This window comes from Dreissena polymorpha, chromosome 9, assembly GCF_020536995.1.
Source record: "Dreissena polymorpha isolate Duluth1 chromosome 9, UMN_Dpol_1.0, whole genome shotgun sequence".
Taxonomy (NCBI): Eukaryota; Metazoa; Mollusca; class Bivalvia; order Myida; family Dreissenidae; genus Dreissena; species Dreissena polymorpha.
The window spans coordinates 89,888,961-89,961,049 of NC_068363.1; the positions used below are offsets into that span (position 1 = coordinate 89,888,961).

General features: G+C 34.0%; 1 protein-coding gene across 1 annotated transcript; it reads left to right on the plus strand.

The window, feature by feature from the left end:
• The first annotated feature begins 18,026 nt into the window (after positions 1–18,026).
• Positions 18,027–52,843, plus strand: LOC127846250 (uncharacterized). Its single transcript, XM_052377420.1, has 30 exons — positions 18,027–18,200; positions 19,782–19,822; positions 20,762–20,922; positions 21,295–21,410; positions 21,961–22,031; positions 22,550–22,684; positions 22,966–22,998; positions 23,367–23,540; positions 33,060–33,155; positions 35,800–35,997; positions 36,365–36,424; positions 37,797–38,012; positions 38,142–38,261; positions 38,714–38,761; positions 39,063–39,114; positions 39,522–39,547; positions 40,941–41,101; positions 41,472–41,590; positions 41,812–41,882; positions 42,000–42,137; positions 43,046–43,099; positions 43,865–44,029; positions 44,894–44,985; positions 45,271–45,327; positions 45,599–45,869; positions 46,235–46,300; positions 46,676–46,762; positions 47,664–47,771; positions 49,258–49,296; positions 49,831–52,843. Coding segments are annotated over exons 1-30 (2,988 nt in total). The 5' UTR covers positions 18,027–18,199; the 3' UTR covers positions 49,843–52,843.
• Positions 52,844–72,089: the final 19,246 nt, after the last annotated feature.

A 72,089-nucleotide genomic window follows, 5' to 3' on the forward strand; every position in this document is an offset into this window, starting at 1 on the left:
CATTCATGAAAACAGTTAAAAGATAAATAAAGGATATAACAACATTTTGGATTTTGTTAACATACATAATCAGAAATTACGTGTACTTTAAAACATTGTATTTATTTCCTAAATAAACGCTGGAGCAATTAGAGTTTTACCCTTTTTTAATTAACGCATATTGCGAAAACGATATAGGCATGCTGAACATAAAAATAACAGCAGTTGGATTTTTAATTTTGCATCTTTTTATATGGAAATGTGCTATATAAGGTGTAAACGTTTTTGTAGCCAAAATCATTGTTTTAGATTATTTTTTTTATAAAATGAACATAAATTATCCGACGAGAAACAAAAAAGTTTTCGGGTACTTCGACTTAATGCTGATTAAAGGGCTAACCCATAGTAAGGCCTCCTTTACGTTTGACTGTACTTGTATGTTATGCTTAAACCCAGCATGGTACGTAAATATACATTCACAAAAACGGTAATAAAATTTATAAAAGTTATCAAATCTGTTGATTTTTGTTATCGTACATGATCAGAAATAACATGTACTTTAAAATATAACATTTGTATCCTTTATACAGGCTGGAGAAACTAGAGTTTTACTCTTATATAATGATGGCATATTTAAAAAACGTTAAATGCATGCTGACCATAAAACATGGTCCTGAAGGGATTACAAGGTATACACGACCAAACAAAAGTTATAAAACCCCACGAAGATGTTTTGAAAGACGACAAAAATAAAAGCTTTCATGTACTTCGATTTAATGCTGATTAAAGGCCATACCCATAGTACAGGCTCCTTTTCGTTGGAGAAACTATGCTATGCTGAACACCATCATGGTACATAATTAAACATGCACGAATACGGTAATAAATATTATTAAAGATATCACAACTTTTGAATTAATGTTAACGTATATTATCAAAAATTACATGTACATTAAATCATAACATGTCTATCCTAAATAAACGCTGAAGCAACTAGACTTTTACTCTTATATAATGAAAGCATGTTGAGAAAACGCTATAGGCATGCTGAACAAAAAACATGGTCCTGAATGGATTACAGGATGAACATGTGTAAACATAAAGTATGCAACCCCAGAATATGTTTTAAATGTTATTGATGGGAATGCTGTGCTGCTGGAGCAGCGGAAGTTTTACATTAGTATACTTCACAAAACACTTTGTTTAAAAATCCCACTAATGCTGGATAAACACAGACATTAAACTATTTCGGTAAAATGTATATATTCCTTCAAGTTTATTTACTTGCCTTCCATGTACATGTATGTATATTCAGGCGTAACTATTATGCATATCACATAAGAGTAGATCGATTACAGAATCAGTATTTTGTTTAAATGAGAAGAGTTACAATGCTATGATGAAATTATTTATGGAGAACATGTAAGTAGTGAATGAAGACAATTTACAATATGCGTGAATATGATGTTAGTTTTCTGTTGGGTGTTTGATAAAATCATAAAATCTACATTAATATATATCGTTAATTGTCATGTCCAGCTATTATAATTTGACTCCATAAAGAGAATGCGTTCATATTCTTCGACATAATACTGTTTCAGAAGAAAACCAAATAAATGCGTCAGAAATTAGCGGAAGCTAAAATTGTGATCACATTGCTGCTACAAGGCCTTAATATACTAAAATGACAACACAAATGTTTGTTTTCATATGTTGTTTTTCTTCAAGTCAGTATGAATTTATAAAACCAAACATAACATTGCACACTGTATAAAATGCAACTTAATGCTGGGAAAGTATATAAAAGTACATAATAATAAAACTAGATGTCTGAGAATGAATAATCAGATGTGATTATAAAAAAAACTTTGTTTAAGAAACAGATTAATTTTATGCAAATTTATTTCAGTATTAATATGACGAAACATAAAAAATAATAAACTATTTCATCTTAGCAGTTGGATTTGTTATTTAACATCTAGTTAAATGGTGATGTTCTATTTCAGGTTGAATGTTTTTATTTCTAAATGCGTTGTTATAGACTAATTTATTTATAAAAATTGAACTTAAATCATCCGACGACAAAAACAAAAGCTTTCACGTACTTCGATTTAATGCTGTGTTAAGGGCATCCCCATAGTACAGACTCTTTTTCGTTGGACAAACGATGCTGTATGCTATGTTGAAATCCATCATGATGCATAATTATACATTCACGAAAACTGAAATAAAATATGTAAAAGATGTAACAACTATTGGAATTGTGTTTACGTTTATGATCACATAGATTACATGTACTTTAAAATATGATTTTTCTATCCTAAATAAATGCTGGAGCAACTAGAGTTTTACTATAGGGATAATACACGTTTTCGAGGGCATGATCGTCTGCGGGCGCTCGAAAAATCCGTTACTGCCCGAGTGCGCTGCACGAGGGCAGGAACGGATTTTGAGAGCGCCCGCAGGCACGAGGGCAGGAACGGATTTTGAGAGCGCCGGCAGATGATCATGTCCGAGAAAATGGGTATTTTCGCTATTATTGCATAAACAAATCACACATACCAAAATAATTTTAAATAACATTGAAAACAATATTTTGTTCATACGACATCGACAAAATAATTCGATTATTTAAATACAGTTCAAGGTTGTGTTTTAGATATGCCTCACTCGGTCATCATACGAAATGACGAGGCTTTACCTTCGGTGGGCAGTTTTCGATTAAAAATGTGTTTAAACAGTGGATTAATGCAAAGTTGAAATGCAGCAGCGTAAAGTAAGAAATGAGGAATTATTTTGGAATTTACAGCAGGAACGTTGAAGGTACATAAACACTTACATTTACAGCATAGTCTTTTGAAAGTGTTGAGTAAATAACCTTAACTTCAATGACGTTGCCAATACAATAAAGCTGTTGTCAAGAGAGTGCAGGTGATATAGTAACTTGAAAAGTGGATTGAAATAGTCATTATCCCTGCATGCATGTGGAAACTGATGCTTATTCAGTTCCCCATTTATGCTTGGAAAGTCGTCGAAGGCTGGAGAAGGGAAGTAACTGCGCGTAGACCAGATTATGGATATGTAAAACACATAACAGCGCTTGAACGGCACGTGAATCGCATTGTTAATACATGATTTCTCCCGTTAAAGCCCTCTTTTTGCCAAGTTTCTGCATCCCGCCAGAGGGCATTATAGATAGAGTTTATGCAATAATATTATATAATGAATGCATATTTAGAAAACGGTATATGCATTCTGATCATAAAACATGGTCATGAACAGATTACAGGGTATAAACGAACAGAAAAATTATGCAACCACAGAATATGTTCTAAAAAGCGCTTTGTTTAAAATTCCCCCTAATGCTGGAAATACTCACACATAGAAAGTATCCGTTTGTTCATGCAAGCAAAATAATGAACTATTATAATAAAATGTATATATTCCTACATGCATTTTTATTTGACTACCATATATGTGTTCAGGCGTACATTGTATGCATATTACATAAGAACAGGGCGATATATTTCGTACAAATGAGAGGAACAATGCTAAGAGGTTACTATTTATTGAAAAATAAGTAGTGAATCAAGTCAATTTACACTTTGCGTGAATATGTTTTACGTTTGTTCTATTTTTATATAAAAAATCATCATAAAATCTACATTTATTATATGTCGTTACATTTTATATGACGATATTTAATCTGACACCATAACGAGAATGCGTTCATATACTTCGACATAATACTGTTTGCGTAGAAAACAAAACACATTCTTACGGGAAATAATCAGAAGCTAAAACGTGTTTCATATTGCTGCAAAAAGCCCGTAATATAATGAAATGAAAGCACAAAACTTTGTATTTATACGTTGCTTTTTTTCTTCCAGCAATTGCACACTGTGGAAAATGCAACCTAATGCTGGAAATGTATATAAAAATACATAATAATAAAATATCTTTCTAAGAATGAATAAGCAGATCTAAAAATGAACAAGATTGTTGACAATGCTTTTTTCGGACATACGTGTTTACACATGTGATTATAAGAGAAAACATGTGTTAACGAAACTGATTTATTTTTATGCAAAGTTATTTCAGTATTAAAATGACTCAACATAAACATTAATAAACTACTTCAACTAAGCAGTTGGGATTAAATTTAACATCAGTTTAAATGGTGAAGTGCCTTTTTAAGGTGTGAACATTTTTGTTGCCAAGATCAATTTTATAGACTATTTACTTTATATAAATTGATTGTCAATTAACCGACGACAAACATGAAAGCTGTCAGGTACCTCAACTCAATACTGTGTTAAGGGTATACCTGACGTACAGGCTTCTTTACGCTGGACAAATACTTGTATTATTTGCTCAAATCCACCAAGATACATAATTTAGAAAACGGTAACAAAACACAAAACTTCAGGGTACAAAGTATGCCAAAACAAACTTGGGTACGAAAAAACATTTGGGTACAAAAAATACAGGGTATACACATGTAAACAAATATGCTTCCCTAGAAAGATTTTCAAAACAACAACCCGTCCACAGGGGCGGATCCGGGATTTCTGGTTTGGGGTGGGGGCGGGATATTCAAAGTTTTGCTGGTGGTCCAGGGGGGCCGCTAGAACCTCTGGTGGGTGCAGGGCATAGTCCTGATAGGGGTCCAGGGGGGCGAAGCCCCAACCCCCCCCCCCCCCCCCCCCTAAGCTCCACGATTTTAGTGATTTTGAAGGCTTTGACAACCACTTCTCGACCATGTCACGCCTTATATACTTTCATCAAAGTACCTTCTTTTAATGCCAAAAAGTGCATAGTTTATCGTTTTGGGGGTCCAGGGGGGCAAAGCTCCCCGGAAGCGCCACGATTATAGTGATGTTGAATGCTTTGACATGTTTAAATAGGTGATTAAGATCTAGTTAAGTGTTAAACATCAAATGAATTGACTTTACTTTGGCGATTTTAGGGGATCCGCCTATGGTCCTACATTGCATAGCATCACAAAATATCAGATAAAACTGCGGTCAGTGCTGTGTTTAAAATTCCCTTCAAATGCCTACAAATGCATAGAAATAGAAAGATGCAAGCGAAATTATAAAACTTGTATGGCAAAATATATGTATATTGCAACATGCTTGTTTATAGCCGTATATGAATATTCAGGCGTACAATTTTTGACAATTGCATACCAATTATGCGATATCAGAACAAATATTTTGTACAAATGAGAATATTGTATGTATCGAACCCGTATTATGTATAATAGTTAATACACAATATGTGTGAGTGCACTGTTATGTTTGTTTGTCTGTTTTTTCTTCTTCTTAAAGTATAATCATAAAGTATACATTTATTAAATATCGTTAAATCTTATATCGAGAGGTCTTATTTTTACGACAGTAAGAGAATGCGTTGTCATATACTTCGATACAATACTGGCGTAAGTGAAAACCAAATAAATGCATCAAATAAATTAGCAGACGCGTTTTTTTGTGTTTTTTTTTGTTCAAACGAAAAGAAAAATTGATACTTGTTATTTCGTTCATTGCATCGTGCCTCAGAAAACTATAACTCTGATGCTGTGGTTTCTTCTAACCATTGATTAATATAGCCGTTATTAAATTATTTATATGCTCTCTTTTATTGCCTTTCAATTTGTATTACAAAAGAATATTCACACTTATGTGTGTTTTATATCGCTGGGCTAAGTGTGAGGTTCGGGATCTCTCAAATAGTTTTAAATTCGCAATGCTATGTATTTAATGAACGTTCATAGCAGATGACCACACTTTTATTCAATGTCGTTTTTTACGTTGTTTCGTTTTGTTTTTGTTTTAACCATTAGCTGGCCATCATTATAGAGACGCTAATCAAAATCCACCAAAGAACTTATTCAGTTATCAAAATTAGAATTTATATAATATTTGTAATTACACTTACATTGATAAGAATATTAACCATAAAGGTAATTGGCTATTCGAAGCATCACGTGATAAGTAAATGTGAGGTAAATTAGGCGCAATAAATGCAAGCACTAAACTGTAAACAAATAATAAAGCAGAAGTAAAAGGCGTACACTGATTCATTCGTGCAAAGCAATGTCGTAACGGTTTAGCACAACACCGACCATAGGTGAGTCGAAATAAATGTAAGATCTTGAATGTTCCACAAACGTCTGAAGTAACCAACAAAAAGCACACAATACTTGGATAAATTTAATGCATCGCCGAGGTCGCGATCGAACAGAGCAATTGAATCTAAAAAATAAACGTATATATCTGAGTGCACCCTAATTCCTAACATTTACTTAGTGTATGTGTTCTATTTTTAGATCAGAGAAAAATCAGCACGCGGATAATACATAAATATTATAAATATTAAATATTATATTAAATTGTAAGAAAATTATCATAAACGCATAATAAAATTATGCTGTTACGTTTACAGACGTGTATCGGCAGAATATATTTTTATTTATAATTTATCATTTAAATATTTATTTTTGCTAAATTTATCAACAGTCTTAGAGAAGTAGAGCGTAAATTAGTATGTTTTCGGTATTAAGTTCCCTTCTCCCAAGTGCATTGAAGAGATAAAGTGAAATTTCTATATGGGTTTTTTGGCATTAGGTAGAAATAGAATTAAGTCGAAAATGAAAATTTAGAAATTTAACATATAATTGTGCAAAATTTAAAATATTTTTTCATAGTTTTACAATGTTTTTCTCATAAATTATTTAATTATGAGATTGTTATTAAATATAAACTAAGTTTAAAGAAGTTAAAAAACATCGCCAAAGTGCTGTGTTTTTGCGCACTTCGCCCTAAGGTGACGATAGTATTTATATATATATATATATATATATATATATATATAAATTTATTTCTCTTTTAACTGTCTTAGAAAAATATTAATATATATAAGTTAACAATATAAGTTTTTTTGGATATCGAGCGAAAATGGGAATTATGGGAGAATGCATCCATTTGAATTACTACGTTGAAGCTAAATTATAAGTTTGTATGAACTTTCTATGGCGTAGCCAGAGACACATATTATCCAATGCAGTATAGTGGGGAACGGGCACATTCCTCAACGGCATTTTTAACGTAAACATCTTTACTGCGTTTTTGGGAAACTCAAAAATAATTATGCAAACTCACCTTAATAATGTTAGTTATATATTTATATATTTTTAATAATACTATACACTTTTAAATAATGTATGTGAATGATTCATATACTTCAATTTTACAGCGAACAATCAAGAACGACCGATAACCCTGACTACCGATGATATTAACCCATCGTTATATACACTTTAAATCCGTTAACTATATAGAACATAACTGTGGCCACTTGTGTGGCGACGACTCATGACGCGCTTTCATTACAATGCAAGCCGTGATATCATTTGGTAAATCAAAATGACCCCTCAACGGGTACAGCACGAACGACCCAAGTCCTTTACTGACGGCGATTAACTGTAAAATCATTATTTCCGTGGGATATACATTTCTCCTTGATATTTTTCTCCTATGAATAATCCACGATTTTAACACAAACACGTTAGACAATAAATCATAAAATTCTCCTTGTTTTCCAAAATAAGCATTGGTCAGGGTTTGGTCACAAACTATCACGCCTGTTACGTGCTATGTTCTATGTAAGCACGTATACTTGACATGAAAGTCAAATTCTTGAAGTCGAATCAATTGACGGCTACCTTTTGCATAAAAAACTTTCATGGCATGTCCTTGGTGTTTCTTCCAGCATGCGTGAGTTTCCTGTATGTTGTTACTGTGTTCCTAGCATGTACGTTCGACCTCAAGACATATTGTGTAGGCGAAGTGAAATGAAGAGGTCGCCGTTTGGGGAACGCCGTGCACAATAGTAGAACACAAGAACATAGACGACGAAACCCCTGTTTGAAAAACTTACAAAGTTGGCTACCCCATCCCTTCCTGGTATCGGCTATTGGAGTCACAGAAAAGACGTTATTCCGGTCGAATTTGTGGTTATTTAATGCCTACAAATATACATTGTTTTACCGTATATGAACATACTTTGAAGGACCACCCTATGTGGTACATTAACCAGTTGGGATGAACGATATAAGGCTATATGATAGCTGAATGGTATCATGGATGCGCCAGAAACGCTGTAAAAACGCCATATGATCAAGAGCTTGATTTTCCGTGAAACTGCCCACAACTGGTTCATGGACCGTCATACTCTATCGCAAAGCTACAGCATTCTAAAGCATTTTATCAGGTTTTAGTCGAAACTATCAAGAATGTGGCATTCTTTTTTCTATGTTAGAACATTTGCTTGTAGTAAAAGTGCCATTCTTAAAGTCGACCGGCTACATCCGAACAACGTTTATTGCGTTTACTCGATGTTTCTGTTATCATATGCGTTTTTCTTCCATGTTCATACTAGGTTCCATGATAATTTGGACGGCTATAAATGTTTGTCTAGACGCCATACTATGAATAGGATGCCATTGAGGGACGTCGAGATCAATCGACATTAACATAGACCCCTGAGTGGAAACTAACATAATTTGCTACACAATTTTACCCACAACTCTTAAAATAGACTATTGCAGTGACGGATAATGCATTATTTTGTTGTATTAAAAAGGATATATCTATCGTTTTATATGAAAACTTATGAAATAATAATAAAAATCTTATACTAAAAGAAAAATATCACCTATATGTTTTCTGTTTAAATTTGGGAACATTTGTATTAAAATAAGCTAAAAATTGGACAGTTTAAGCCAAACGTTTATCTGACACAGTCGCGAACAGTATGTATTGGCCTATATTAACTTGAACGTAGTTTAAAACAGTTTAAATAACTTTTTTTTATTGTTATGATTGTGGTCATAAACATGACATTTCGTATGGTTTAAAACAGTTCTACTCCATTGATCACATTATTCATAGATACATAATTATATTTTACTGCATTTTGAATATAGATAAGTTCATTTAGAAAAAGATTTCATTATAATGTACTCGACTCTCAAATAGTATTCTATTAAGACCAATTTCGATTGTTCTGTCGTGTGTTAATACACAAAACAACATGGCAAACGAAATGACGTCTTGAATATAAACAAAACGACTACAGGATACCATGAGTATCTTGCTGTTTCCAACATGTTGGAAATACCACTAAGTTTAAAGTACGGTGGTTATTTCGTCAATGCAGTATTGATGGTAAAACGATATGCATTGTGAGATCAGCGAGCTACAACTCTTTTAGAAGTTTGCTAAGTTCTGTGTAGTATTTACCTCGCTTGACATATAAACTAAAACCAATGTATCATACCACCACATTGATATCTGCTTGATATCCTGTTGCCTGATATCTTTTTTTGTATCACGGTCAACAGGAAGTTCATATATCAGTCATGCGTGGAGGCTACTAAGACTTGTTTTGTTTTATTGTAAAACTGACTCACATTTATCAAAACAAACAATTTGATACCAAGAGGTATTACATTTAATCCACAAACAGCAATAAAAACAGAAAAAAACAACGTATTGTTCAAATATTAAGAATGAATAAGTACATGCTGATAACGTCATGTAACAAACGGACTAATTTTTTTTTGACACGACTTCATATGCAAACATCAAAGGTCAAAGGCTATGTCAAAAGTTAAGCACTTATTATATAGACCAAACAAATAAAACAAACAATAAATAAGTAGTAAAAATAGTAAAAATTAAATAGTAACACAATTCACAATAAAACCCAATGTAATATGCATTAAATAATTAATTAATTTTAAATAATAAATTATTATTAAAGTTGCCGCATTATCTGACGAATAAATACAAATACTCTACACAGTCAACATTTTGGGTGCAACAACGCCAAAATCACTCCTGATTACCGTTTGGTTAAACAACTACCTGCATTTTGGCCTACGAGGAACCCATGATCAGTACAATATAAGGTTAGCTAAATGTTTAAATGACAGACTTTCAGTGCTAAAAATTAGAGTCTAAAATTTGATAAATTTTTGGGAATGCATATCTTTATTCCCGTATTAAACCAAATTAATCATTTGTTTAACCTCAAACAACTTGAATTTTACATGAACCGTCCTGAATACTTATTTAAATATAATGAAACAACTTCTGATTATTATACACATTTTTTAAGATGGGGTGATTTCAAACTCAAGACAGGCGCTTCAGGAATTGAATTTCTGGAGTTCAATAAACGGCATACAAAGCCCGCATTGGAGCAAATGCATCAGATGCCAGAACAATTTATCCGAAGATAATTTCTTCCCCACAATTAGGAAAAAGGGACCCTTTTTACATTTACAAACAGTTCAGTGATAAAAGGCCACCCGGCTTCAGCACCATTGATAGCCCATTCTACCTGGCAACAAGAACCGTGCCCTTAACCGACAGTTCTGATCAGTGGTACCTACGGCAGAAACTTGGTGAAAAAAAATTGCCAAGATGTTGGAAACTATGGCAATCGAGGCCGGTTTTGAAAAACAACACAAAAAAACATAAGTAATCATTCTGCTAGAAAACACCTTGTTAAAAATACTAAGGGACTCCAATATCGCACCCACCGAAATAATGCAAATAAAAGGACACAAAAACGTACAGTCAATAATCAATTACAGTGAAATTTCTATCTCTATCTCTCGATTAATGTCGAGAGTTATTTGTATAGCTCTCCCATCATAGTCTTGAAGACATCTATGGACGGGGAAGTTACCACCTGTTCTGGGAGACCATTCTAGAGGCGTATTCCAGTTGGGAAAAAGGAAAACTGGTAGGCGTTGACGGTGGTAAATGACACTATGTAGCGGTTTGCATGGCCTCTGTTGTGCACTCCTGCTGGTAAAAGTAAACTTCTGGCGTTGATGTCAACTTAGTTGTTAACGAACCTGTACATCATGACAACTTTGGCAGTTTGACGTCTTGATTCAAGCGTTGTCAAACCAAGCTTGTTCATCATTGCAAACATTTCCGAACAAACACAAAAAGATGTTCAAACCTTTTGGCATCATGTTCTACTGCAACTCCATCTGTTTCATGCACTTCTGTCAACACTTCCGAAATAAACATTTCTCTCTCCACCCACCCGGCAGTTTCACAAGCACAGTTTCCTTGCTACAATCCAATAAATGGCATGTTTTTGGAACTGTACTTAACGTGCAGAACCTTAATATCTACGCACAACCACCACAGTAAACCAAACGCGCAGTATATATTCCAAATTCTAATAAAAACATCATTCAATTCTTTACACGTGTTGACACACTGCGAAGATGTGAGCGACTGCACTGGCCTTGACATGTCACAACGGTTATCAGGTTTTGCCTTTAAAATGTATAATATATGCTTTTATTTTGTGTAATAAAGTAATGATGCTTATAATTTTGTTGAAGAATTTAAGAAGAAAGAGAAAGAAACAGTGTTATTAAATAACATTAAATGGCACTACTTTTCGTGTTGAGGAACAATGCTATTTTTAGAAAGATTCATGCAGCGGCTCCAGGGCGTAGCGATTATTTTTCATTATTTCTTGAAAAACGGGGTGAGTTGTGTCAGCAACTCGGCAAGCCTCGCCGTTATTTTATTCTAAGCCTCGCCTGATATATTACAAAACGATCAGGCAGTAATCTGTTATTGTCTATATCTCATACTGCAGGAGTACAATATCAAAGATGCGATGAAAGCATGTCAATATTTAATTTGCGAAATAAACGTTACTTATTTCTTTCGACCACGCGTTTAATTTAAGTTCCTGCTAAGAGAAAATAATTCTCTAAATGTTGAAATGTCTTGAGTTCTATTTACAAAACATGACGCTTATATGCCTAAATTGTTTTCGTTTGTAGTACAAAAATTGAAATATAGCGGTGTTGATAAACGCGTTGTGTGAATGGAATATACACCTTACTATACTCTTGGTAAAATGCATTGTCCTTAGTCGATTAAGCGAGGAATTATTTGTTGTTTAGAAAACTGATTTCCATAAGTAAGTTTTTGTATTTTTGTCCGATGTGCATGTATATACTTTAATATTTGTGCCCGCATGCTTTTGGTGATAGTTATTCAAACGTATGATTCTAATTATAAATAATGCAAGCGTAAAATCCAGAAAATAGAAAATTTCGATAATATAGGACAAAGCGTCTGACGGAAGAGAAGTGTTCATCAATAAAAAATCCATAGTTTTCCAGCTCAAACATTTTTAATAATAAATTTGCAGTTCTATATGTGATCAATGTCATTTAAAACCAAAACACAGCCAATCAAACGTAACATTGCTTATATATAAAATGATCGAGAGGTTCCAGATTGGAGTTGTGGTTTACCAATTAAGTACTGGTTCTTTAGAGGAAACTGACTGAAGGCTGGCGCTTTTATTGAATGGCTTCAGGTACAATGGAACACAAATGAAGACAATTGAAACGAACTTGTACTTCTCCTCTGGAATGATTGACTAAACACTTTTTTTCACAATAGCCATAGGAAGCCCATTGTTTAGTTTAATTAAAAATTATGTTAATTGCTATTACACTAAAAGCAACAAAATATCATAATACGTCGTAAAAGCCTTAGGAGCATGCATGTGTGCCGTTTCATGACCGTGTGGGTTATTGTTACTTGATTGCGATAACATTGTATAAACATTGAACAGGTTTACAAAACGATTCAATAGCTACCATTTAAAACTAATCAAGCAGACACAATGTACTGAAGACTTTCGTAATCAAACACCCGACGAGGAACAATATGATTTGTATTTTTCTGAATCATTTTAAATCTGACAATACGAATTTAAATTGGAGTGAATGAAGCAGGAAAAAAGATTTATAATAACAATTTATAAAATTAACTAGACGGTCATATTTGGGTTCTTCTTTTCCCGCACAATTGATCAATACATTTTAAAAAGAACATGCAAGTTTAAATTCCGTATTAATACATGTTGGTGCGTAATTGGAAGTTAGGACATTAACAAATCTGTATAATTTACATACACATAAGCGCTGAACGTATCAGAAAATAAATTTGGTCGGTTACTTATTAAACGGGAATCTTAAGCGACCAATGGCTTATCAAACAAACTACACAATGCTGTCAATGATTCAATTATAACTAAACCAAAAGAAAATGACATTGGCTCATATGTAAAAAGCAATATTTCTTTAGATTTCTGCTGCTTATCATTTACGGCATCTAAGTCATTGACATCACACAATCAAGTTTCTTAGAATAACGAAAAGAAGGCAACACACATTGTTTAATCCCTATTAGGCAATATTCAGGTGAAAGTGTTAAGATTTAAACATAATCTTCCATGAGTGATAACCATGCTTTAACTTTGCTTTAACATATTTAGGGAAGGTTCACCTCTTCCTTTGCGATGCTAAAGTGTAGTTTTGCAACGTATTTTGTTTGTTGTTAGAAATAATGCGAGAATAATCCTAGGATTAATTTATTCTAGCATAAATGCAGAATCTGTAAGTAGCCACGAAGTTATTGTTTTGAATTGTAGGATTTTCTTAAATACTTCTTTAGCTGGGAAGCCAAACAGCCTTGCCCCCCCCCTCCTCTCGCCTATTGGATAGATGTATATTCGACATAAATGCGATTACTAAACGTGACCGTAGTTTTCAACAAATAAAAATGAAAGGGTGCAATATCGTAAACATTGCCAACTCTAAGTGCGCATTACTATCAGCATTGACAATTATTGTAACAGTAGAAGGGTGAACATTCGACCGTTTATTGTAATTGTATTCAGCTATTATATCATGCAAGCTTTGAAAGAACGAAGAAAAAGTTACAATTCATTTGCACAAAAAGCACGCGTTTAATGCTTTCAATTATACTGTCTTCCTATAAAATCAGTTTTTAAAGCACCGACTCAAAGTATAAGCTCACACCCTTTAAATATGAATATCATAGTACATATTGTTCTACATGCTAGACTTTGAAAAAATACACCATACATAATATAGCTTTATTTATACTTCTTAGGAACTGCGCCTTGCTCGTATGTCAGTAATCAATGTATACAATAAGTTGGTATATATCAGTCTTAAACCGAACTCAGATTCCAACTGACATAAAGACGGACCGGCTGATTTCAACAACTTTCCCAAACTGTACCATATAACCCCCGTTTTGCTCAACAACAAGTTTGATATTGCTGTGACGCACGTGCTCTTTAAATGAAGTACGTGTTTGGGAGGGCTTATATGATAACTGAGGTTGTGGTCAACATATATAAAATATATATATATATATATATACGAAAAAGTATTATCATTATCATTTATTTCACTTTGTTTGCAGTTTACATCAGACCCGTTTCAGCTGAGATCACTTAATTAATCTTAAGTCAGTTAAGATAAAATATGAAAGATCAATTTAAGGCAGTTTTGTTCAGTTATACCAATACACGGGGTGAATACCCCATGGTAAGGCAAGACATTCCTTTGCCTTAAAGCGTCAATGAACGGTATATGATTACCGCAATTGTCATTAGTCGGTCTGCCATTTGGGTATCAGATTGTAAGAAATGTGCAAAACTATTTCACGGACCGTCTATTTCAATTTATCAAATGGAACTAACAATTGAACAAATCACGTTTCAACAAAAATATTGGATTTCTAAAGCTATGTAATTGGGATCTTTTACTTGTACACATTATTGCTGCTTCTGTCTGTATTTGCACGATGATGATCTGAAATATTAGCTATACGATGCTAAATTCTTAAATCTTTTTGTAAAAAAGAAGGGATGTAGTTGACACTTGTTTGTAATTTTATTTCATCGTTGCTCAAAAAGTTGTAACTCTGTTGCTCTAGTCTCTTTCCTACCATTGAGTTATTACATGGTTATTAAATTGAATACGTTTAAATTTCCCTTTATTATTGTTTAATTTGAGTTGCAATGCTCTGTGGTTAAATTTAATTGACAATTATATGTATCATGAATATTGCTGAGCCAAGTGTGAGGTTGAGCTCTCTTAATCCGGTTTAATCCCCAAATGCTTTGGATTGACCGTTCCAATGCGGTGACCCCAGCTTTATTCTCATATGTGTGTATGCTGTTTTGTATTGTGCTGCTTCGTACTGTTTTTGCAATTGGTCACTTGCCTTAAATAAAGGACCAATTAAGTATATAGTGAGAATGCGATACTGCTCCAGCAGCTGGAGTTTAACCGCTTTATATTTATAGCTTTCTGTACTTATTATAAAACAAATACACATGAAGTGATACTTCAACTTCAACAGCAGGGTTCGGTCCTGCGCTTGTACTTGTACGCATATATATATTTTACCTGTTGTGTTTATTGTGAGGTAACATTTGGGCAAAAGTAAGTAGGTGTCAGGTACACACATACTCCACCAGGCAAACTGGTTTGCTTACAGCAATATAGTTTATGCCTCAAGACACAATTCAGGTATGTCGGCATAAATTTATACCTACGGGTACATAATGTTAGAATGGGTAAGTATGTGTTTTCATGTGTATAGTTTTAATTAGTAACATTATTTAAATGACATATACTTATAAGACCTTTATTGTTTTCTTCAAATAATGAAGCTCTATATTAATAATAATAATAAAACTTAAATAATTGCTAAATAGACAGTGGGGTCATTTTTCACTTTGCATTAAACACTACTATGAAGCCTGATCACATGACATACATCTATACCAATAGGAGCAAACATCTGCATGAAGGAACGAACGTTTGCATTTAGGCGCAAAAGTGTTCATACAGGCGCAAGAATTGCCTGTGGATATAATTGTGTACCAGAAGGAATATCTAATTTTAGCTGTTGTGTGTTTAGAAACTTTCGTATATATCAGTGCACGCGCGAGACAATAGTTCTGTTCTACTAACTGTTGACATAGCAAACTTGAATAATGTTTCAAAATACAACCATAGAGTATGTACGGTAGGGCACATGCTTCACAATTCTATTCGTTTGCGTGCTTGAATAAATTGCTTTGTCATATTATAATCAATTGGGATCAGGTATCATGTAAGACGTAGTTTAAGTTTAAACATAGTGATTGCATTACAAAAACGCATTCCAAATACCCGTGATTAATACTTTAATAATTCAATAAACTGCACAGAACAGCGGTTGAGGTCGCATTAAAGGTTCTCTTAAGGCATTTAAGTGATTTCGACCAATTGTACTCTTCGGTTTCTTACAAATCAAGAAAAAATATTATCTGTTGCGACATTATGTTATTTGTTTAAACTTTATTTGTGAAATACCTTATTTTAAACTATTTTTTTATACCAACTATGCTTTAAAAACTTTACTAAAAGTAGTACGATAATATTTGTCGGATTAACACGGTCAGGTTTATTGTATCCTGAAATGCATAGTTTAAATGATTCATTGTATCCGTGGAAAACTCCAACCTTACTTATAACGGACGATACAACATGTAACCATATCCAGCTACCGGTATTTTGCATCTAACTGAGCTATATGCATTGTTATGTGCAATGTTTCAATGGCCCCACTGCTGCAATAGAACTTTGGTGATATCTGATAAGCGCTGTGGTACATTTTACTCCATTTATAAAGTAACATGTCATCGGAGTTCAAGTCCCGTCGGAAAGGGTCAAATAAAGGTTTCAATATGTAGCAAATTTGATTCGATTATTATTTTTAATCTAGGATCTTAAGAGATGTTTGGAATTACATAACCGACACATTATTCGGAACAATAAAAATACGCTCTTCTGTAAAAGTGTCGTCATTAGTTTTTTATCCATGCATGGTCAGTTTGTTGTAAATATACACAATGCGTTCGATATAACCACATGGAACATACGTTAATTAATTTAAAAGGAAAAATTAACATACAATATGACCACTAATGTAAAATCTTAGAACTTTCTGTCTTAATCGAAGTGTGCGAATGGGCATTTCGGTAAATTGATATAACGATAAAAAAATTAAGTTACAATGTGTTGCATATGAAGATACAGATTTTCAAAAATACATCGTGTATCTTTTTTTACCCAAACTGATGTCGAATAAACTGAGGCATAAATAATTGCTTCATAATACATATGATTTCATGGCAGTAATAGTCCGTCTTTAATTCAAAACCTAAGTACAAAGTGTCTCTTAATTAAACAGCACTAAAGATTATATTAACAATATAACCAAAATAATTCAATACGTAATGAAAGTGATCAATATACCATTAGCTAGTTAGTATTGTTTTTGTTGGCAGAATACATGATTTGACCCTAGCTAATTCAATAAGTATAGCCTTATAAAGATTTACGACCGCGGTAAAAACGTTTATTAAACTTTAAATATACCAATTGTTGTGTGACCGGGCGGGCTTTATATCTGTGGATTACAATTACACAAATTGTTATCTCTTCGTTGCGTATGCATACATAATTATTGGTGCATGCAATAAAATACATGTTCTCGTGTTACTGAAGTAGACATATCAACACCCGGCCTTGTAGTTATATAAAAAAAATACAAATTGATTTGCATATGACTGGCATTTGTTGATACCCTTTTAAACAGTAGACTCTTGTTTTATCTCTGAGATAATGTCATTAAGATTGCAGACGACAGTAGTGAAACATTCGGAATAATGCTTTTACTTATATGGTTATGTATCATTTGACATTAGTATAATATATATATACTTATCAATATAAGTGACTTTGTAAAATTATCGTTTAATAAATTTTATTAATACCTTGCATCAAAACTATTAATTATAGAAATTGTTTTTAAAATATTTCAAGCTAAAATTCTTAAATAAAAAGTTTTGAGATTTCATTAGATTAATAACAATGAACATTTCATTAACTGGGTTATTAGTTTCTGAACATTTTTATTGAATTCATTGTAATCTTAATGCTAATTATTTGTAAATACAAATTGATGAAAAGTTTAGAATAACAACATTTATACGGAAATTAAGTCTGCGTCATTAAGTTACATTTAACATAATCTTATGGAGTTACATTGTTTGTGATTTACAACTTTTACAATTGTTTATAACGGCATTTGTCAATTGAATTCGGAAAGTTTATATAGACACATTATACAAAATTACAAACTCAAAAGGTATCAAGATGTCATACATGTCTTCGAAAACTCTTGAATAGGAATCGACGTCCCAACGTTAAAGGAACAGCAGTATGTATTTATTTAATCTATTTATAATAAAACGTGAATACACTTAAAACCATGAAGTGTTTTAATTCAGTACACATGGCAGAGGTAGTCGATGAACGACTATTGTATGCAGATAATTGGGCGTGTATTTAAACAAATATATCGTTCTAAAACGGAACGCGAGATTTTCAAAGAGCGATATGATTTAGTAGAACACTTTATGAGTTTATTTTACAGCGATGAATTTGGTAGACATGTACCACAGTTCAAATTAACATTCTTTATGACGAGTAAATACAATAATTCGCTTTTTGTCTTTTCTAGAAAACTGTAAGATTTTGTTCTTACATGACACAAAGTTTAAATGATTTCATACGAATTTTTACACGTGTGATATCACACGTATGCAAAGTGCTCGTCTTTGGGCATTCTTGGAATTTATTTTGGACCACATCCAATATACGATTATCTAGCTGCCTCTATAATTGTATTATTATGCGTAGGAAATTATTAGGTTATACAACGCATTGTGCTATTTTTATGAGGTACAAACATGTATTCAGAGTCAGTCTGGATCAAAAGAGCACTGTTTGAACAACATATTCTATACCGCGTATAGCTCTGCGGCCGGAACGTTTTTGAGGTCAATGAACGTCGCACACGCATAGTGTTACATATAAACAATATATAGTATTTGCAATAAATTAACTCTGCTTGTGCATGGTATACAAACGACTCATTTTGACATTTATTTTGGCCATTCGAATATAATTATTTGTGTACGTTTGTATGGTAATCTCAAATAGACAAATCATCACCACTCTAGATTCGCGGTTGATGTATTGCAAAAATCAATCTCTACTGTTTTGAGTGCATTTGTGACTACTTTCAATATAGTCGCGTTTACAAAGTTATTTAACAACCATAAACAAGTATGCATAACAATTGTTTTAAGTTATTATTTTCGCGTTGCATTTTTTAGTGTATGCATGTGTATTGCATTCTTAATCTTTAGTGTTTACTTAAAAACAAAATCCCGATTCATACTAATCAGAAGGAAAAGAAGTGTATTGTGTTTGCTTTATTTATTTATTTCCTTATTCTAAAATAATCACAAGGCAAAGAGGTGTTGGATATAATTTCCGTCTTTAACGCATTTAATCACGCAAATGAGACATATCTTATATTTTCCTTAAAAGATTGCAACTAATATTATATTTCCATATTCTTGGTTCAAATGTGTAGTCATTACCCTCAAATTGTGTACAGAAACTTTTTTACATGGCGATTTAATTTTTTGTTGTTTTTGACACTGGTCTAGTGTTTGCTGTTTTTTTCCTAATTATTTAACTTTGATATCGGACATCGAACGCAAAATATATGTTAATTGGATATTTTCATTTACATCGCATGTCATCAATATTGATAAAAAACAATGCCATTTTAATTAAGAATTTGCCGAAAGTGTTTTAATAAAAATATTCAACATCTTATGCAAACATTACTATTATTCATACATACAATGATAATAAACAATTGAAAATTGCATGGAATTCACAACACAATCTCATATTAAGAATTTGACTTTATACATATTTTCAGTGGATCACATACAAAGAGAGAACAGAGGATCTGAACATAAGGTAAACAGTTGATAGCTGATAGCAAAACAGTATATATATATATATATATTATATTAATTTGTTGTCTATTAAGTTCCATTCCCATTATAGATTCATCTTACAAAGCAATCTCCACGCAGAGTTGTCTTCCTTTGCTCCCATTTTGATCCAGCTATGCTGGTCCCCGTCAAATGTCTGCGTGGAGCTTGCTTACAAAATACATCAACCAGTTAAGTTGTTGCTTTTAATTTCTTCAAATGATATTCATGCCTTTTTGTTACGTGCCTTAATTGATAGCCACCACAGTAAGAGAGCATAATATCAATATGCTACTTAAAACCGAAATAATATATTTATATAATTTAATTGAAAATTTGTATGAAGCAGCATGAGTCTTGTCCATGGAGTTATCTGTTTATAACTAATGCACAAACAATTGCAACATAACAATGTTTAAAACAATATTTATTGAACTATTATTAAATTGTCCACTGGGAAGTCATATTTGACAAGCGCAGAACATACGATTTGAAAATGTGGAGATTAATTAGCATATACAAATATATTGCAGCAGATCATTTAATTCCCAAATAACACATGAGGCGAATTATAATTTCAACGTCATCTTTATTTGTCTGCAACTAAATGTATAAATACAGGCAAACATGCATTCAGGAGTTGAGAAAAATGACAACACGATATAATGTGTATTCATTTTGAGAACGTGTTGTAAGCGTTAGAGGTTTTGTGTATAAGTCGTCGTTATACACCAATATTCATAACACAGCATTACGATTGTAAACAAGAAACCATTAACACGAACACCCGCTTTTCACAAGGAATTAGTGTCAAGCTTTTGATTAAATATATTTTTTTCATTGTTCTCATTTTGATGTTTCGTCTTTGACTAATACAATGTTTAACGTGCAATGTAGAATTATTATGAATAACAATTTGCAGGTGTTTAACGACCCAGTTCATGGCCATATTTCACTTCACCCGTTGTGTGTGAAGATCATAGACACACCGGAATTCCAGAGACTGCGCTTTATAAAACAACTTGGTCCCGTTTACTTGGTGTATCCAGGGGCCTCACATAACAGATTCGAACATTCACTCGGGTAATGCTAACTTCTATATTAAATAAATATTCGACGATATGTAAATCACAGTAATATCATTAATATACACATATTAACGATATTTCTACAAAAACCGGACATACCTTTTACGCTTTGGGATCAGTCTTTCTCAATGCATTATAATTAATGTTTACAGATTCTTCTACCATGTTTAAATGTTAATACATTTGTACATCTATATTTTATCACAATTAAAACATGTGTATGTTAAAACTCTAAGAAATCCCACACGAAACAAGTCATGGGATATAATTGATACACTGCATATTGTTCAATGAAATTAACATGCGATGATGTACATTAATGTCAATTTTTTCTGTTTCAAACGTCGTATGTACGTTTGTTTTACAGGGTTTGCCATTTATCTGGTCAACTTGTAAAGACTCTTCAGAAACGACAACCGGAGCTTCAAATTTCCGACGAAGAAGTTCTTTGCGTGATGATTGCTGGACTCTGCCACGATTTAGGTATTATGATTGGTAAACCATTTAAAATTCTGTCTAGGATATGTCATTCCGATATTTTATAACAAATATGAATTCGTCAATCAATCATGTTTCTTTGAGTGAAAAAGTGCATGATGCCATGCACTGTCAGTGTAAATATATTGCAAAAACGTAAACACTATTACGGCGAAGGCTTATATTCAAAGCGGTAGCTCTGAGAAGCATAATCTATATCATTAGTGTCTAAATTAAAAGTTTGAAATACTGTATGAAATTACTTGGAATAAAAAGAGGATGTTGAACAATTACAAGACTATTATGTAACTATTATACTGTGAATATTTAAAAACAAAATTATCATTTTGTCCGATGTGGTAAAATCGTCGAAACACACAATCTGCTGACACACTATTGAGGATCTTGCTTCCAAATTCATGAACAGGTTCCACACAGTGTGAACAAAGGATACAGATTGTGTTATAAGAAAATAAAAAGAAATGAACAGATAGAAGTTTTTATTATGCTAACACATGGAATCGCATATGTTTATGTAGTCATATTTTATTCATAGGTCATGGGCCTTTTTCCCATTTGTTTGATCAGAGGTTCATTCCCTCCGTGTGTCCTCGTGAACATTGGAAGGTAGGTTTATGTATTGTGCTTACAGTTGTAAACCACTCGCTGGTCATTAAAATGTTTACAGAAAATTAGTATTTGCTTTTCTGTGTGTTCGGTACTTTTAAAATCGTTTGTAAAATACGGATGATTGGTTGCTACAAAATTGATCAATCTTAATTGGGAGTTGGACCACATAAACGAAACATATGTACGTTAGATATGATCCAATTGAAACTAAAAATGTGTCCGTATAACACGGTTACCCCCACATTCCAAGTGTATTTTACATGTCCACTGTTGAAAAATTGAACATTACGACGCAAGCTAACATTTTGAGTTGCGATATAATAATGAGGCAAGGTTGGACGGAAACGAGAACATTATTGCTCCCGTTCTGCGAAATTGGGATTACACTAAGTCAAATCTGTTTTAAATTATTAAGTTTGATTTACGCTTTTATTCAGCATTTAATCAATGATCATACTGGTAGTTTATGTATGGCATACTTACATGTATGCGCAAAATTTATTCTTTTTCAACAGCATGAGGACGCCTCGGTAATGATGTTTGATCACATGGTAACAGAAAACAAGTTAGAATGCGAATTTGATTACAATAAAATCAATGCAGATATGAGAACATTCATCAAAGATCTAATTCAATGCAAACCAGAAAAGGTAAAGCTACCCATGGGTTGCCATGTGTTGCATAGTTTTAACAAAAACATATCAAACTCAATTAAACGTTATTATTATTTGAATTAAAAATAAACACATCTATGTTATATTCACTTGCCAATACTATATTAATTATCAAATGACTTTAATATCAAAAATGTTGTTTAAAGTTAAAATTAAAAAATGTTTTCAATAAAAACGACCAGAAAATAAATAACAACTTTGTAATACAAAAATAATAATTGTGTTTGCTCTTTTATAATTATAAATGGGCCATCCAGAACCGAGATGAAAGGAAGGGATTTTTCTATGAGGTAATGCCAAAATTGATCGTTGTGTTTAGTGTGATATATAACTTGCCCTTTTTGAAACACATGGATTGTTTTGGAGATGAATATGTTAATGACATGGACAGTGCCACTTTCACATTACTATAACTGCATACGCGTTAAATTTGCTTGAGTCTGTTTATAACACAAAAGTACCGTTATTGAACATAGTTATTATTTTAATTAATATTTAACGTAGTACCACCAATTGTGTCTTAACCAAAACGCTGCACAATTATACGTTCCGTTTCTGACAAAAACATGTATATTGTGTGTATATGGTGTTAAAATTAATGTTTATAAAACACAGTAAATGCACGGTTGCTGTAATAGACTGTTCTTAATGTTTGAAGATTATTTGCAACCAACGGAACGGAATCGACACAGATAGGTGGGACTACATCGCAAGAGACTGTTTACTGCTTGGGATTCGAAGCAGCTTTGACCACAAGCGTTGCATGAAATACGTCCGTGTTAGCAAAGGACACCGTCCCGCCACAAAACCGCAGCTTTGCTTTCGAGACAAAGTAAGCATATGTCACAGGTGTGTTTTAAAAGGACAACAAAGTCCTGGCGTAGGTTCTTAATTATATTATTACCGTATAAAACGGGCCTTTAAAGATATAACATCTATTTAGAAATATATAAAAACACGCTAACATTAACACACAATACAAAGATTTCACATATCAATATCACAATGAACCTTAATGGGACGCGCTGCGGAAAACAATACATATACATACAATACATATACATTAATAATATAAAGAATAATATAACATAGCTTACCACAGCGTCCATTTAATTAAAAATTATAACTATCCTTTATAGCAATTATAAAGAGCACTAGATATCTAACCCTCTTAACTTGTGAAATTTCTGAAGGGTTGTGAGGGACGAAGGCATTTTGCGGTGAAGGAAGAAAAGGGTGAACGAACAACCAAATAAGAATCTTTCTCTCAATCTTTCTTTCATTCAAACATAAAACGTAAAGAACAATTGGACGGAAACGTTAAACATTGCTCACACAAAAGCAAGTGCGACAGTTGGATAGCCTCGGCCGACTTCGTAGATATACATTGTTAAATGTATATATCCGAAGTATTTGATTCAACCAACAACAGCAGACGACACAATGGCAAACAACCTTTGACAAAGACAAACGAGGGCAAACGGAAAAATCGTCGCATGCGCGATGACAAATATACGTTCGCGTGCACTTTAACTATGGAACGGCGTATTCAAAATCAATATAGATAAAAACTGACATATAGAAAATGTCAAACTGTGACATTCTCCTCTGCTAAAAGAAAAATATCTCCTGACATTTCATTACGCTTCAACTAAAAATACCTACAATATCTACAAAACATACAACTGTATAGTGCCCAGTATGACCTTATGATGAAATAATCAACTTGAGGTTATGACAAACTGAATAACACGTGTAAACTATTTCTATAAAAAATATTTGCATTTGAAAATAGTTTCTTTCAAGGGTGACTAATATCAAGTATACATATTTGCGAAACATTGCGAAATAACATGTCGAAAAGAATTGAACAATACAAGCTGTTGTTGTTAAGGTAGCCGACTTCATCATCTTAGCACTGGCTTATGTTAAAGACAAAGGGAAGAAACTGCAATAGACATATCAGAATTTTATACCGGATTGATTTCCCTGCAACAGATATTTCAAGGTAATTGACCAAAATTTAAGTATATTAAAGACTGGTACACACCCACTTGAAATTAAATGTGATGACACATAGTACCTGAAATTAAACTTGCAAATCACTTATCCTTAAACATATTCAATTTTTTTTTAAATAAATGTAACTGTTACAAGTAAAAACATATCCTATAAACATACTGTGCCAATCTATTTTTGTAACATCTGCAATGGAACAAAACATTAAAATAACTAGAAAAAGAAGGTTAAAACATCATATGGCGAATAATATAACATAAAATACAATATATGCAATAGTAGCCCTAATCAACATGTATGAATGTTAACATACTATCTCTGTGTTAGACACTCTTCTTAGATGTCTGTAAATGATCAGTAGAAATGATAATTTCAAGCTGAAACAAGATTTAAAAATTGAATAAAGATCAGACCTACAAAACAAGACATTTGAAAATTATTTTACAACTTTTCAAGTTATACAATGAATTGAAATTACATACTTAACTTATTACACCAGTGACATTCTCCTCTGTTACACAAAATAAATGTCACCCTAGGGGAAAAGTCTCTACATGAGCTTTAATAGGTTGAACCCAATCTCCATACCGATCTGGCTTTTTCATTGGTCTCTGAGGTCGTTGTGATACCCTCGGCTCTGCAGCATGTGGTCGTTGTGGTAACACCGGCTCTGCATAGTGCGGTCTTTGGAGTAACACCGGCGCTGGAGCCTGTGGTGTATGAATTCTGCTCTGGTCTGCAATCTGAGACTCGTACCTATGACCTAAGGATAAAGAATGGTTCCGATTAGACCTACTATTACCTAAAAAGTGATTATCAGTATAACTGTGATTTGAGACCTATAAAAACTTGCATTATACGAACTAGGTGTGTTCCGCTGAAAATCAAACGCTAGGTTGGACCTACCAGTATAGTTATTACTGGATTTACCGTCACAAGCACGTGAGATGCTAGATGGTAACTCTGGTCGGAGAAAATTGACACAGGGCTGTGGTAACGGTCTTCTCCTAGGTGGAATGATATACTTCGGGCTTGCTTAACTTGTATCAGAACCACTGTCGGACTCCGACTCTGATGGAAAGCATATTTCATTGGGCGTGTCACCTTCGGTGTTGGTCTCTTCTGTCGTGGAATGGGTGGTTTTGTTATATCCGGGATAGTATTTTTATATGGGATGGAGTGCAATCTTTTCTTCAACTTGGACTCAAAGTTGTCCTTGCTGTTGGATGCAGCTGAAGAGTCCTTCATCCCAAAAACAAAGCATCTATGGCCAGTCTCAGTTGCCATCCGAAAAGAAGATAGAGTGGCGAGAAGCCTGTGGACTCATGTCTAGTGGAGTTGTAGGCGTGAACCATGGGCTTGACATAATCCTTCCAGTTGGACTTCCCGGCTGGATTCAAAGTGCCAAGCATCCCAAGTAGTGTCGCATTGAAACGCTCGGTGACTGGATGGTAGAGTCATAGTCTGCTTTGTTGCATAACTCCTTGATTACCTTGCTCTCGAAGTTTCTTCCATTGTCGCTATGTAGTCTTGCTGGAAACGAGTAGTGGGAGAAGAAATTCTCAAACATGACTGTAGCCGCTGTCTGTGAGGTCTGGTTGCGAGTTGGTATGACTTTGGCGTAGCGAGTGAAGTGGTCTGTGATGACGAGGATGTTCTCGTATCCACCCTTTTTCTCAAGCGAAAGGTAGTCTAAGCATACCAGCTTCATGGGATGAGTGCTTGTAAATGGTACCAGGTTTGCTTGGGCTTTGGAAGGTGACTTCCTGCCCAGGCAGTTGGGAAAGGTTTGAACCTTCCACACTACATCCTTCTCCAGGCCTGGTCAGAAGAACCGCTGCTTCACCAACCAAAGTGCCCTGTCTCGTCCTTGGTGACCAACATCATCATGGAGTCCTTTCATGGCCCAGTCTCTGTAGCTCTCTGGTAGAACTAGCTGTAACACTTCCTAACTGTCTGTATAAATTACCGTCTTTAATGATAAAAGAGCTCCTATGTCTGAGGTACTTGTGTATGTCCTTGAATTCCTTTCGCAGTTGGTCCCTTCGGTTGTAGAAGTCTGTTGTCGATGATGTGGTATATCCTGGAAATGGTAGGGTCTTTTTTGTTCATCCTTCCAGTTGACCTAACTTATGTCTGTAGCTTGGTTAGTAGGATCCTCTGTGTCAGTCCCAAGGTTACCATTGTCTGTAATAAGGAACGAATCTGCCAGTGGATGTCCATCTGTCCTGGGTCTGGCCTCGGAGCACAGGGTTTTGATGACATCTGTAAACATCACCTCTTTTTCTTGCTGCTGTGGTGGTCTGCTTAATCCATCTGCATCACGGTTCAACACGCCTGACTTGTACACGGCCCTTGAAGTTGTAATTGCCGAGTGCAGCTAACCATCTGTGTCCCGTCGCATCTATTAATGCTGTTGAAGATACATACGTGAGCGTGTTGTTGTCGGTTCTCACGATGAAGGTGTTTCCATACAGGTAGTCGTGGAACTATTCCGAAATGACACAGAAACTCTAGCTTGTGCGGTGGGTAGTTCCTCTCGCTGGCTGAAGACCCTGGTGGCATAGCTGATGGCACGCTCCAAACCGTCCTGTTCCTGATATAGTAGGACACCAAGACCCTCTGTAGACGCATCGACAAAAACGAGAAATGGTTTAGAAAAATCAGCATATCCAAGTACATGTGGATTGGTAAGGATATGTTTAATAGTCTCAAAGGCCTTCTGCTGGTCACCATATCCATGGAGTTTTCTTCTTCTTGGACTTCTTGGAAGATTTGTTGGTGGGATGACCAACAATAAGATTATTCAGCGGCTTGACAATCTTTGCAAAGTCCTTAACAAAGCGCCTGTAATGCCCTGTTAAGCCAAGGACACATCTCAAGGACTTTACCCCTTGTGGAACTGGCCAAGTAGTCAAAGATGCTGTTTTCTCAGGTTCTGTATGAATTCCCTCAGAGGATACCACATGACCTAGATAAGAAACTAAGTGCTGAAAATCTCACACTTAGAAGCATTAAGTTTAGGACCACGGAGATGAAGTCGTTCAAAGCAAGCTTCTAACCTGGTGACATGATCGTGGAAATTCTGTGAAAAAATAAGGTCATCATCTAAAAAGATAAGATACTCTCTAAGGTTTAGATCACCCATACAGGTTTCCAAAGTCTCTGAAAAGTACTGGGTGCATTTGTTAACCCAAATGGCATCCGCTCACATTGGTAGAACCCCAATCTTCCTACTGTAAAAGCTGTCTTTTCTTTGTCTTCCTCTGCTATTTCAACCTGCCTGTACCCGCTGCATTAGACTAATTTGGAAAAGAATTTTCAATTATCAAGTAAATCTAGCATATCACCAACTCTCGACAGATTGTTTGAATGTTTGATGGTTCTCTTATGCAGTTCCCTTAGATCTAAATAAAAGCGTAAACTGTTATCTTTCTTTCTAACCAATACTAAATTGCAACAATATGGTGAACTGCTTTCTTTGATGGCTCCGCAATCAAGCATCTCTCGCAACCTCTTCGAACATGGATGTTGGTATTATCCTGGTAGGTTGTTTAAAAGGTGTTTCATTATTAAGTTTGATATGGTGCTTGTTTTAGTCCGTCTTGCCAATATATGTGGATGATTTTGAAACGATAGTCTTCCAATTTCCTAACACTTGTTGTGCTCGAACGTACAGTTCTTCTGTTAAGTTCACTTTATGTACTTTTATACCAAATTTCTGTAAATTTTCAAAAGCTTTATTAACAGGTGTAGGAGTAGTTACTGGTTCAGGTATCCATGAGTCAACAACTTTGACATCTGAAAGAGAACATATATTTGTGCTTGGTAATACTCTAATAGGTTTACAAGTAATGTGGCAAACACAAACAGGAACTCTGGCAGTTGTACCTGCCCCTTCAAGGGAAACAACTCATAGTCATATAGTCAAGCCAGATACTTGAGGTTTGTCAAATGCCTCTGTAAGAACAGTTTTAAAACCCTTCTGGTTCCAAACAAAACCTCAAATTGTTGAAACTTTATTGGGATGAATGACTATAGAAAACTTGTTGGTTGTCTTCAGTGAAACATAATTTGTACAATTCAAAGCATCTAAGGCAATTCTGTAATGATATGTAAAATGTATCCCTGTTACAAAAACGCAAAACATTTGTACCACTAATACCGGGTACACTCTGTCGGATTTCTATATCTGGAACAATCAAAATAGGTACAGAAATGCTTGGTTCTAGAGTAGAGGGAATTAAAATATCACCCTCAATGTAACCTAAATATGGTGAACCTTTACCACACACTCCAACGAAATCAAAATTGAAACATGACATAATGCATAATTCTGGTTTCGGTTCAAGAGAATTGTAGAATGACTCTGAAACTAAAGTAACCATTGACCCACTATCAATCAGTCCATTTGTCGCAACACCAAAATAACTGCTGAGCCCTTATTGGCTTTTCCAACCATCCTGTCCGCTAACAGACTCGACTGTGCTTAAGGGCGATTTCCAATATTGACTTCCCCAGTTTGCCCAACAACTGAGGAGACTACGCCTTTGGGTTATGTTGCGATTTGTTAGTATTATAACGACTCTCTTGTTGGTTGTTTCCACCACTGTATCTGCCACGATTTCCACCACGGTAACTTCCACGATTTGCACCATGATAATTACCACGATTTGGTGTATATAAACCTTGTCTGTTCTGGTTATTGTCCCTAGAATAATATTCATTACTGGAACTTGCCGCATCTTTTGGTTTCTCTTTCATCTGTTTTTCAAGAGAAAGCATTTTATTCATGACTGAGTCCATTTTATTGGTAAGATCATCGACAGTGTTCTTGTCTACTGCCGGGGATTGTTTAGCTATGTTAACTGTTGCTGAAATAATACTAGAAGCTGACAACTCGTGCTCCACTGAACGGACCTCTTTCAATAATCTATGGTAATCAAAAATAAAATCATATATATTTTTGGTATGTATCTTCAGCTTCTCGTCATGTAACCCTGTCCAAAACATTGAACGTTACATATTATTTCTATCAACAGAAGAAACATGACCGCTTTCTACTGCAACCTGTAGTAAAGCTTCCAGACAACATTCATACGCGGTAACATTCTCTGAAATTTTCTGAGATGCATTTTAAAAAGTCTGTATAACAGATTCATTAGTTAAAACTTCGCCAAACAGAATCTCAAGTTTGTCTAATATCTGTTGACTGGTTGCATTTTCATTAAGTGAAATAAGAGCACGTCTGGCAGTACCGCGTAAAGACCTGTGGATACTTTGTAAAACAAAATGTTCAGGTAAATTCTCTGAAATAAAACATTTGTTTTCAAACCGCAATACATCATATGTCTCATCGCCCTTTATAGGTTGTTGATCACCTAGAAAATAAGGTAGCTTTGGCGTTTCCTACCTGGGCATCTGTAAATGTAAACCATTTTGAGAATTATTAAAAGAATGTGATGGTGAACTAGTCCCTGTAATAAACTCTGTAAGTGTCTTCTATGTGTCCCAAAACCAGGGGAACTTGTTGTTAAGGACGGTTTCTGCAAAGAAGCATATTCTTTTTTAGTTAACACAACATACCACTTTTCTTAAGTGCTCGTAAAACTTGCTCCAACTGCGCCTCTGACAAAGAGGTATCCACATCTGCACCGGATCCATCGGATCCTTTCTTGTCTGCCATTGTTTATACCTTAAATGAGTCAAAGAGTATAAACTGTAAAACAAAAAGTACATTACAGAATAGCTGACATGAAAACAATATTACTGTTGCTGAAATTTGGAGATATAATTTAATAAGACCTGGTCACCATTACAGAATGAACTCCTTGAAGAATTCCTCAACATTTTATAGATCTATAGGAATTATATAATATTCTTGAAACAAAATTCCACATAAATAAATGCAGTCTTTTCTCAGGTATCAATATTCCTAACTTACAACGCTATAAAAGTACACAAGACACACTGACTGACTGAACTGTATCAACAATCAGCATAATAATATCACGGACCCACTGACTTGGTGTTTAGTCACCAACTAATTGCAATAATACCTTAATGAAGCAACTTTAAAATACTATTAAATTTTAAGACGTGTGTATGGGATTCTTACCAAGAAAATCTGCTTTAATATTTATATCAGACCTTCGATGCAACACTATATATTATCACGCGATTATATGTTCAGGCCCAAAAGCCAAATAATGGAGCCGCACAACCGATGTGCTAAACAATACAGATAATATATATAATTATACGCTCGTCTGATCTAAACATAGCTTTAACACAATTAGAAACACAAATTGACACCACAACACAGACAATATATCACTTACCTCACTCGCTCCACTTCTCAATCATACATCTACGGTGTAGGTGCAGTGCAAAGAATGTGTGCAAAAGTTATGTACAGAAAGAGTTATAGATAGTTGGGCAAGAATAAATCAGGCCGAAATACTGGGACAACTCAGTAATTAAACACTCAAGTTTGCAAAAATTTTTAGGCAAAAATGTTTAAGAAAACTGCTCAAAATTAACCCTTGGACACTGTAATTTCAAAACTACCAAAAACTAATTTAGTTTTTCCTTAAAAAACATTCTAAATCACACTTTTTACTAGATAACTAATAATTTTCCACTAAGAAAATGTTCAACTCAACAAGTTACCACGAAAACATGTGACCAAACAACGATTTACGTGACAACATATAAAATACACAGAGAACACAACTCACAGTAACTGTATTCTATAATAGTCAATTTCAATGACAGCGGTTTATAACGATAATCTACAGGAGGCACCTGCATATATCTATAAATTTCAGTAATTCAGAGTTCCAAAAGATACCCTTTCTCAGCCGTTCTTCCGAATGAATTACGCGTCGTAAAAATCGCTCCAGTTGTTTCCGTAGTTATTCAAATACCAGTGCGTGCACTTAAAAAAAATTCACTTGCTAGCTTTCAAATTCAACAAAATCTGAATCATCCTGAAATAATCTATATGGATTCGAAAACTAACGGAGAAAGGTATGTTACGTTTGAACAAACCTGACCCTGTGCAATCCCGATTTCGCTCTTCCTTATCTCCAAATTCGGATTTCTAGCTCATGTCAATTTCGGCTCAATCCTGCGTACGCCCATGGCTCTGCATCACGATTGCACCTAGATCATAGTCCCCCCCCCCCCCACCCCCCAAAAAAACGCTACAAAAACCTTTTCATGGTTTCTGTATCCTCAGTCTTTAGGCTTCCTCCAGACCGACGTCTGTCCGACCCGATCCTCGGCGGCGGCGATCTTGCCGTCCCTGACACTATGGCCCAACGGAAACCCAAATGGCCACCAATGTCACAGGTGTGTTTTATAAGGGCAAACAAAGTCCTGGCGTAGGTTTTTAATTATATTTGTACCGTATAAAACGGGCCTATAAAGATATAACATCTATTTAGAAATAAATGAAAACAATCTAACATTAACACACAATACAAATATTTCACATATCAATATCGAAATGAAACTTAATGAAACGCTCTGCGGAAAACACTACACATACATACAATACATATACATTAATAATATAAAGAATGCCATAAAATAACTGACCACATAGTCCGATTAATTAATAATTATAACCACCCTTTATGATAATTATAAAGAGCACTAGATATCTAACCCTCTTAACTTGGGAAAGATCTGAAGGGTTGTGAGGGACGAATGAATTTAGCGGTGAAGGAATAAAAGGGTGGACGAACAACCAAATAATAATCTTTCTCTCAATCTGTCTTTCATTCAAACATAAAACATAAAGAACGATTGAACGGAAACGTTAAACAGTGCTAACACGAAAGCACGTGCGGCAGTTGGATAGCCTCGGCCGGCTTCGTAGATATACATTGTTAAATGTATAAATCCGAAGTATTCCGATTCAACCAACAACAACAGACGACACAATGGCAAACCACCTTTGACAAAGACAAACGAGGACAAACGGAAAAGTCGGCGCATGCGCGATGACAAACGTTCGCGTGTACACGTAACTATGGAATGGCGCATGCAAAATTAATATAGATAAAAACAGACATATAAAACATATCAAACTGGGACACATATAATTGTAAATAATGTATTTAATTAAAACACGTCGATTTTTACCATTGACTAAATAGTTTTGTATTTTATGTCTTAATATCTTTCACTATCAAGTTGATTTGATAATTTTAAATAAGTATTAAGTTATATACTTTTCAATGCAAAACGTTTAATCTAATATGTTTAATCTAATTTGTGATTCGCACGAATAATGGTTGAAGGTTTTTGGTTCGTGTTTCAGGAGAGTGGCGACTTCTATGACATGTTTTATTTGAGAGCGAAGCTTCACCGCCATGCATATCAGCATAAAACAGTGTATATCATAGGTGAAATGTACGTGATTTTTTTATATTTACTTACGTATTATCGCAGTTAATTTATATAAGATTAAACCAGTATAACTACCAATGGTGTAATTCACATAATCAATATAAAACGTTTTTTGCACATTATTATTTACCTGGTATGGTTAGTTGCGCACTAGGGAGAGCATATTTAAAGAGTATAAAACGCGAACTAAAACGCTAAGCAAATTGCAATCAGAGGTAATACACTCATGTATCATCGCTATTCTCTAGAACCACCAATAGACAGCTCCTAGCCTTTGATATCTGACGTTACGCTTGGCATGAGAGCCAATCATAAGCTTTGTTTGTATTGTGTATAAATAACAAAAACATGTTACTAATGTGCATGGTCATCGAACGAGTGTGCATATGATCCGCAAACCAGCTCAGACGCGTTATCAGGTTTGAGTTTGAAACAATAATACAGGTGTATTTATAACAAAAATGCAGTCAGTTATTTGAATATAGATGACGACAAATCATAGTTAAAACATATTTAAGTTAGTAATATACATGTTAGAAATGCAATTCAAATATACAAACTAATAATGTCAGAATGCAAGATATGTAGACACTATATTGCTTAACCTTAAAGGTGCCGTTTAAAATTTTGGTAAAATGACAAAATTAAAAAAAAGTTGTTTCAGATTCACATATTTTCATTTTTGTATGATACTTTTAAGGGAAAAGTGATACTGACCATTTACCATGCTCTTAAATATCCATTATATGCATCTTTTGACGATTTGAAAACCTGGAAATTATAAAGCGTCGTGCGACGCGAAACGATTGAATAATTTGGAGAGTTCTGATGTTGTAGTTATATTTTGGGGAACTACGGTATTGCTTATATAGGTAAAAAATACATCCGCTCATTTTTACTTTATTTAAGTGTATTCTTGTTTTTAAGCATTTAATGACAAGCTTCAATTCATGCCAATTCTGTGAAAAGGTCCCTTTAAAGTGGCCTTTTAACAGATTTTGGCGTGTATTGAAGCATGTCATTAAATGCTTTATATTGATAAATTTAAACATTGGACCTAAAAATCCCCAGTAAAACAATACCATTTAAAACATAGGAAAAAAGCAACCCTCAACAGGGCTCGAACCACTGACCCCTGGAGTCCTGGAGTAAAAAGCCTCCAGCCTAGACCACGCGACAATCCATGCTCATGCAATGTTTTATTAACCTATATAAGCAATCCTCGTAGTTTCCAAAAAATATAACGACAACAACAGAACTTTCCAAGTTATTCAATCGTTTCGCGTTGCAACGCTTTATAATTTTAAGGTTTTCAAATCTTTAAAAGATGTATATCATGGATATTTTAGAGCATGGTAAATGTTCAGTATTACTTTATCCTGACAAATATCATAACTGAAACGAAAATGTGCGAATCTGAAACATTTTTTTTAATTTTGTCGATTTACCAAAACGTGAAAAGGCCCCTTTAAGACTGCAAAGTACAATTAGACAGAAATGAGCAAAAAGGTCGAGACCTAAAATAGTTTTGTCTTCTATCAGTAATACGTGCTGCTGATATTGTGTAAATAGCTTAACTTGAAACAACACTATAAATAAATGCATAAAATGCAAACCGTATATAACATTATAAGGTATTAGTACGCAGCAAACAGGCAGCACAAAGATGCAAGTCAATAACAGTAATTGTTTACGCGATTTTTTCGAAACAAAAACCCATTCAATGTCAACATTGAAACAGATTCAAACCAACTTTAATATGTACCTCATCTGGGTTTACATTTTGTTTTGATGCAACAGTATAATACTTAAGCGCCCCTATACCAAATAACTTCAGCATGTTCAATTGTAAATGTAAAGCTGAAAATAATGCAGCATCATGAACACATTAAAACAATTAGAAATATTACGAAAGCTGTTTTTTGTTTGAATGCCCCTTTTTCCCGAAATATGACGACGGGAACCGTCTTTGCTTGTTTCAATTTTATACAGCAGCTTCAAAGGATACTTTAATTTCCAATGTGAAATAAAAGAAACTCTATTAATAGAGGAGACTGCTGTTTGATTATGGAACATCAGATAATTAGTGGTATCTGACACGAAAAAGTTTATTTAGAATAGATTTCGACTATGGTATCATGTTATAACACTTTGACATGCGTCTTTTTAAGGATTGTACAGGCTTTACTTAAAGCTGATGAACATCTTCAATTCGAAGGAAAAGACGGGTAAGAAGAATTCGGCTGTACATTTACTTTATATCACGCACGATTTGTTGTTGTCACGTTATAACTGTGTGCATAATAGACACATAGTTCCAGTTAGGTAATCTTCTCAATTTATTTTGCAGAGTTTTCTGCCCTGTATCGAATAACAGCTAGTTTTTTTAATCCGATTGGCACAAGCAAACTAGTATTTGCTACTGACTTTCTTGTAAATTTAATGAAAAACAAAGAAGTTGGTTTAAGAAGGTGACTACATTATTCAAACAAGAGAATGTAACTATGAAAATACAGTGTTTGAGTTGTTGCGCCTTTTCGTTCACATGGTACTTGGAAAGTAATTCAAAGATCTTAATATCCTCATATCATACATATTAATAACATGATTTGTGATGGTATAAGTATTATTTAAAGTTGTTTGTTTTATAGACAATTGAAAAAATGAGCCAAGCTGTTGATGATATGAAAGTATTGAGCAAACTAACAGATGATGTTTTTAATGTAATACTGAACTCGACGAAACCGGAATTACGAGAGTCCAGAGAAATCTTGCGCAACGTTTTGTCACGCGAATTACCAAAGTTTGTTCGCGAGAAACCGTTGCCGGGAAATTATGCTGACGACAAAGTAACATAATTATTTTTATGCTCAAATATCGAACAGTGTTTTAGAATTAACTATTTGCAAATGCAAAGTTAGTTGCAAAACAGCAAATAAAAGAAAATTAACTAGAACAAAACACTGACAATATCTCATTTGTAACTTAAATTAGATAATTTACTATACACATTATTATAAGCACATTGAACATCGACTTGTTTAAAACACTTGCATCAATTACCATTAACATGAGCCATACTATTCCCAAGTTTAAATCGGGATAGATTCAACACTTTTTATTGATGACATATAGTTTTTACAAATATGACTCAGTTCTTTATACAATGAGCTGGCAAAAGTAACATGTTATTTTAAACACAAATATATATTTTAGGAATCAATAGAGAAGATAAAGCAAAACATGAACATCCCGAGAACGGAATACATCATTCAGGTAAATACTTAGATGCTTAATGTTCAGCATTTGATCACAATGGTTAGTACACTGATGCAAAACATAACCGATAGTAATTATCCACATGGAACCCGCTGCATAAAAAAGGTAGCACATGACTCTGTGGTATTTTCTGGCAAAATGTCAGCATTTAAACATTCAAACAAATATTTGACGTAAACATACCACCTTGATATCGTATGTCAGAATATAATGTTCTAGACGTTGTTAATGTACGCCGCGATATGACAGTCTGAGGGTCGTTGTTAATAATTTCGTGCATCTTTCTTAACATGGAGAGTGCATCCGGACAAAACATGTTTTGTTTTAAAGTATTCAATACTATTCGCTTCAGTATTTATATATCAACGTTTGAAACAATTAGATAACTTGTGCACCATCGTGTCAGATTATAATAGCAACGAACTATCAGATAACAAGTTAACTTACGTGTTTCTTTATGACAATTAACACATGAAACGTTGGCTTTATGATAATAATAATTTGATAATTGGAACGGTAATTATTTGATGGTGCAAGGGACATAAATCCCCAGACGCTTTATAAAATACTTGAGTTGTGTTCTTGTATGACAGAAACTCACTTAGGCTCTAACTCCTATAAATCATGAGTTACTAAAGTGGTTAACTAATTATATGTTCACAACTTCTTTAACGAAAGGGACATACTAATAGTTTGTAACACCAGTATCAAACATGTTTTCTAAGCTTTTTAAGGCATTGACATCAACCATAAAAAATGATACAATTGTAACGTTATTGTAAACCATAGTTCATAGGTAAACGAAGATACATGTATTAAATATAAATTGCTTTATACAACCACATAGAGAGCTCAAATCAAACATTGTCATAACTTTATTAGCTTTTAAGGTGTAACATGACGGCGTGCATTATTTGAAGGCTTAACATTATTAAAAGGCTTTATACAAATATGTTTGAGCGATGAAATAAACAATTTCAAAGGTTTCGCTTAAAGTATCTACAAACAAATGGAAGTAATCCAATATTCCCCAAACCCAATATTGACAAAACGATGTTAATTGGGTAGGTTAAAACGTAAACAGTTGATGAGACTCAATAACATCAGGCAACATAAAGACAAAATATTATTTGATTTTGGTAAACACAGCTTAACTTTGTAATGAATCACGCTCCGTTAATATAATACCACTCGATAACTTTAAGTATAGGCTTATTTTGTAAGGTGTTTGTTCTCAATCAGGTAGAAATAAATCATGAAACTGTTTGAAGAATTCGCTGAAGTTAAATTCATGTGAATAAACGCAAATTAAATTTATTAGAAAACGTATCGAGTCACTTATCATATGTAACAAAGCCATGCGTTGCAGGTGGCAAACCTTGATTTTGGAATGAAGACGGAAAACCCAATAAACACCCAAGAAACCGACCCAATCAACAATCAACAAGCCGACCCAATCAACAATCAAGAAACCAACCCAATCAACAATCAACAAGCGGACCCAATCAACAATCAAGAAACCAGCCCGATCCAAAAAATGCTTTTCTACCGAAAACATATTGTTGATGTTGCGAAAACGGAAGAGGTTACACTTTAATATTTGTGCATACTGTTTTGCTTATGTAAATAACTAAAATAACTGTAAATATGTGTTGTTCCGCTACCTTATTGGGACGTAGAATACTAGCTAATACAATGATAATGTTATATTTAGACACAGCTTTTTCCACCAGTGCGTTATAAGGAGAAACTTGTGCGTGTCTTCTCTACAAAAAAATATCCTGAATCATGTGAACATGTTGACCAGAAATTTTGTGAGGCAATGGAAAAAATGGTATGTTTGTTCCCGAATATGTTTGAGTAATACATTACATGCTAAAAATAACAACACGTGTACATAGTGCAAGTTATCAGTTTAAATATATTTAAATCCAGTTAGTTAAAACTAAGAAAGTTTAAGCGCGATTACATCGATAGGCATAGTGCTTATTGAAACGTTTTCTAGTACGTTCCTTGGATAGACCAAGTACTTGTTGTCTTTTAGGGAAAACTTAATAACGCCCTCTCAGTGAGGATCGAGCCCGTAACCTCCCGGTCGCTAGGCGGACATCATTGCCACTACGCTAATGCGAAATTTTCTTTAAATTATAAAATGATTTATATGGCACTATATTTGTTTAAACGGCTCTGTATTTTTAAATCTTATATTAAGAAAATGTTTATTAGCATATACGATGACTAGTAAATATCACGCAAATTTTATTAACGTTTTAATTTTACGATTAGGCTAGAGAGAGACCTGCCGACGAAGGAACCGGTGAGAGATCAGTCGAGGTAAATGTCCAATAAACGTTTATTAAGGTAATTTCGAATGAATGCAGGTGTTGTAGACGACGGTGCATCGGCTTGATTCTGTGTCAAATATCAAACGGTGTTTCGGACAACTGGAAGTCGAACACCGATGTCGACACACCGTCCTTGAATGCCCGTTATGTTCAAATCCGAATAAGCTTATTTGTTCCCGACATAGATGTAAAACTGTTCTTCACTGAGAAAAAGATACTTTAAGGCCCTATATACATGAGATGTATAAACAGGCAACACTTTTAATCAAACATTTTTTTGTTTTTTACAGAGGAATCAACAGGAAGTCATTGTTCCAAACATCGCTGTTATTTCAGATCGAGGTAGGGTTGAAGACTCTATGAGGCGGTTATGAATGTATTAAAATTCTTTCCCAGTACTTAGTCTGTGAAAAACACAACATTAAGTTCATGAAAGAATGTTTTCTCTTTGCTTGTTATTTCGGAGGTATTGTGTGTATCGAAGCTTCAATATCATGAGATTTGGAGTAAGTTGCCTAAAATACTCCTGTGTCATTAAACACTTTATACAAATTCAAAATGTTAATGATTAATGTGGATGTTATTTATAAGATGTGTGTATGTGTTTAGTTCAATGTTTTTACATACATTTGTTTAAACGGTAGCTCTGTTTGAGGGAATCTATATTGTTGTTTTAAAATCAAGTGTGCATGCCTATTAAACATCATTCGTCTGAAATATGTCTTACATGGCAACGTTTTGTTTTTCAGGATTAGTTTCACAAGTACACTTTAAGGTAAAACATCATAACAGCAGGAACTATTATGACTGGTGGTGGAATTAATCTTAGCCCCGTATTCAACATCAGTTTGTAAACCCTATTCGAATGTTTCCTTAAAAATAGGAATATTTCTGAACTTGGAATTCGGCACCTCTGACTTCATCATTAGTTGTGTTATATATTTTGTTATTGACATTAACATTAGGCAAGGCCCTATATATCCAATCGCTTGACGTATTTGTATTGGTTTTAAGTGTATTTTTTATTCTGGGGCCTAAGAATTGGTTGGTGAATACTTGCCGGGATAAATAAAAAATATTACGACGAATTAGTTTCTTTGCATTTAAAAGGTTTCAATAGCATTGCAGAAATTATTGTAAGGAATTCAAATTTTATTGTATACTTCGTGATCAACCGTTTTTCAACGAAGTTGAAAATCCTAGCTATTAGATGGATACATGTTTTCGGTCGTTTGAAACGCGTCAATATAGTTTCCGGTCAATAAATTGTGTATGCATATACCAATTTTGAGCGACAACGCATGATGTGGTATTTGAGTCGTGTTGGGTTATGTTAGAGGTCACAGTTGCTAAAAAGAGGGAAACTGTTTCAACTAAATCATTTTAGTTTGGATATATATATTGAACTGACATTTCGTTAGAAATATTAACATTTTAAGACAGATCGGTCAATGTAAATTTCGCGTTATATAGAAAATCAGCAAACAGGATTTGTTCGGTGAATACATTCAGTTGTCATTGACCAATCGGAATGTATCAAGTGTGAATTATGTTCAAGTATTTCTATAAATAGAAAATAGGTATACTATCAATAATTTGAGATATAATGGAATGATTGTTTTGACATTTTGTATACACGTTTATTATATGCAGATCTACCATTAAAGTACCTTTTTTGTAAATTTGATTAAGGTCAATGCGACTATTACTAAAAAAGAAAGAAAAATACGTTCCTGCTTTATAAGTTTATTACTTGTTGTTTTAACTTGATAATGACATAAAATATATTGTGTAATGTTAGTGTTTTAAGCGTTAATATATTGCCTGAGATTTCATTAGGGACAAGTTGTGTCAATATTTAGTTCAATGTTTTCTTAAGTTAGAACGAACACTTGTTACGCTTAATGTCTAAATGTTCATAGATGTATAGATGTAATAATTAACACTTTCTTTGCACGACGTAGATATGTGGCATATGCGATTAAGAAATGTGATTTTCTTGAGGCAACAAAATACCTACAGGCACATGCATATAACTGGTTTCTGCTTTCTTTGCAATATTAACAGAACAAATTGGCAAACAAATCTTTAATGACACAATGTATTAGTATACGTGTTTATAACCATAATATATTGGATCTGAGACCAGTTGTCATTTTGATTTGTAGGTGTTCAACGACCCAGTTCATGGTCACATTTCAATGCATCCTCTCTGTGTGCTTATCATAGACACCCCGGAATTTCAGAGACTTCGTCACATTAAACAGATAAACGCAGCATATTTTGTTTACCCGGGAGCCTCGCACAATCGCTTTGAACATTCACTTGGGTAATGCATAATATAGAGAGTATATTCAAGTTGTTTAGTATGCATACTAAGCCTGATTAAAAACCAACTCTCCAAATGTCATCTTTAATTTGACACCAATCAATTTCTTTTTTGCTTATTCGTTTTTTTTTCAAATTCGTTAAAAACGAAAGAGCATTTGCAAATGCCTATGCAGATTTCATTCACTGATGCAATGTATGTTTGGTAACTTAACAAGCATTAAGCATTTCTTTTCTATCATAAGAGTAATATTAAATCAATTCACACACTTTCTAACACGGGAAAATACACTACATATATATATTTTACACAATATGCGTTGGTTTTGTGTAAATTATTAAATAATGCATATTTGTAACGTTTATAAAAGCGTGTGCTACCTGGCTGGCCGAGTTGTAAGGAAACTCAAGAAACAGAAGCAACCCAATCTAGACATAAATGACAAAGATGTACTGTGCGTACAAATAGCAGGACTTTGCAATGATTTGGGTACTTCATCTTCTTTCTTTTGTTTTATTAAAAATAGCATTAAATACGATTGTGCTGTATTTCAATGAATTGTTTTATCATATATAGCGTTTGTTAACATGGCGAGTTTTATCATCGTTCTTATACATTGTTATGTGTTATACAATATAAAGTACATTTTAAATAAATTCCTACACATGCAACACGTTTATTTGCAAAGATGCATTTGATACGTTTTGCAGGTCACGGGCCCTTTTCGTACTTGTTTGAGCATCGTTTCCTTCCACAAATGCAGCCAAACTGCAAATGGACGGTATCCGTAGTTGTTTTATACAAATACAGTTCTCCATATTAAAACTGCCAATCGTGTTAAGATTTAATTTAAACATAGCAATGATTAATTTATACTTTTATTTGTGTTATTGCACAGCACAAGGAGGCGTCTGTAATGATGTTCAGCCGTTTGATCGAGAAGAACAATTTGATAGATAAATTCAAATTGTACGGTCTTGAAAACGAGGATATCACCTTCATTAAGGAATTACTGAATGTAAAAGCTGAAGAACAGGTAAATAACTGTAGATTTTGTCTAAAAAGATGAAACAACATAAAATGATGGCAAACTAGTATAATGACTTGTGCAGCAATGACGGTTATGTTCTGAATGGAATGATGTTTTTTTTTTAAACATAATCTGTTAAAACCCCTGCAAAACCTCTCAAATCAATAAAGGCCGGTAAAAGCTAGATCATAGTTGAAGTTCCAAGGTGAAATAAACGAAATCAACAACTAGCTTGTTTTAATCCGGAGCATATATTTGTCCACCACGAATCGATAATATTATGTTAGAAAAAAAGGTGATTGTATGCGTATTATAAGCACGCCCATGTTAACTATATCCGAGCTCATTTGTCAAACATTAAGGAAAAATTAATATATAGACATAAGCCCTAAGCAATGTTTGAGAACATCATTGTGCTCTGCCTTCATTATTTAAACAATCACATCAAGATCACAATAATTACATGACTTGTATTAAGCTCAATCAAAGATCCAATATCAAGTTTAAAGTCACAATTCTATGACTAATGTTTAATACATGATATAAACAACTATCAATCTTTCACAGCATGTACCAATTTCTATAAAGGTTTATATAAAAGACAATCATTGTCAGAAACGTGCGGCAGGCAACAATCAGGTCCCTTTGTAAATAATCATAGAAATAGCTTATACATTACGTAGTAGAAGTGACAGTACATTGTTCAGTTTGTGATGAGCCTAACTCATGAAAGCATGGACTGTTTCCAGAAAAACATGTCAGCATTGATATAATTTATTGTACGTACTTTCAAGTGCAACATCAGTGTCCAATTTAAAGGTCTATGTTAAAGATCAGAAAAACGTTAATAAATATAGGTATAAAAACTTCTCATTACTTTTCTTTTAATTTGACTATTATTTACTGGTTACAAGGATCCAGAATGGAAATACACTGGAAGAGATGAATCCAAGAGATTTCTGTTTGAGGTATGTGACACTTTTAGTCGTGTATCCACTTGACATAAAGTTGCAGAATATTCGAAATGGTAAGTGTATGGTTTTCATACGTGGTGCATTAGAAAACGAAATGTAAAAGTGTAATTGATATTAGCGAAAACATTAATGGAGCTATTTTATAAAATAATGATACGAGTTCGGGTTGCATTTTTTGCAAATAAATATGTTATTAATTCGTATACTGTTACTGTTTAAATGATAATAAAAACAACGCGATTGATTGCATTTTGCCATACCCAGTAGGAAAACGGTCGTGCAACATTATCATACACAAATGTGTACACAATTTAGTTATATAACAATTAATCTTAAACGTTTACAATAATGTATATATTAATATATAAACAGCTGAAATATCAATCCAGTATATTACACATCAGTAAGTTGATTGTCAATCATGACTTGTAACTATTGTTATCGATAAATTGGTAAAAACGGAGTGGTTGCGTTTTAGATTTGTCTTCAAGAAGTATCAGATTCGAATCAAGTTGAAGGCACACAATTTCGTTTTATTTTGTTTTTAGTTATTTTCGTTATAATGATGGAGTATATTTAAATGATTAGTAAATTAAAAATTACTTTATATTAAATGTTTTGATTACATGCATCTGTTAAAAAGTAAAATCATTAAAAGTGAATGCAATTTTATTTTAAATGTTGGATCACATGATTAAATAAAACGTATGTCACAAATTAACGCTTTTAAAATATATTATTTATTTGATTTTCCATTAGATTGTGACAAACGTTCGCAACGGCATTGACGCTGAAACATGGGATTCATGCGCGCGAGATTGCTTGATGCTTGGAATGAGCAGCAGATTTGACCACATGCGGTGCATCAAATATGTCCGCGCGATCAAAATAAAAAACAAATATCAGATTTGTTTTCGCGACAAGGTAAGTCAGTGGTAAAGAATATTTACTCTACCGATCAGAGCTCTTTAATTTCTGTGGGAATGTGCCGATTGCAATATGCATTAACACGGAATTGTATTCTTCAAATTTAAAACGACAATGTAAAAAAACTTTAACATAAATGTATCGAAATAACCATATGTAAGCCATAAGTGTCGAGGTCAACGTATCTGTTAAATCTCACCCTAGTTGATTATTGCTTTGGAAGTCCCATTGCACAGAAGTATCCTTAACGCGTATTTCACCAGTTAACCTATAAACAATATTTCACTTCGTATAAGTTTATAGACATAATAATATTTATTGCAACGTAGAACTTGGTTGTGCTGTATCTTCGTCTTCAAGTGATGGGGTTTATTATAATCGAATACACTTGTAATTACTCAACACCTGCACTATTTAAAACTTTTTAGGGGAATGGGTCCGGGTCCCTTTGCTTTGGAAAATTCGCGTCATTTTGACTCAATTTGTGAAAAATGTTTATTATAATTCTTTATATTGGGAATAAAAGATATATTGATATTGTATTCACTGATGTTTTACTTAAGGAGCTGGATTAGAAATCAATTAAATGCTGAGACTTATTGAACCAAAATGTTATTTTAATTCTTAATTTGGGAATGTTCAGGTCCCAGTTGGGAACAAAATATACTTTTATCCATTAGAAGCCGTTCTTTCTACGGGACTTACATTTGAACGAAAAACCCACTATGAAACTAGAACGTCAAACGGTGTTTGGATGTCAGGATGTACCAGTAAAACGATGACAATTGTACTGAGTTGTTAAATACTCTCACTTTATATCCGTCTTAATTTTGAGATGACTTTCATCTTATGTCGTTATAGGAAAAACGTGATTTTGACGAGCTCTTTTTCATTCTGGCAAAACTAAAAAACATGGCTTATCAGCATAAAACAACATTCATCGCAGGTGAAATGTACGTATGCAAGTTTTGCTTACTCTGTTTTAAAACAAAAAAACGTGGCCACGCACACGCACACACACACACATATATATATATATATATGTGTGTCTGTGTGTGTGTGTGTGTGTGTGTGTTTTAACAGGTCAATGACATCATATCACTGCCATTGTAAATACGTAATGATAATGAAAATAATATAATTACTCTCTTGCTTTTATGCGTTTATGTCACAATAATGGTAATGGGATATGCCTACGCCATAATGCGATGATTTATTATTTTACATTCTTTTTAAAGGATTGTCGAAGCTGTAATGAAAGTCAACGCTCTAATTTTGTTGAAAGGGACAAATAGGTACGTAACATATGGCATCCAATTCATATTGTCATCTCTTTGGGAAAACAATACTATTAAAGTATTAACAATAAAGGACAATTCAGTATGACTAGCATATTGCCAATTTGTGTTAACTTTAGTGATAAATTTAGTCATTCAAGATTTGATATATACATGTATTATTAAAACAACAAATGCATATGCACCTTTGTAAAGCATACATCTCGATTACTAATAATCCGAAGACTTAAACACGTTCAAGAAATTATATTCTTCTTTAATGTTTTAGAAATGATTGTACAATAGTCGGAGCTAAAGGAGACATGAACGCCTTTTTCGCTTTGACAGACGATATAATTACTCAAATACTGAACTATCCCTTTCCCAAACGGGAAGAACTTGAAGATTTGAGGAAGACACAAGAACCTAACCAACAAAGGCTCGAGGTCTTGCGAGAAGAGGAACAAACATGGTCAGAAGCAAGATCCATTTTGGAAAAAGTTTTGAAACGAAAATTTTATAAGTTTGTTGCCGAGATAAAACTGCCAAGGCTCGCAAAGGTAACAGTTTGTTTGTTATAATAGTGTGTATACATTGTTGAAATCAAATTGTTTTGTTATTATTTATAAGTAATTATTGCAACCGAAGGTATTATCTTGAGTATCAGTTATAATAAGGACGTACACTTTTGATTAATTATGAATATACCTTACTTTGCCTCACCCCGTTACCGTCTTATGTAGAAGCTTTGTAAAATTGTTAATACGATATAAAAAAGCAAATATGCTTTGAAGCAGAATCACTGTAATTTATTTTGACAATGGTATTGCATAAATACAATGATTTTTTTTTATTTCTGAAATCGATTCACATGTTTTTTAAATCAATACATATATTTGTGTTGTTTTTTTATATCAAAATTTAGTTTCAAAGCATACTTGAAAGAACGATTGCTGAATCCGGTGTTGAACAGAATGACATTGTTTGTCAGGTAGTTGACAATATTCATTTTTTTAAAGTAAAACCATGTCAGTGTTAACACGATTTTGTTTTATGCCATGACTCATCTACTTAATGGGTTTTCAAAATAAAAGTTTCATTTTTTATAATTTTATGAACAGTATATGTTTCTTTTAAACAAACTGAACTATTCAACATTATACGTGCCATACAACTGGTGACCATACTTTTATTCAGTTTGTTTTGCATAGTTTTGCAACATCGCAATAAAGCATATTCGTTTCTTTTGAGAGAAATCGTTCAATACATATAACTCATAAATTCATCCACTGAAAAACAAACGTGTAAAAGTTTTCGTTCGTATTCGTATTAATGTCAACATCAGTTTTGGTTTTATTATTTTTAGTTCGTAGAGCTAGATTATGCACCAAAGGTGTGTAAAACAGTTGCTTTCTATAGCAAACACAGGCCGGATTTTGCTACAGTTGAACAGGTATATTGGTACACTCATTTTTATACGAAGTTAATTATATATTACAATAATTACAACTTCTGTTTCATTCATATGAATGATGCATTCTGACTGGATAATTTCTTCACGTGACAGGTTTTTCATTTTCCGATGAATCCACTTCGTAGGCAAATTTAAACATGAATATTTGTGCAGCTTCTTTCTGGTCATAAACAAGTTACCAAAATGACGTTATGTTTTGCACTAAACTTAATGGCGTTGTTTTTATTGGTCAATAGCGAAATGACGTTATATTTTTTGAACGAACTTCAGTGATAAACCCGTTTGACGGAGATGAAACCAAAACTGAAAATAGATCCATACACTAGATTAAAAAGGACTTGTGTGACCCTAACAACGATATAATTTCAGCTTAAAGATCATTTTGTGTTGTTATTATAAGAATTGAATGCATTTTTCTGCATTTCATCGTTAGCGTTTATTCAAATTAGGCGTTATTTTCCCGACAGTTCATACACCGATGAAATGCCGAAAAATGCTACTCAATTCTTAAATTATATAAACGTCGAGCTTGAAACCCCCCCCCCCCCCCCCCCCAGATTTTTACAATTTTGATGTATCAATCAAGATATAATCGCTCGTTTAGACGTTTGAAACCTAAACCATTAACATTTTATTCAAGTATTCGTGCATTTTGTAAAACGAACACACTCATGACGTAACTATAAGCAAAATAATGTAATCATTTTACTGCAAACGATTGGTCTATTCCATTGCATGGACAACAACATAAAGGATTCTTATGCTGGCTTAACAATGAGTGTTACATAATTGCGGAACGTAGGAAATGGCAACTTATCTAGGATCGAGTTATACATACAATTTAGCAATATAATTGTAACAATTGTATTCTACATTTCAGGTAAGAGGTTCTCAGTCGTATTTAAAAGAGACAATTGTTCGCGTGTTCTGCAAGGAAGACAGGCACTTCCATCTACTAAAGGAGAAGCTCGACTTACGTACAGATATGGTAAATATGATACTTCCCAATCCGATAATTACAAACTAAAACATTTTAAACATTAAAAGTAAACAGACATCTAACACTGTATTGAAATCAACATTGTTTTACGTCTTAATTGAATTATATCATATATCTCATATCATATCTCTAGAAAGTTATACATACATATATATATATATATATATATATATATATATATATATATATATATATATATATATATATATTTATTAAGTAACACAAACCCATGGTATCTTCTTACAGACGATGTAAATAAATACAATATATATATCAAAATTTATATATTTAAACAATTAATCATGAATTCAATTTAATTGCAACGCTTTAGGCTTCTTTTGGAAAATATGTGATTTGTTATAAGATTATGAAGAGAATGCGACCCTGCATATATTGTTTACGTATAATTTATTACGATTGGGCACAACTGAGTATAATTATTTGCATAATCGACCGTTCTCGGAACTCGGCAAAGCCAAGATACAAACAAGTATTGACTAATATGTGCTCTTGCAATACACGAATATTTACTTAGTTTCAACATATTTAGATGTATGTGTACCTAACATAAATAAGAGGGAAACCAGAATTCACTGAGTTTTTAAAAGCAGCATTCAATTATGTATAGTACATCAATAGTTGTGTATGTATTCGGCATAATAAAATGCATTGAAAGTGCTAAAAAAATCGTTCATTTAATTATTTTAACGGCAATGCACATGCTTTTGTTTAAAGTCCACTAAATACAGTAACTTATTAAACAGATTGATGAGTACAATATGTTTTGAGTACATGGTATGTATATACTAGCAAAAACACTGATACCAGAATTGGGTTGAACAGTGTCCATATCTGACTGTCCTCAACATCATACTCGGACACAGACACAAGTCAGGATTAAGTAATTCTTTGAAAACCACAAAAATCTGTGTCTCTTTAAAGCGGGTATATACGATTTTTTATATGTGTTAAATTGTAATATATTGATAAAATATGTTACAATAACACAGAATTGGCAAGAAAAATTATACATTAAAGCCGAATTTCATAAAATGCAGCAAAGACAAATTAGCGCCCCGAGCCGATAGTGAAGTACATATTTTCCTACAATAACCGAAGCATTCGTCTTTGTATTAGGATCGGAGATAGTGTTCGTGTGTCGTATGAATAGATATCGTTGCAGAATTTCAAATAAACCGTTAAACTAAGTTTAGATGCACATCGTACATGTATGGTCTACATGCTGGCGAATTCGGCTGTACAGCCGTTTTCAATTTCAGAATTAAATATCTGGCTTATTTCGCATTTTTCGACACATGTTCTTCTTAACTTTTATTTTAATTTATATTAAAATATATATATAATAAGTTTTTAATACAGTTTATATAAATTCATAAATATTTGACTAAATCGTATATACCCGCTTTAAGTTATCTTACTTAACTCAGTGCAACCCTTACGTAACATTTTTCAGATGAATACTCTCCAGTTGAGCTTTGCTGATACGGCACTTGTACGTATTCTATAATTGTCTTTTATCTTTTTAACTCAATCCATCTGAATGTATGCTTTAACTATTTGAGCTCTTTATTCCATTCCACCTGTACATATGCTACAGTTTTTTCTTCTTTTGAACTCATGCCACCCACACATACTCAGATTGATGTTATCTAAAACGTGTTCTTTCTTTGTTTATTCTTGATGAGCTTATTGTATGATGCCTTTCTTAAGTCATTTCAACCGACAATGAAACGATATGTTGCATAATCGTAAGCGAAAAAATTTTTTTTACACAAAAGTATATACGCTGATAATGCATTATGTCACATCAATACTTGTTTTAACGCTTGTATTATGTCTTTTATAATTTTAATAACGATACAAATATCGTTGCGCATAAGGCATATTAATTTGTATGTCATTCATATCCGAATAACAAATACTATAATCATGATTAAGATAGTATAAAGATACGGTTGTACATATATGTTGAAAAACTTCGCTACTTTTAGGACAGTCGAATAGATAGTAATGCTCATGTTTTCAGGAACAACATTAACCGTACAAGACACGTTCAGACTGTGGATACAAAACACAATTAACAAAGACATACAGCTTGTATACATTCTTTATCACTGCAATATTTTCTGAATATATTTATGTAAATTTAACAGCGGAGAATAGCATTCCGGTATTCTAAAAACATTGAGTGTGCGTCATTTGTCATAGCTCTTATAAAATATTCTAATCACATCGGTGTTTACATGTGTTTATTATGATCAAATTGTTGATGTGGTACTGCTTGTAGGTTTAATAGTTTCATTTTTTTTGTTATTGCGATTTTGTGTTATATATTTTTAATTGTATATGAACGTCCTGAAACTAAGAAAATATTCATTTATTCATGCGTCATAGTTAATTGATCTTTGAAATATAAAACATTACATCCATATATTGACATTAACTTTTGCTATTCAGAGTATTGATGCAATGTTGTTAATTGCAGCTTGTTTGTTTTGCTATTGCAATTGTTCTTTATTGCTTTTCGTATTAGTTCTATTATTCACAGTGATGTTGATGCTAGCTTCTGAAACTTATCAAAGCGTATAACAGTGTGTATTATTCTTTGAAGATAGCACATAACATTTATCTCAACACATTTAAACACTTTTATCATGATATTTGTTTGCTGATGATTATCGTAGTTGTTCTTAACATTGATTTAATTGATGTTGTTAATTTTGTATCGTTTGTTGTTGATCTGATAGTTGTTTGCTACTTAAAGAATGGATAATTCATTCAACTATTACTTTAAATTAAATTAAATCACACGCATTCCACTCAATATAACATTTAAAAGATTTACAATTCACAATGTATTCGTCATTTCCTTAAACCCACAGTCTAAGCGTTTCTCTTTTGCTATAGCTGTTTTTGTAAATGTATATTACTGTATTTTTAATGTCTGTTGTATTGTTTTACATTTAATGCAAACGATAATAATGTATAAACATTAATTGATTGAATTACTTCAAAATATAATGAAACGTACTTGCCACAGTCAAATACCTGAGTATGGGTTTTTGTATGTCTTGTGAATATGATTTACAGACATGGCGAAAGACCGTCACAATTTACAGGCCAGACTGGCCTTCCAGGAGAACAAAAATCAATTTTAGCGTTTGACTGGGGATTATATAGAGCCATTAGTCTCGACATGGCAAAGTTAATTCACAAAGGACAAACATAAGCCTGAAAACCTATTTGGAATAAATGAAGCGTATTATTTTCAGTTTGTTGATATATTTGCGCTTTATACATATATACGTGAGTGTTGTCGATGTATTTAGCTAAGAGTAATTAATATATTAAATAAGTTAACCTGTAAATATCCATTTCACTAACATGCCATTACATATGCTTATTAATCTGATTAAGCACAGATCCATTTACATATAAATCGAATTATGTTTGTGTTTTTTTCATTTTCGAACGATAATCCTATAACAGTTAAGTGTATTTGTCCTCGCGAGTACTGAGTAGAATGCATTTAAATTTTCAAACACTTGTTCTGTGACATTCAGAACATTTCCAAAAAAAGAGTTCTATTTGTATCTAAAACGTATGCTTCGTTGTAGAATAACACGCGCTTTTAATTAATCCATACTAAATATATGACGTCCGTCGTTAATTCGATTTTTATTTGTCCTTTTCGCTTAGCATCATTTTTTCTTTCTATTGTCCGCCATCTTGGGTCACGTTAACAACACATGTGCAACGAACGTTAATCGTATAGGTCCGATTACTTTTGCGAACCGATAGTTAAGAATGATGTCGTTCGTCGAGACGCTCCGTTGACGTTTTGAATCACTTTCAAAATTTATCGATACAGTTTGTTACGAAATTCAACGTATTATGTCCGAAAATATCATGACTCTGTAATCACGAAATAATGTAGTTGTGAAAACTGCAAGAGGGTTACACTCTGTTGAAGCAAAAATCGCCGGCCAATAAGGCCGACGATTTTTCATTTCACCGTCGGCCTTTTTAAAATATTCGTAGGCAATCGCCAACGGGCCAACGGGCTTTCGCCATGTCTGGATTTTTATGTTACTTCACCCATATAGCACTTTTGAGTACACAGGCGTTGTTTATGCAAATCTTTCTACGAATAACAAAATCGATATTTCTTGGGGTTCGCATATTTTAATTGTATGTAATACCTATAAATTTAAATCTTTTTATTTTTGATATGGAGTGTTTAAGGGACTATGTTGACCGAGTGAGCTTGGTACAAGCGACTTGAAGTATTTATATCGGGGTAGTTCTCGTAGTATTGACGTTTTGAGAATTAACAAGAAGTGGCTATCTTACAGTTATCTCCAATGATAGTTGTTTTCCTGGCCGACTATAACAATATATAAGTAAGCCTTTTAAGTTACTACGATAATATGCTTCGGGTGAATTAAATTTACAGTATAGGTGCAAAAAGACGTTTATTGCATTTGCATGTATTTGTGGATTTTAGTGTTGAATATGTATTTAAATAAGCTGTTACAACAAAGGTTTGAGTACTTTATCGACTAAAACACCAAAATTACTATCATTATGAACAATCTAACTCATTATGTATTAAACAAAGAATGGTGAATTCATTCGTTTAATTATAGATGTTTTACATCATTTGGCCTTCATGGTATATACATTGCAAATGCTATTCTCAAATTCACTTGTTCGCTGGTTTGATCTCGTTCATCGCCAATAAATGCATTTTGAGGTTTCATTCCGGCTTTCTTATGCCAGTGTTTGTAAAATGCTGAAATAAACTTTATTAACTTACTTCGCATATTAATGTATATATGAATACGTCTACTTTTTAGCTTCTCTAGTGGAAGGTGTCAAATAAAAAAAAAAACATAAAGAGACGATCAGTAAGTAATACGACCAACTGTTATCCATATTACGTTTTTTTTTATATGCGGATCAAGAATACACCATTTGCTTTGCTAAAGTAACTGATTAGTATACTACTTTTTAAAATAAATTCTAACGTGATTGTGTATTGTTTTCGTTATTTATGTTCCTTTTAGTCCTCTTTATTGAATACATTATAATTAACTGGTCCAGCATGTGACAGTTTAAGGTATATTATACACTGGACATTTAGTATAATGCAACTTGTGTGAATTGTATTCTGTTTCAGGCATGTTTCCCTAGGTTGCGAACAGTCTGAGGTCAGATAATCCAATCAGCAATCATTTTCATGCATGAATTACTATAGAAAAAATTAACATCTCAATATTAACTTCAATAGATTTTTTTCTCTTTGTATTTAAACCTATTCAAAACATATAATGTATCAACCACGTAATATATGTAAACCGAGTCCATTACAGGAATATATAAATAAGCTCATTAACAAATTACATGCTGGTGATAATATAATTTACAATATATATTATAAAAGCGGAAACAATACTTTTAATTGTTAGAGGGTTGCAACATCTTTAAAAATGGTATAAAATACTTATAATTAACGTTATTATAAAATAAGTGACTTTAACCATGAATATAAATTATGTACAACATTGACTGATATTTAAGATATTTTTTCAAAACACAAATTATGAAAAATATTAGAGAAAAGCTGGAACAAACTGATTTATAAGCTACTAAGCTAGTGGTTTAAGATAATTTAATTAAATCAAATACGTCACCAACAAGTATGTGTGCATAAATCGAACTTATCAAAATCATTTGCAAAATATCATGTCTCTTTCACGTGAGATAGTAAACGACTGTTCGTATCCGTGTTATTCAACGTGAAAAATCGATGAAACACTCACGTCTTTATTAAGGTAAAATGAATGGCAATAAATGAACATGTGTATTTAATTTTCTTAAAAAACACCAATTGAACTGGAATACCATTCTGATATATATTAAAGACATGTATGGCATCATTATATATCATTTTATGCAAAAAAGTCATTTTTGAAAAAAATGTCATTTATCACTGTTTCGCGCTAAGGTGACAAAATGTTATAAATGCACACGTATGCCGCAAGCGCACTAAATTAGCATAAACCAACAAGGGGAGGCAACTCGTGACGTCGAATTTCGGACAGTAAACAAAAAGTGTTTCTTTTTTACTTCCCTTTACATGGATCTAAATAACATTTCATGCTGCATGCAAGCTATTTATATCACAACAATTGTAAACAAATAAGTTCGGATTATGTGTTATCACAGTTATTGACAGTGTGCCTGACTGAAATCAATGTGCAAAACCTCCGTCAGTTAATGGGGGAAATGCCGTTTTGAAGCGTCCACCCCCTATGCGATATGGAGCCATTATGAGCCACTTCGCTTTGAGACTGTCTATGTAGCACTATCTAATATTTATTCATGTCTTTATAAAAATACATCTAGTGTGGAACATATTTATGTATCTGGTTTATTTTCTTCAAAGAGTTTTAAACTTAAATTGACTCTCCTAAAAAGTGGTAATAATAATCATGTCATTAAATAAAACAGGTAACATACTAACGATAAGCTAAAGCTATTTGTATTATCAGTATGTTCAATTGTTGCAACAACAAAACAGTAAATGCCTCGTTGATATGCTCTTTGAACTGTTGTTGCATTGTGTTAATTGAGCTTGCAATATAACTGTATCTATTGAGGCTTGAAGCAAGGCATTGCAAACGTTTTATAGGAGCTTGTTCATGGTGTAATCGTAGATATCGAGTCATGTTACGAAGTCCTGGTATTTTGTCCACTCAGATATAGATAATTACTCATATCAATATTTGGTTCCTAATTATTTCGCTTCAATAATGTTTCGTTTAAAATAAGAAACTAGTAACAACAAAGATTCAATTTATTTTGAATACAAAGCACTAAATTGTAAATATAACTTTCGTTTCGCTAGGATTTTTGCAAAATCCGTGTAAAGTTCAAACAATAATCATGTTGCTACAACAGTTCCAATTATTTCTTAACAATACATTTTTCTTGTGACAGGTCTGTACGCTATATCTAATCACTCGTCATTTGATGACTTTACTGCGCAAGTGCGTCGTCAAGAATGACAATGCGTTACTGATGAAATCGCTGAATATGCAATCGAATTTGTGTAAAGTTTTCGGATGAAGGTGCTTCCAAGTTTTATTGATAGACTTAAAGAACATGCCTTGTGGTAAACACGCTAAATATGTCAACATTTCGCATTTGTTGTTGATTGAATGCTACTTGTTGTACAAGCGTTCCCTGATTATAGAAGGAACAGCTAAATTTTCAAGCGTCACAGGCATCGTTACGCACTGTCGGTCAGCTATAAATAGATACGGGGCTCGACGGATGTATACATATATATATATATATATATATATATATATATATATATATATATATATATATATATATATATATATATATATATGTGTGTGTGTTTGTGTGTCGTACTATATGCAAACTGGGGCTAATACAAGTGCTAATACAAGTGCGTAAAGTACCGTTCCAGATTAGCATGTGCTGTTCAACCCAGCTTAAAACATGACGACATGTACCTCATAGACTGGATGTTTGTTTAGAATAGACTTCATCCACACTAAAATTCCATAATGGCGGAAAGAGTACTCCCTGATTAGCTTCATTAGACTTTGCCTACACATGCTTATCTGGGATGAAACTCAAAGCACGTGCATTCAACCCGGCTTTCCCAGAGCGCTGCTCGTTTACAACATTGAAGATTGGCCTCTTGTTTTATACTTACAAGTATATGTTTAAATGAATATTCCTATATTGCAAATGTTATAGGCAAGTGTATTGTGTTTTAGAATTTCTTTTACAAACATTCAATTGTGGATATTGAAATTATGACCGGGTCAACAACATATAGATGACCGAGCTGCGTCACTGCATAGTATATGAGCTTCATGCTACTAACGTGGTGTGTTGGGTTATAAAGACAACTTTGTGACATAAAATACTGATATTTGAAGATGGTAAATCATTGGAAAATTACATGTGAGCCCTTCTCTGTGAAAATGGGATTTAATGCATGTGCGTAAAGTGTCGTCCAAGATTAGCCTTTGCAGTCCGCGTGTATTATATTTTCTGTTTAAACAATGCCTCTTCTAAGCAAAAATCTACTTTACACGGAAAATGTCGTCCATGATTAGCCTGTGCAGAGTACACAGTCTAATATGGGACGACACTTTGTGCACATGCATTTAAACTCCTTTTCAAAGAACATGGCTAATACGTTTAGTTAATAATACACTTGACAGTTAACTTCATCTGTTATTAAACATTACAGCCATAAGTAAACTGCGAATACTTTATAAATTCACAAGACATATCCTCTGCGAAATCAAGTAATGGTAGAAGTAGACGTTCAGTGTTTATATTATAAAAAGGTGGAAATGTACTGGCTTTGAACAAACAAACTACTGCGTAATTCTGAATTTATTTTCGCTCAAATTACCATACGACACATACATTGTATGTTCTAGTCGAATTAACAAATACAAATACAAATGTCTTAAGGCGGCTTACATACACGATCTTAAAATAGGTACATTTTCTTGCCCATGTGTCTCATAAGCAGACACAGTACCTGTAAAATTAATACAAATACTTATAGAACAGATATCAAAGCGGTTAATTGATTCTTAGTGTTAATTAAAGTTAAAAGTGAATTAAAGTTGTTAACCCAGTTTATATAGATATATAATCCAATTTTAGAAACTTAAGATCCAAAACAGTAAGATTAGTATTATTATGTTTAAAAGAGTAATATCCTTGCGATAAGACTGAAGTAGATTGTAGTCTACGGTTTAAGCTGACATTCGGCATACGCATTTAACGTCACTTAAAAATGATTGATTAGAAGATTCCTTAACTCAATAACAATTTCAATGAAACAAAATATTTTGAAGCCGAGAGTGTGTACTGGTGAAATACGTGTTAACCTTTTCCGTAGTTCACAAAATAGCATAATTGGGTTAGTAATAACAATTAATTTCTTTAAAAAAATAAATTCAAGTAGCAAATACATGTATCCGTTAAATAAAAGGTTTAAATCTCGTATAAATCATTAGATACAAGCAGACGACAATACACCATGCGTGAAATCGATTTCAGTAGTGACTGTCTGACGTCACTAATACGGTATATATGCTCGTGCTCCACGTATCTCGTTGTTTATGCGAAATAGCTTTGACTGAGAAACACCACCCACCCGCCCAAAGAGATTGTTGTTAATTATGTTAAACCTTGTTGTAATGTTCAAATGTACTGCCGATAAATTTATAACAGAATGGCTGCCAATCTGTCGCGTGCGACCACGGAACACGTTCGGGTTACATTCACCAACTGTACACCACTCATCGTTATGACGTCGGTTTAATCGACAGGCCTCACATCATGGATAGCGACGGCGCCATGGCATGGATACATCACTATCGTCCACAGCTATGTTAATATCCAGTTTGTTGCTGAGACGCGACATAATTGAATGGAAAGTATGGGTAACAAAGAGTGACCCAATGTGTTTGTGTGTTTCTGCTACTTAACCTGTCGTGTAAAAGTGCTGTTACGTGTGCCTTCTTGCAGCGATATGAATGTGTATTAATAGAAATTTGTCGCGGGAGACCACGGGAAACGTTCGGGTTACATTCACAAACTGTACACGACTCGTCGGTAAGACGTCTATTGAATCGTCGGGCCTCAAATTGTGGATAGCGGCCATTGCATTGATACATCGCTATCGTCTAGAACTAGTAAATTATCCAGGGTGTCGCTAAGAAGCGACATCAGTGAATCGAATTTTCAATTCTGAGCGTTACAGAGTTTAGCACAGAACGTAGGTCTAAAAATAACGCATTGCACACAGCAGGTATATGTTCGGTTCGTTCGTGCGTATGGTTGTCATGTGAGTGATGGACACTCAGGCGGACATAGGCGGGTATGTGCACGGGGTTTTCATTGTTCGGTCAGTCCTACGCAATACTTCGACCAGTAAACTTTTACTATTTTAAATTCGGACCGCATTAATAAGTTGGCTGAAATGACCCGTTATGTTTGTTGAGTTACACAATGTCCACAGTTACATGTTAATATTGGTTGTTTTCGGGTACTGTTTTCCAGAGTAATTTTACATTGGGCATTTGATAATTTCTGATGAAAATTATCTCTGGTTTTTACCCTAGCCTTGAATTCACCATTTCAGGATAAAGGATAGAATTGAGGTATACAAATCATAGTTGTACTGTGTTACAGAATTTATGAATCAAAGTTGTATTGTCATTTTATGTTACGATCATACTTGATTGTTATATATAAGACATTATGGGAAACAAAGTGTCACCCACTGTGTTTGAGTGTTTCTGATACTAAAATCACGCCGGGTATGCGGATACTTTGATAACAGATGGCACTTCGATACCAGATAACAACCAAAGTCACGTGCAAGAGTTGAGTTCTTCAGCTTTTTTCCATTTATGTTCGGTTCATTTGGTTTTCAGACACGCAACATTGTTTGGTCGATTAATGGTATAGTACTTCGTATTGCGGAGCAAGAAAGAAAAACCAGTGGGGCTATCTTTAGGACAGTACTTCCGGTCACCTCCTCGACATGACTCAGTTATAGTGCTAGTCTATAGCTGAGGTTTATTTACTCTAGTGCTAGTCTGGTGTAAATTATATTCCGCCATTTGGCCATTTTTTTGTATTGTTCTTCTCATATGTTTTCTTTTGTTCAAATATAGAATATAAATGTGTTTACGTAAGGTATCACATTAAAACATTATAATAAATATGAACTGAAAAAGCTGGCGTTTCTTGTAATTATTAATCAGCCCTTGCTCTTGTTAATAAATTCGCGTAGAACAAGTGGTTGTCGCAAAAATGAGGGATCAATTTGATACGTTGGCTACTGTAACCGAACGTGCATGACATAGACAAATGGTAAAGGACGGTTACACTTTGCAATCCGAATAACTCTAACCGGGTGAATGAATCGAATCTAGGTTAACTAATGGGGTACTGAGCTGCTTTCTGAAATAATTTATTATGAAAAGAAAGGTAACGTGTGCTGAAGTCATTAACTCATGAACTGGCCTTCACACATCGAAAAAATAGAAAACATATGCACAGTTTAAGGATATTCCCATAAGCCTGTGCAGATTCTTTCATACGACACGTTTACCAAATATTGGTTCTACAACAAATACAATGAAACGTGTCCGTATCGGCGTAAACTTGCTCGTTATAAGTTTCACTGAAACAAACAATCATTGATTGATGCTACAAAATAAAGATTATCAAGCAATTAATTTATTTTTCTCAGACATATTTATGGGTCGATTTCAGAATGAAATGTTGATATCTACATCGTATATAGGCGCTTTGATTATTAGTTGTTTGAAATAGTTCGTTTTACAATATTGCTCAAAATATCTACTTTTTTTTAAAAGCATGTTAATTAAATCTTTTTTTTTATTCTGATGATGTATAAAATCCCTTCCATGCCATAATAAAAAGATAACTAGCGCGCAATTACTGCACAAACGAAATCGTATAACTTGTAAGAATTTATATTGCTCATGAATTATATTAATAAATAGTCTAATAAAAAAGGTAAAAACAACATAAATCTAGACGCGTCCCAACAGTATACCTTTCAAATATATCGTTGGTAATGCATACTGATTTGGAACTTACGGGTAAATAAGAACATACTTATGAAGAAAATGTTTTTAGCAACAAGCAATATCATATATGACAAAAATATGGACACTTGCCAATCGCCTCGTTTTAAAGAGGCCACATCAATGTATATCTATGTGTACTTTATCTGAGTAGAGACAGCCTCAGATGTCGATTGTAAGGACATCCCATATATAAGCTTTTTTCAAAAATGAACACCACAACAGGATGCGAACGCAAAGAAAGGGACCCAAACTGGCCGTCGATGGTAGATATTAGATTGTAATGGCTTGATTTATAGCATGTTCAGTTATGTTTGATGGAAAATGTTGACAAGGTCTAAAAATAACAACTGACGTTGATGATAAAATACATCTTTAGGGCCCCTACAAGAGTTTTCAAATCTTTACAGGAATTTCCTCCATTTAATCTAGGGCGATCTACTTTCTCATCCAGGTGCTTCTTTGTCATACCTATGAAATTGCGAATCAGTTTTGCTATGTCGCATCGTTTGCTCGCCACCTCAAAGGCGATGTCGCCTCATGCCCTTGCCATGTAGAGGCCCTAAAGGAGAAACAACGGGTGGCAAAAACGAAACACCGTTATAATATATATTTAGAAAACTAGCGACAAAAATACGCTTCATTATGGAGTTACTCTTTCAACCGTTGATTTTGTTTTATATCAAAGCAGAAAACAATAGTTTTACTTCATTGAGGGTGAAAATATCCTTCAAAATAAAATACAATATTAAAAATTAACGTAAAGTAATCATGGATATAAATTATTAATAACATTGACTGATATTTAAGATATTATTTCAGAACAAAAATTGTGAACATTATTAGAGAAAAACTGGGAGGACTCTAACATGGAACAAACTGATTGATAAGATGCTAAGCTAATGGTTTAAGATACTAAAATTAATCCAAGTGTGTTACCTACAAATCTATGCGCATAAAGGAAACGCATCAAAATCATGAGCAAAATATCATGTCTCTGTCACGTGAGATTGTAAACAACTGTGCATATCCGTGTTATTTTAAGTGACAAATCTGTCACGTAATCGGATGTACTTTAGTGAAGATAAAACAAGTCTCTGATGTCTAAAATATTTCTTTTATTTTACTCTATTCCCTAACACCAAAATTGTACTATAATAATTTCAAAGTCAAAGTAAATAACATAACGTGAATAATTCCTAAGAGAAAGCGAGGTACCGTCTGCCTATTTTGAGGGTTATTTATACTGATCCCGTTGTGTATTCGCTTAATTCGTGACCCACGCCTGTCAACAAGTAATGGACGTCAACGTGTGTATCTTGACGTATATAGACAGATGATGTATGATCCCTACAGATTTTACACCGCCTGTACTCGCGGGCCCCTATGTAATTTGACAAGCCAATTTGTGTTCACAGGTGTATTCACACCTGGAACACGTATCGGAATGTCAGTCCTCCCCGCTTAATGTATTTTCTAATTGTTTATATGCATTTTACGAGTCACGAATCTTATGTTTTCTGGTCCTCCCCGCTTAATGTATTTACTAATTGTTTATATGCATTTTGCGAGTCACGATTCTTATGTTTTCTGTTAGTTACATCTCGCTGAAATATTTCTATTGACTTTTCATAAAGTAATATATTCATTATAACCCATTACATTACACATCTACATAATCAATTTTCAAATTTCATTACACCCTACCCGAAGGTTCTATTTCCTAAATTAGTTTGTTTATACAACAATAACACGACAATAACAACACAATAATGTACAATAAGACAAATTCTATTATTATATATATTGTATGTATACCCTACCCTAAAGTTCTATGACGTTACACAACTCACTCTTTCAAATGATTTTTTTCTATTATTATATATATTATATGTATACCCTACCCGAAGGTTCTATGAGATAAATTCTATTATTATATATATTATATGTACATTACGTTACACAACTCACTCTTTCAAATGAATTTTTTCTTATTTCATGATATGAAAAAATTATGATGATGTCAACAATTTAATCATGAGATCTGTACGAAGATAAAATATTGTATAACTCTGAACCAACGAGATTCTAAAAATATTTCCTGTTATGAAATTAATGATTTTTTTTATTTTTTTTTTATTTTTTTTTGTTTACCAAACTTGGTGATGTCTATTACTAAGTTTACGTCGTTTGCGTTCTAGTAGTATTTGTCTGTATCTCTGTATGTGTGGTAACTGATGTGATGCATGAATGAGGGCTATATCTGGTAATGTCAACTGTGTGAAACAAAATGTACCTACACGTGTGTTGTTGAAAGTTCTGTATGGTGTGCCACATGTTGGATGATATTTAAGTTTACAGCAAGGTGTTTGTACTGCTGCTATACTATGTTTTGAACAGAACTTACATAAAAGTTTTGATAAAAATTGATAACGTCTTTGACGTTGGTGGCCTTGAGTGAAATATTGTTGGATGCGGTTATGCAATTGAGTGTTATCTGTTTGAGCGAATGTGGTGATTGACATGTTGCGTAATTTGTTTGGGATGGATGTTGAATATTTTAATCGACGGAATGTTTGTAGTGATTCTAAAGAGTCAATGCCGTAGTACGTGAATATTGCTTTGCAAATTTGATAATTGAGAATGTGTTGTTCATTTGTTAAATGATTGAGCATCTGTTGATGAAGAAGAGGTATGTTGAAATACGTAATCAAGAAAATCAATGTATCCACTTGAATTTCGCCAGATCTCATCATATAAGTAAAAATTGAAACATTATGTTCTTGTTCAAGGGTGGACATTTTTTCAAACGTAGTTATAAAATAATGTATTTCTTCTAATTGAGTTTCTTCAATGGGTAAAGTAATGGAAACTGGCAATTGAAAATTAAATTCTTTGTAGAATCTAAAAAATGATTGAAAGAAAATCGAATTAGTGATCCAAAAAGTAATGTGTACAAAGAGGTCAACGAGGTACATGGTTAATAAATGAAATATATAGTTATAAAAATAAGGAAATGTTTATATCCGTTTCGTCAGTGGACAGCACAGTTCTTGTATGTTGTTTTAGTGGACCATAAAGTTAGTGTAGCTGGGCGTCAGCGAACAATGTTGTTCTTGTAGAGTTGGCGTCAGCGGTTGATGTAGGTCTTGTAGACTGGGTGATATTGGACGATGGAGCTCCTGCAGACTGGGTGTCGGCAGACGATAAAGTTTGTGAAGTTTGGTGTCAGTGAACGATGTTGGTCTTGTAGTGTTGGCGCCCGCGGATGATGGGTTTCTGGTAGATTGGGCGGCAGCGTCCGGTAGAGTTCTTGTAGTTGTTGACTCTGCGGTAGAATAACTCGTGGAATCAAAATCATCGTTAGATACAGTTCATGGTGTTGACATTAGTCTTGGTAAATTATATACAATGTGGCAATAACACATATTTCAAACGTTCGTTGCAGATTATACGAGTGTTCAACGCATCTTGGTTAACTATAGACAACATCCTAATAATACATATTCCAAACGTTCTTTGAAGATTATACGAGTGTTCAACACATATATACAGTCACAATAGACGAATACGGGTGATATATCGATCGATGTGGTAGTGCACTAAACAATTGTTCGTAGATTTTAGTTTTCAAGTATATCGTTCTGTTCATTATTGACGATAGTAGGTAATATCCAGTAAACAGCCCATGGTGCTGTTTATGGTTCACAACTTGGTTGATGACAAGTTGTTATCGCCAAGGATTATCCTGATGTCGTCGTCTGGAAGGGTTTGTTACCCTCGTAGAGACGGGTATAGGGATGACAGTGTTCTCGGTCGTTGCGGGGGTGCTGAGGGCTTTTTGACCTCAGACACGAGAGGTTCGTGCGCCACATCACAGGAAGCCACGCCCACATAACCCGGGGGACTGAATTCTCCCAGGTGCATATCATCGTTGGCAGATCGGAATTGGGTTATTATGGGACGATTAGATCGGGTCATACGTTTACATTTACAGTAAATAAGGAGTGCTGCACCAGAACTCAGAGCGGTCGCTACACCTATGATAATGTAACCCCATAATGGGAAGTCACCTGATGTCGTGTCAATGTCATTTAATTGTCTGATACTCTGCAGTTTTGTTATTAAAGCTTCCATAGGTATTTCTTTGATGTTTGATAGTTCATGAGGCATTTCGGTTTTAGTGAAATTAACGAGAGAGGTATGGAATGGTTTCCAAATGGAAGAACCCTTAAAGGTAGGTATGTCGAGTTTGTCGGTCTGAAGCCGGGTTTGACTGGAGTTAATGTACCAGGCATTTAATGTAAAGTATTCATTGTATGCGCGACAGTTCATGGGTACATTAACAATGTCTATGGGAGCGATAGCGCGAGCGGATATTTTATTTTGGGAATGATCTTGACATATCGTCACGAGGCGTAGGTCTTGTCTAGAGACTATCGCCCAGTTAACAGATCCTAAATATTTGGCATCAGGTAAGACGGTGTTAGGGTGTATGATCACCTTGCAATAATCCTTTATGTGCTGAGTGTTGTTAATCATAATGGCTATGACGCATAATTTAGACATGTCTACTTGGTAGAATGGGGATTGTACGTCACATGTACGTCGCGCTTGACACGTTTTCAGTTCGTTATTTGTCAATAGGCAGTAGTGATTTCGCGCTTGATCAATCAAGAAGCCCTTAGTTTCTAGTTCGTATCTAGCGGACATGTTATAGTGGATCTTATTGTCATTGATAGTTTCGTTAGTGGGTGAGTAGGGCATATCGAAATTGAATACTTCATATACCTCGAAAGAAGCTCCTATCTCGAGGAGAGGGATGTCCATTGTAATGATAATAGTAGTAGGTGACATTACGACGGTCGTTGAGGTAGATTGGTAATAATGCCATAGGTCGGTCTTGGGATTAGCTGGTAGTTGTAAATTATTAGGCACTTTTGTCGCAATGTCTAATAGTACGTCATTCAGGTGAATAGGTGAAATAAGAGATGGAAAAAGTTTGCCAGTGCTGAGCATATTAAGTTGTCCTTTAAACGTTTCTAGATATAGTGATGCGTGGAAAACAGCCTGACGTAATTCATCAATCATGATCTTCAGGGAGTTGTAATTAACCGTATAATCTTGAACAGCATGGGTCATTGCCTGTAAACGTTCATGTGTGTGCATGATTTTGTCGTCAAGTTGTCTGAGGGTAGATATCAGAGTGTTAATGGAGTGGCGATTCTCAGTTATGTGTTGTTGGGTAACATTGAGAATAGATAAACTATTTTGTAACACATGGATAATAGTTTTCTGGCTTTCTTGAAGTTGATTAACGTGTGTTTGAATATTACGGATGTCAGAATCGTCAGCTGTGCCGAAAAGAAATTTAAAGAATCCGCCTAGGGGTAACAATGAGCGTTTCTGGGTATGACTGAGCGTTTTATAATCTAGATAGCTGTCAAGTACGTTGTCATGGTCAGAACGGATGTATTCGATTTCCGTATGGAGTTGTGCTAATGATTGCTCAAAGGCGTCTGTTTTTAAAAGTAGATCATTTCGTTTGAATTGGAACATCATGTCTTTCGTGGTATTTGTGATATCGTTTAGTCTTGTTTCAAGTTGGGTAAGAAATGTAGAGAAGACGTTGGTATCGAGAAGTAGGGCTATTTGCCAATGAGCTCTGGTCACAGACACTTCGTTAACTTTTTGAAATATAACATTTTCGTTAATCTCAAATCCCCCGATCATGCGCAACGATAATATAAAAACAAATGATGGCAACATCATCTGAAATATTACAAAGAAGAAGTATATTATCCGATTTGGTTACTAACTAAATGCTATTTACATAACTTGAGGTCATTCAAGCGTATAGACGTCAACGTTGCTCGTGTGGTCGTTACGGTAAATATTACATATGATCAGCTATTGCCTCTAGGCACGTGAAAATCACTTTCTTAATAGATTTATTAGATCTCTGACGTTGTCGTATGGATTTTCTTTTTTTGTGTTTAATAGCTATTCCATCAATTTGCATGTTATTATGGGTCGAATCGGTGTCCGATTGACGTGGGGGCGGATATTGTTGTTCAGCCCTATCGTATTGATGTGTGTCAGATTCGCTAGAGTTTGACGCATTGTATTTGAATTGTTTTTTCCGTAAATGTTTTTGCAATTCTGCTAAGGGGATGTCTTCCTCCTCGTCAGAATTGTCCCGAATTTGACGGGTTTGCCTAGTTATGATAGGTAACCCTTGTATTGACTTACTTAAATCACTATCAGACTCACTAGTTTCGGCAAAAGCTAAATTTGCTTTCCTTATGGGGCGTCCCATATTAGTATTTGATATAGGCCACTCATTTATATTAGCATGTCTTATTTGGTCAGCATGGACTTTAATAGTTGAGTTGTCTAATTGATTCTTTATGATGTATGTTAACGGTGATTTTTGTTCGATAATACGATAATATGGTCTCCATTTACTGTCTAATTTATTTGTACGGTGTAAGTTCTTATAGTAAACGGGGTCATTAATCTCGAATTTGATGTCTTTTGTATTTTTATTCGCATATTCGGCTTGTTTATCTTTAGATTTTGAATTTGTGCACACACCTTTTTAAATGATTTGTGTTGTTCTTCTAATATTATTTTATGATAATCTTCGCCGTGATATTTACGCCTAGGTTTTAACAAATTGTCTATTGGTAGGATGGGGTCTCTGTTAAATGCTAAAAAGAAAGGCGAATGTTTTGATGTTTCTGAATGGGAAAATCGCATAGCTGCCAAAGACATGTTTAAATGTAAATCCCATTGTTGTACGTTTTCTTGAATGCGTTTTGATAGTATATTGTTCATAGTCGAGTGAGAGCGTTCATTTTTACCGTTAGCTTCTGGGTGATATGTGGACGTTTTGACATGTTGGATATTCAGGGATTTTAATGTTTCTGTAAACGCCGTACTAGTAAACTCTTTACCATTATCGGTAATTATCCTTATGGGACATGAATGACGACAATAAATCTCGTTTACTAACAGGTGTATTACGCTATCAGAAGACTTATCCGGCGACGGAAATGCCTCTATATATCCTGAAAATTGATCCACGAAACATATTATATATCTATTTCCGGAAAGCGTTGTTGGATATGGTCCGCATATATCTATGGAAACGACCGAGAAAGGGAATGGTGGTATTGCGGTTTCTGATGATACGGGAGCTTTAATTGCTTTCAAGTTTCTAGTTTGACAGACAATACATTTCGACACGTAATCATGCAATTCTTTGAACATTTTAGGCCAATAATATTTCTCTTTTATGGTATGAAAAAGTCTTTGAGAACCACCGTGTCCATTTTCGTCATGATATTGATTAATAATTAAACCTGTCAGGTGTTTAGGTACAAAAAGCCTAAAGGTAGGTTCTTCATCGACGCTCGATATATAGTATAATATCTCATCAACCATAATGAATTTTCCATCTTCGTGTTTGTTTAGTTTCCCTAATTTTAATCTCGTTTTAATCTCAGATATGTGTGGGTCTTTTCCTTGTTCAATTTCCATATTACAATCGTTTATTTTATCGGGTTCGATTGTCTCGTTATTCATAACCGTTTGTGGGATCGTGCTATTATCAATTACTTGTCTGTGATCGATATGCGTAGAGTCAATTACATTAATTTCGCGCGCCTGGTTTTGTCTATTTATTTCCGGACTAATCGTATAATGTTTATCGTTAATATCTAATTCTATTTCCGTTTGTTCGTCTCGGTCATTCGTTATTTTGGTATTTGGTGGTCGGCTTAGAAAGTCGGCAATTATGTTCTTTTTTCCCGATATAAACTCAATTTTGCAATTGTAACCTACTATACTTAAGGCCCATAATTGTACTTTCTTGTTTTGCATCGGAGATTCAAGAAGGAATTTTAACGGGCGATGATCCGTTTTGATAACAAATTCGGCGTTGTGTAAATAATGGTGTAATTTATTTAGACTGTAAAATATGCTGTAACATTCTTTCTCAATAGTACTATATTTACATTGCGTTGGGTTTAATCGGTGTGATAGAAAGAATATCGGTTTTTCCCCTACATAATCTCCGGTTTCATTATCCCCGCATTTTTGAGTTAAACAAGATCCAATGCATTTATCCGAAGCATCTGTATACAGAATATAACCTTTATTCGGGTCCGGATAGGAAAGGTAAGGAATTTGCGTGAACGAGTCTTTTAATTGTAAGAAACTATCTTCACATTGTTTTGACCATGTAAATGGGACATTCTTTCTCGTGAGATTAATGAGAGGCTCTACTACTTCTGAATACGACGGACAGAATCTCCTATAAAATCCCGCCGCGCCTAAGATAGATCGTACATCGCGTACGCACTTTGGTCTAGGGAATTGTCGGATCGCTTCTACTTTTAACGGATCAGGTCTTATACCGTTTTCATCTATAATGAAGCCTAGGTATCTAGTCTCCCTTTGTAAGAATTGACATTTTGATAGTTTAAGCTTTAGGTTATGTTTACTGAGACTTTGCAGTACTGTATCTACGTGTGATAAATGAGATTGTAAGTCAGGTGAAAATATTAGAATATCATCCAAATATGCTACGGCGAATCCTTCACAACCCTTAAGAACTTTATTAGCTAATTCTTGAAATATCGATCCCGCCCCAGACGCACCGAATGGCATAACGTTAAAGTGAAATAGACCCCTAAACCCTGAAGCAATAGCCGTTTTTTCTCTGTCTTCTTCTTTTATAGGTATTTGCCAATAACCCGATATTAAATCTAAACTGGTGAAATATTTACTTTTCCCTAATAACGCCAATATATCATCGATTAATGGTAATGGATATGCAATTGGTTTTGTAATTTTGTTAAGCTGTCTGAAATCGACGCAAAATCTTTTCTCTTCTTTATGATCTTAATTTGAATCAAGGTTATTTTTCTTTTTGTCTACTAAAACAATAGGGAAACTCCACGGACTTCTCGATGGGCTTATTATGTTTGCCGTTAACATTTCGTCAATAGCTTTATCTATGAATACCTTATTGTTTAATGGTGTTCGATACGGTCTTAATTTAATGGGAGGATGGTCCCCTGTATCGATGTTAAATTCCATTGCTGTAGTTTGTGTTAGTTCTAAATTATTTCTTGCGAAGAGAGTTCTGTGTTTTAAGAGTATTGGAAGAATATTTTCTTTTTGATCTCCAGCGACATGTAAATCTGATAGAATCTCATCTTTAGACAAGCCTGATTTGGGTGTATTGTTTTTGATAACGCTTTCGATAGAACATATTTCATTATCTTGGATAGATTGAAGTTGGCCTATGGGACAATTACGTCTTAGTCTAATCGTTTTATGGGTATTGTTTATAATTAGAATAGGGAATTTACGATCACGCGTTGTCTTGACTACTGAGTTAACGATTGTTAAACCGGGTTCGTTATCAAAGAAAGAATTACTTATTCCAGTAAAGTCATAATTTTGATTTGAGCGTAAGCCGTTTTTTTTAGTCCTGGCAAGGAGTCTATATGCAGTTTGTGGTTTAAGAACGGTATGTCTAGTTAGCCTCGCTATTACCGAAAGGTGTAAATCTTCTTCCAGAGGTACATAACAATCTTTTATTCTTAAACACCCTAGATCAAAGTATACACGGACACCGTTGTCTCGTAAGAAATCTCTCACTAGTATTACGTTCCTATTAATGTTTTCAACGACAAAAAATGGATGTTCAATATATATAGTCCCTATTTTAAATTTTAATTTTACATTCCCGCGAATGTATAGTGAGTTACCATCGACCGCTTTTAGATTAATTTTTGTCATTTTAAGTGGTGGTTTGTGTTTTAATAGATCATAAGCTCTTTTACTAATTACGGCAAGTTCCGCACCAGAATCTATCAAGCTCCTAAATTTACAATTCCCTATTGAAATGAGGCAAGAATTTGGGTTTCCACACAAAGCAATATTATACGTCTTTACGTTTCCGTCGTTACCATAGACCCCTTTTTGGTACGACGTTCCTAGTTTTTTTTATTAAGGTATGGTTTTCTTTGAGTACATTCTCTACTGAAGTGTCCAAATTTTCCACAATTCCAACAGTCTATTTTGTCTTTCCAATTTTTGTCATATTCGTTCTTACGTGCGTAATTGTTTTGACCTACCGCGTATGCATTTATTTCGTTTTTGCTACGTCTACAGTCTTGTATAACATGACCCTGTCTCTTGCAATACCTGCAAGTGTTTGATGGTCTCAAATGATCGATTTCCATGGGAACAGGTCTATTAAGTGGTGTTTGAACTTGATTATGACTCAAATTCGAATCTTGCTCTTACATTTTGTTCGGCTAATGCGGAATTGACTGCTAACGCTAAAGTAGTTGGATTTTCTCGCATTAATTTAAGGCGTAAATAATCATGTCTCAGGCCGTCAATGAAAGTTCCAATTAACTGACTTTCGATCATCTCGAGGTTATCCTCAACATTTTCATACGCTTCACTAGATAAAGACAGAAGTCGTTCCGCGAATAATTGGACATTTTCGTCGGGTTTTTGTTTGAGTGTTTTTAAGAGAGCGAGAGCATAATGAGGGTCCTGGATTTCTGCGAATCTTATTTTAAGTTCATTTTTTAAGGTTGCCCATGACTCATCAGGAAAATCAGTCAAATACCTCTGAATGTAATCGCTAACAAGTCCCCTACTAGATTGGTAAGCTACTAACTTCAATTGATCCCCCGCCAAACGTGAAAGTACCCCATATTTCTCTATGTTTTTGATCCAATTTTTGTATTCTTTAGGATTTCCGTCATAAGTTTGAATTACTTGTGAGACGCTTTGAGTTCCGATAGCATTTGTTACTCCTCTAATTTGTTCGCTTAAATTTTGAAAGAATTGTGGAATCGCTTGATCTGCCATCTTAGATAATTAACCATAGGAAAATAAGTCAGTCACTCACCGAATATTTGCCCGTTCGTTGTTGAGGACCGGCACGTCTTCTTCCCTCTGGCCCGTGAAAGAAGTGGTACTTCTGGTTGATCCTGTTGTCACCGCGCACCAGTTAAACACGTGTCACGTAATCGGATGTACTTTAGTGAAGTTAAAACAAGTCTCTGATGTCTAAAATATTTCTTTTATTTTACTCTATTCCCTAACACCAAAATTGTACTATAATAATTTCAAAGTCAAAGTAAATAACATAACGTGAATAATTCCTAAGAGAAAGCGAGGTACCGTCTGCCTATTTTGAGGGTTATTTATACTGATCCCGTTGTGTATTCGCTTAATTCGTGACCCACGCCTGTCAACAAGTAATGGACGTCAACGTGTGTATCTTGACGTATATAGACAGATGATGTATGATCCCTACAGATTTTACACCGCCTGTACTCGCGGGCCCCTATGTAATTTGACAAGCCAATTTGTGTTCACAGGTGTATTCACACCTGGAACACGTATTGGAATGTCAGTCCTCCCCGCTCAATGTATTTACTAATTGTTTATATGCATTTTACGAGTCACGAATCTTTTGTTTTCTGGTCCTCCCCGCTTAATGTATTTACTAATTGTTTATATGCATTTTGCGAGTCACGATTCTTATGTTTTCTGTTAGTTACATCTCGCTGAAATATTTCTATTGACTTTTCATAAAGTAATATATTCATTATAACCCATTACATTACACATCTACATAATCAATTTTCAAATTTCATTACACCCTACCCGAAGGTTCTATTTCCTAAATTAGTTTGTTTATACAACAATAACACGACAATAACAACACAATAATGTACAATGAGATAAATTCTATTATTATATATATTATATGTATACCCTACCCTAAAGTTCTATGACGTTACACAACTCACTCTTTCAAATGAATTTTTTCTATTATTATATATATTATATGTATACCCTACCCGAAGGTTCTATGAGATAAATTCTATTATTATATATATTATATGTACATTACGTTACAAATCGATGAAACACTTGCGTCTTCATCAAGTACAAATTAATGACTTTGGGATTTCATTCAATATGAAAGGGTTGTGATGGAGAAATCTGCGATGTTATATTTATAACAAAGACCGGTTTGATTATCGTCATCGATTGTCTCTAGAATGTTATGATTGTCAATGGGAACTCACTAAATATTAAGGCTCGGTGATCGAGCTATTCGCTATGTTATCATGCAAATCTGAACTATACTGAACAGTGATAGAATGTATATCAAAATTACCAGGATTTTTCCCGTATGTCCATCGCGCAATGAATTTTGTTTGATTCTGCCACTAGGACCTTGAAATCAGAATTTAGATAATGTGTTTATTTATTCAACAAGAAAGTTCTTTATGTTTTACAGTAAAGGGTTGTTCATTTTACCATTAGTCTCTAAACGGTTCTGGAGGTGGTTATATGTGCCTTCGATTGCATTTGCAACTACATTTAATATCCACGCTGTTCAATGTTGGGGTCATAATTATTATATCCGTACAGGCTTCAAAGCGGCATTTACTGCTGTGACAACACAAAAGAACACCAGCGAGAATCAAATTTGTCCTGTCGAAACCTTGATTTTCAACTAAGACAATGCGTAAGA

What these genes read in the sequence shown, in the direction of transcription:
- LOC127846250 (XM_052377420.1), top strand. An exon ending in GGAAGGGATTTTTCTATGAG is followed by an intron (nt 22,999 to 23,366) that starts GTAATGCCAAAA and finishes TAATGTTTGAAG; the next exon opens with ATTATTTGCAACCAACGGAA. An exon ending in AGATTTGTTTTCGCGACAAG is followed by an intron (nt 44,030 to 44,893) that starts GTAAGTCAGTGG and finishes ATGTCGTTATAG; the next exon opens with GAAAAACGTGATTTTGACGA.